Source organism: Oncorhynchus kisutch, unplaced genomic scaffold (assembly GCF_002021735.2).
Source record: "Oncorhynchus kisutch isolate 150728-3 unplaced genomic scaffold, Okis_V2 scaffold3955, whole genome shotgun sequence".
NCBI classification, from domain to species: Eukaryota; Metazoa; Chordata; class Actinopteri; order Salmoniformes; family Salmonidae; genus Oncorhynchus; species Oncorhynchus kisutch.
In genome coordinates this window covers 72241-144329 of record NW_022265900.1, presented here as the reverse complement: position 1 = coordinate 144329, position 72089 = coordinate 72241, and the positions used below count along the sequence as shown (strand labels likewise).

At 47.5% G+C, this 72089-nt stretch overlaps 3 protein-coding genes across 3 annotated transcripts in view; all 3 read right to left on the bottom strand.

Moving 5' to 3' along the window:
- Positions 1-36395: 36395 nt before the first annotated feature.
- LOC116372477 (histone H3-like) lies at positions 36396-44222 on the bottom strand. The gene is made up of 2 exons (XM_031821282.1): positions 43824-44222; positions 36396-36812 (listed from the first exon to the last, which is right to left on the bottom strand). Exons 1-2 carry the CDS (start codon positions 44220-44222, stop codon positions 36396-36398), a joined length of 816 nt encoding a protein of 271 aa, XP_031677142.1.
- Positions 44223-50787: 6565 nt separating this feature from the next.
- Positions 50788-54849, bottom strand: LOC116372479 (histone H3). Its single transcript, XM_031821284.1, has one exon. The coding sequence runs from the start codon at positions 54537-54539 to the stop codon at positions 54129-54131; it is 411 nt and encodes a 136-aa protein (XP_031677144.1). The 5' UTR covers positions 54540-54849; the 3' UTR covers positions 50788-54128.
- A 13606-nt stretch (positions 54850-68455) lies between these two features.
- LOC116372476 (histone H3-like centromeric protein CSE4) overlaps positions 68456-72089 on the bottom strand; it is a 5171-nt gene continuing 1537 nt past the window's right edge. The window contains exon 2 of the mRNA XM_031821281.1: positions 68456-68872. Coding sequence (XP_031677141.1) covers positions 68456-68872 — 417 coding nt within the window. The remainder of the gene's footprint in view (positions 68873-72089) is intronic.

The window sequence follows — 72089 nt, the reverse complement described above, 5'->3', positions numbered from 1 at the left end:
TAGCATGTTACATTCCAAGAGCAATTGGATTCGAAAAAACACAACGTACCCCACTTGGGGACCCGAGGACCGAGTTTGGGAAACACTGGCCTGAAGATCAAATACCAATAGGGAGCAACTATGACGTGCTCACACGCTGACAGTACCCGCGTTTAACCACTAGATGGCCTCCGTGCTCCACGGTAAAACTTTTCCCCTCTCATCAGCGGCACTGCAACATGGGACTTTCAAAGTCAGTTGTTCTTAGCTACATAGTGACCATTTTCGCCACTTTTTGCCCTATATCATTACTATCACTCATTACTGCTACTGTATTTTTCCCCTCTTCTACTCTAGGCATACATCTAATCACATATAGAGAGCGTTATTGAAACGACTCAAGTCAGTTAAGAACAAACTCTTATTTACAATCACGGCCGGTGGTGATACAGCCTGGAATCGAACCACGGTCTGTAGGGACTCGAGAGCAGGGAAAACTGTGGGAAAGGGGCGTGTACAAATGGAACAATTGTGCCTTTTTGACTGAAATATGGAGGTGGCTCTTAAAAGAGCCTTTGGGGGATTTTGGAGATCAGGTCATCGTTTATGCGCGCTCTCCGCGAATACGACGGGCCAGCTGGATGTCCTTGGGCATGATGGTCACCCTCTTGGCGTGGATGGCGCACAGGTTGGTGTCCTCGAACAGGCCGACCAGGTAAGCCTCGCTTGCTTCCTGCAGGGCCATCACTGCGGAACTCTGGAAGCGCAGGTCGGTCTTAAAGTCCTGGGCAATTTCTCGCACCAGGCGCTGGAAAGGCAGTTTGCGGATCAGCAGCTCAGTGGACTTCTGGTAACGACGGATCTCTCTAAGAGCCACGGTGCCGGGCCTGTAACGGTGAGGCTTCTTCACGCCGCCGGTGGCCGGGGCGCTCTTGCGCGCAGCCTTGGTGGCGAGCTGCTTCCTGGGTGCTTTGCCACCGGTGGATTTGCGAGCGGTTTGCTTGGTTCTGGCCATGGCGCTAGCTAGCTTCCTTCTTTCACAGTCGGAGTATAGCCTCCAAATGCCTATGTGAAGTTTATAAAGCCGGCAGCGGCGTCTGCTGATTGGTCACCATCTCCGCACCGCCCTGATTGGCCCGTTGCGGAGGCCTCCTCCGCCGCCCATTGGACGGGAGGCTCGGCCTCTCCGTGCCGCCCCAAAATGCAACCCCCTCCCTCGCCGAGGCCCGCTTGGGTCTTTTGTTAGGGCCGCGAGCAACGTTACTCTTACGCGCAATAATGCTCTCTCATTCTAGCCTAGTACTTGTTATTCTTCATTTTAGGCCTCATGTGGGCACTTGATACTGTGCCGTGTTTATGTGTGTATCTAACAAACGCGCCAAATAGTTGGCCAGGCATACAAAGGACACTTTGCGCTTTTGCTGAGCTAGGTGGTTGGCTCTTAAAAGAGCCTTTGGGGGTTGAGTAGTCAAGTTGCAGCCGCACCAGCGATTTTACTTGGCTTTGACGGCCTTCTCAGTCTTCTTGGGGAGCAGCACTGCCTGGATGTTGGGCAGAACACCACCCTGAGCGATGGTCACGCCGCCAAGCAGTTTGTTCAGCTCCTCGTCGTTACGGACTGCCAGCTGCAGGTGACGGGGGATGATACGAGTCTTCTTGTTGTCACGGGCAGCGTTTCCGGCCAACTCCAGGATCTCAGCAGTCAGGTACTCGAGCACTGCGGCCAGGTAGACTGGTGCGCCAGCGCCCACACGCTCGGCGTAGTTGCCTTTGCGCAGCAGCCTGTGCACACGGCCCACGGGGAACTGGAGCCCGGCACGGGATGAACGTGTCTTTGCCTTCGCCCTGGCCTTGCCTCCGGTTTTGCCTCTTCCGCTCATATTGGTAGCTTCAGTATGTCACAGAAAGTCTCAATGAGGCGCTGGCCACCTCGAGAGCCTTACTTATACCTCGCCACAAGAGGCATCGATTGGCCACTGGACCGGTGTGCCCTTATCCAATTGGAGTGAGGGAGAGACAGACAGTCAGCCCTAAGCCCGCCCGCCCGCCCGCAGGCAGCAGAGTGACAAGGGCTAGGCTACTCTGTTTCCCTCCGACTTTTGTTACTTTTTCTCATTGGCGGGAGCGCCAAAGTGACAACTCAAATCACTGAAACATGTATCAATCAATTCGAGAGTGGCTCATAATACAAATGGCTGCTGTCCAACACACTATAGTATGTATTCCTCTTATTATCAGGATCAATGTGACATGCGAATTCTAACACATATCACACCAATGTTGACTGGTGAGGGTGCTGCACTCTTGAGTGACAAATGTAAAGCCATTTAGCCACTCGAACATGTGGTGCGTAAGTCATTCATTTCATATCTTTTGCACCACAGGTAGGTAGGTAGGTAGGTAGGACGTACATGGAATGACATGCGCTTTTATGGAAAGAGGTGGGTGGCTCTTAAAAGAGCCTTTTGTGGTAACAACATGTGTCGAGTAGAAAGAACACTGTTTGGAATAGGTTTACTTCTTCTTGGGGGCTGCCTTCTTGGCCTTGGCTGCCTTGGGCTTGGCGGCTTTGGGCTTCACTGCCTTGGTAGCCTTCTTGGGGCTCTTGGCCGCTTTCTTGGCCGCTGCGGCGGGCTTCTTCACCTTCTTTGGGCTCTTGGCGGCCTTTTTGGGTGTAGCGGGCTTCTTGGCCTTCTTGGGGGACTTCTTTGCGGCCACGGCCTTCTTGGCTGCTACCTTCTTGGGCTTCTTGGCGGCGGCGGGCTTCTTGGCGGCCACCTTCTTAGCTTTGGGGGCTGCGGCTTTCTTGGCGGGCTTCTTTGCCTCGACGGCCTTCTTGTTGAGCTTGAAGGAGCCGGAGGCACCGGTGCCCTTGGTCTGGACCAGGGTGCCCTTGGTGACGAGGCTCTTGACGGCGATCTTGACACGGGAGTTGTTCTTCTCCACGTCGTAGCCGCCTGCCGCCAGAGACTTCTTGAGCGCGGCCAGGGACACGCCGCTCCTCTCCTTGGAGGCGGACACCGCCTTGACGATGAGCTCGCCTACGCTGGGTCCCGCTTTCTTGGGCTTGGCTGCTGCCTTCTTCTTGGGTGCCTTGGCCGGCGCGGCGGCGGCGGGTGCTGGTGCGACTTCTGCCATGTCTGTCGTTCGGTCCGGTAAACACACACACTTACAACACTACGGTAGTCTGTGAGGAGGAGTACTTTGCTGTAGACGCTGCTCTGCGCTATTGAAGCTCTACACCGTGCAGGGGGCTGGCCTTAAACGCGACATGAGAACCATGTAGACTCAAGCCACCCAGCTCGGCTTCTCCGGGCTGGCCAAATGCTCTTTCACTTGTGTTTTCTGGTCGCCAATATCGGGCCAAAAGTCACCGACGGAGCCGTGTTTTTGGCCCAAAAGCGAACGGCCCAGCGAGCAGACTTGTGTCCGTTCAGAATAAAGTCATGTGGGCTGCAGAAGCCCCGTGCATTTTGCTGCGACTCGCTCAAAACCTCACCGTTCGACTGTCGGGTGGAGCGGTGCGCACTGCTTTTCCTGTGCTATTTGTCTCCTAAATGGCCTAAAAGTGCATCCGATTGCGAGCACCATTGATTGTGGAGTGAGCCGAGATGTCTGGCAAGGGAATCAAATGGTTTGGCGTCCCCTGATGTGCTCCTTGGTGTTTTAAAGGAGAGCTCTTTTGGGGACCTTAAAACACATGCACTTGTGAGGCCTGGCTGAGACTAGTTTCACCTTGTATTCGTCATGTGTCCAGGAGGCACAGGAAATAATACACTGTGTGTGATGTTTTATTAGTCCTTTAGTTGGATTTGGAGCCTGCTCTTTGTGCACAGTGTGTGTTTTTTTCTTCTGCTAGGTGGTCTCTCTCTCTGTGTGTCTCTTTCAAAAGCAGATGAGGTGAGGGCCAAAGTAGTTGAGCTCACTCAGCTCGTCTGTCTGTGAACAGGCCGAGATAGGCTTTTGTGCCCTTCTCTCTCGCAGTCCTTCCTCGCTTGACTCCGCAGCGTGACTCGTGCCGGTCTTTGTGTCTGTGGGTCTTGGTGTCTGGCTGTGCGGCCGGCGCTATGGAGGCTGGCGCCCCATGTGCTTGTTCGCCCTGATATAGGCCGAGAGAGAGAGAGAGAGATTTGGAGGCTCTTCTTCTCCTCCTCCCCCCCCCCCCCTCTTGTACAGGTGGAACGGCTAGTTTCAATCGGTGACGTCACTTGCTCGGAGACTGTTCTTCATGTGTGCAGAGGGTCCCTGCTACGGCCTAAAGTGATACAGGCTCCAGTCATTGGACTCCCCCTCACTGTGTTCTACTGGCATGCACACATTCCTACCCTGTTCATGTCAGCATCCTTTATCCCCCCCCCTCCCCACAATTGGACACATGTCCTCCACACACACACACACACACACACACATGGATTTGCTTTTTTCACTGACAGGGTGGGTGGCTCTTAAAAGAGCCTTTGGGTTACTACAGCACTCCAAATGCGCTGTTTATTTGGAGCTGGTGTACTTGGTCACGGCCTTGGTGCCCTCGGACACTGCGTGCTTGGCCAGCTCTCCGGGGAGCAGCAGGCGCACTGCGGTCTGGATCTCCCTGGAGGTGATGGTGGAACGCTTGTTGTAGTGGGCCAGGCGAGACGACTCTCCGGCGATACGCTCGAAGATGTCGTTCACGAACGAGTTCATGATTCCCATGGCCTTGGAGGAGATGCCGGTATCGGGGTGGACCTGCTTCAGGACTTTGTACACGTAAATGGCGTAGCTCTCCTTCCTCGACTTTCGGCGTTTCTTGCCGCCTTTCCCTGCGGTCTTGGTGACGGCTTTCTTGGAGCCCTTCTTGGGCGCGGACTTTGCTGGCTCGGGCATGATGCTGATGTCTCGTTGCTTCTCACAAACGAATGAGGGGGTGGAGAGCCCTTTCCGTCTTATGAAGACGAAGCTAAGCTAATTCGCCGGCCGTGGACACACCCCTGCTTTCTCATAGGCGCCCCTGCCATTTGCCCAGTGGAGCTGAGCGCGCATAAGAGCCTTCCACTCAGAGGCTTGCTTCCCTAACAAAGACCTGTCCCCCCCCCCCCCCTTATTCCATAGCCTATGCTCTGTCACTGGTGGGGAATGGTGTGTTTCAAAAAAAGATCCATGCAATGGCCAGACATAAGGCACCCCTTTTTGGACTTGGTGGGGATTTCCCAGGCGTGGTGCCTTTATTTCAGGTGTCTCGTAATACGACTGTACGCAAAGCCTGCACTGAACATAGCCTCCTGTCATGAACACTCCCTCCCCGTCCACTCAGAGTGGCTCGTGGTTTAATACGACTGTACTGAACATAGCCTCCTGTCATTTAACACTCCCTCCCTGTCCACTCAAGAGTGGCTCATGGTTTCCTACAATGGATTTGGCCCTTTTGAAGCGGATGTGGGTGGCTCTTAAAAGAGCCTTTGGGTTCAAGTCGGGATGTTGACGTTCCGAAAAGAGTGCGTTTAACCGCCGAAACCGTACAGGGTGCGTCCCTGGCGTTTCAGAGCGTAGACCACGTCCATGGCCGTAACGGTCTTCCTCTTGGCGTGCTCGGTGTAGGTGACGGCGTCACGGATCACGTTCTCAAGGAACACCTTCAGGACACCGCGGGTCTCCTCGTAGATCAGGCCGGAGATACGCTTCACGCCGCCACGGCGAGCCAGACGGCGAATGGCGGGCTTGGTGATTCCCTGGATGTTATCGCGGAGAACCTTACGGTGACGCTTGGCGCCTCCTTTTCCGAGTCCCTTGCCGCCTTTACCTCTTCCAGACATCGTGTGTTCGCTAGCTGAGTTCAAGTGAATGAATGACGCAATTTTTGGGACTTGGTGCTCTTATTATCTGCGTTTGGTGGACCTGATTGAAGCCAGTGGCACAGAAAGCGCGCGCTTTTGCCTGGCCTCTGCTGCAAAGGGGAGGGCGTTCGTTCTAGGGAACTATGGAGGAAGAAGAAATGAAAGCTACTTACATGCGCGGGAAACACACTCAAATACTGAGCTATGTTGAACACAAGGCCCAACTGTGACAACTGGGGGATCCACTACTAATCTGTGTCCCACTCTTCACATTGATTGGTGTTGTTCTTGTTGTTGTTGTTGTTGTTGTTGTTGTTGTTGCACCTGATTCAACTCTTTCAATCAGCTGTGCCTCTCCAGCGCTACAACAAAAATGGCTACTCTACCCCTGCCTGGAGTTGGGAAACACTGAACTAGTAGGATTCAACCCACTGCAGTTGCCAGTCACACCTAATAGAGATAGGCGTTAAAACCTCAAATAGTGTCACAAGTACAAAGGAGAAACGAAGTGGAACATATACGGGAAACAAATACACAAGGAACGCCACAAATCCTAAGGCGTCCGTAATGTCACCTCAGCAGTCATGTAGCTCTTTAAGGCCATGTAATAACATCATTCTTCTTTTTCTTCCCAAGACAGGATCCAGGTGGCCATGGGAAGGGTGGTGACACCTCTGCAAGCTGAAACGCTGTAAAACATTCCTCAGACACCCACCCAACACACACACACAATTTTTTATTTTTTTATTTTTTATTTTACCTTTATTTAACCAGGTAGGCAAGTTGAGAACAAGTTCTCATTTACAATTGCGACCTGGCCAAGATAAAGCAAAGCAGTTCGACAGATAAAACGACACAGAGTTACACATGGAGTAAAAACAAACATACAGTCAATAATGCAGTATAAACAAGTCTATATACAATGTGAGCAAATGAGGTGAGAAGGGAGGTAAAGGCAAAAAAGGCCATGATGGCAAAGTAAATACAATATAGCAAGTAAAATACTGGAATGGTAGTTTTGCAATGGAAGAATGTGCAAAGTAGAAATAAAAAATAATGGGGTGCAAAGGAGCAAAATAAATAAATAAATTAAAATTAAATACAGTTGGGAAAGAGGTAGTTGTTTGGGCTAAATTATAGGTGGGCTATGTACAGGTGCAGTAATCTGTGAGCTGCTCTGACAGTTGGTGCTTAAAGCTAGTGAGGGAGATAAGTGTTTCCAGTTTCAGAGATTTTTGTAGTTCGTTCCAGTCATTGGCAGCAGAGAACTGGAAGGAGAGGCGGCCAAAGAAAGAATTGGTTTTGGGGGTGACTAGAGAGATATACCTGCTGGAGCGTGTGCTACAGGTGGGAGATGCTATGGTGACCAGCGAGCTGAGATAAGGGGGGACTTTACCTAGCAGGGTCTTGTAGATGACATGGAGCCAGTGGGTTTGGCGACGAGTATGAAGCGAGGGCCAGCCAACGAGAGCGTACAGGTCGCAATGGTGGGTAGTATATGGGGCTTTGGTGATAAAACGGATTGCACTGTGATAGACTGCATCCAATTTGCTGAGTAGGGTATTGGAGGCTATTTTGTAAATGACATCGCCAAAGTCGAGGATTGGTAGGATGGTCAGTTTTACAAGGGTATGTTTGGCAGCATGAGTGAAGGATGCTTTGTTGCGAAATAGGAAGCCAATTCTAGATTTAACTTTGGATTGGAGATGTTTGATATGGGTCTGGAAGGAGAGTTTACAGTCTAACCAGACACCTAAGTATTTGTAGTTGTCCACGTATTCTAAGTCAGAGCCGTCCAGAGTAGTGATGTTGGACAGGCGGGTAGGTGCAGGTAGCGATCGGTTGAAGAGCATGCATTTAGTTTTACTTGTATTTAAGAGCAATTGGAGGCCACGGAAGGAGAGTTGTATGGCATTGAAGCTTGCCTGGAGGGTTGTTAACACAGTGTCCAAAGAAGGGCCGGAAGTATACAGAATGGTGTCGTCTGCGTAGAGGTGGATCAGGGACTCACCAGCAGCAAGAGCGACCTCATTGATGTATACAGAGAAGAGAGTCGGTCCAAGAATTGAACCCTGTGGCACCCCCATAGAGACTGCCAGAGGTCCGGACAGCAGACCCTCCGATTTGACACACTGAACTCTATCAGAGAAGTAGTTGGTGAACCAGGCGAGGCAATCATTTGAGAAACCAAGGCTGTCGAGTCTGCCGATGAGGATATGGTGATTGACAGAGTCGAAAGCCTTGGCCAGATCAATGAATACGGCTGCACAGTAATGTTTCTTATCGATGGCGGTTAAGATATCGTTTAGGACCTTGAGCGTGGCTGAGGTGCACCCATGACCAGCTCTGAAACCGGATTGCATAGCAGAGAAGGTATGGTGAGATTCGAAATGGTCGGTAATCTGTTTGTTGACTTGGCTTTCGAAGACCTTAGAAAGGCACGGTAGGATAGATATAGGTCTGTAGCAGTTTGGGTCAAGAGTGTCCCCCCCTTTGAAGAGGGGGATGACCGCAGCTGCTTTCCAATCTTTGGGAATCTCAGACGACACGAAAGAGAGGTTGAACAGGCTAGTAATAGGGGTGGCAACAATTTCGGCAGATAATTTTAGAAAGAAAGGGTCCAGATTGTCTAGCCCGGCTGATTTGTAGGGGTCCAGATTTTGCAGCTCTTTCAGAACATCAGCTGAATGGATTTGGGAGAAGGAGAAATGGGGAAGGCTTGGGCGAGTTGCTGTTGGGGGTGCAGTGCTGTTGTCCGGGGTAGGAGTAGCCAGGTGGAAAGCATGGCCAGCCGTAGAAAAATGCTTATTGAAATTCTCAATTATGGTGGATTTATCAGTGGTGACAGTGTTTCCTATCTTCAGTGCAGTGGGCAGCTGGGAGGAGGTGTTCTTATTCTCCATGGACTTTACAGTGTCCCAGAACTTTTTTGAGTTAGTGTTGCAGGAAGCAAATTTCTGCTTGAAAAAGCTAGCCTTGGCTTTTCTAACTGCCTGTGTATAATGATTTCTAGCTTCCCTGAACAGCTGCATATCACGGGGGCTGTTCGATGCTAATGCAGAACGCCATAGGATGTTTTTGTGTTGGTTAAGGGCAGTCAGGTCTGGGGAGAACCAAGGGCTATATCTGTTCCTGGTTCTAAATTTCTTAAATGGGGCATGTTTATTTAAGATGGTTAGGAAGGCATTTTTAAAAAATATCCAGGCATCCTCTACTGACGGGATGAGATCAATATCCTTCCAGGATACCCCGGCCAGGTCGATTAGAAAGGCCTGCTCGCAGAAGTGTTTCAGGGAGCGTTTTACAATGATGAGTGGAGGTCGTTTGACCGCTGACCCATTACGGATGCAGGCAATGAGGCAGTGATCGCTGAGATCTTGGTTGAAGACAGCAGAGGTGTATTTAGAGGGGAAGTTGGTTAGGATGATATCTATGAGGGTGCCCGTGTTTAAGGTTTTGGGGAGGTACCTGGTAGGTTCATTGATTATTTGTGTGAGATTGAGGGCATCAAGTTTAGATTGTAGGATGGCTGGGGTGTTAAGCATGTTCCAGTTTAGGTCGCCTAGCAGCACGAACTCTGAAGATAGATGGGGGGCAATCAGTTCACATATGGTGTCCAGAGCACAGCTGGGGGCAGAGGGTGGTCTATAGCAGGCGGCAACGGTGAGAGACTTGTTTTTAGAGAGGTGGATTTTTAAAAGTAGAAGTTCAAATTGTTTGGGTACAGACCTGGATAGTAGGACAGAACTCTGCAGGCTATCTTTGCAGTAGATTGCAACACCGCCCCCTTTGGCAGTTCTATCTTGTCTGAAAATGTTGTAGTTTGGAATTAAAATGTCTGAGTTTTTGGTGGTCTTCCTAAGCCAGGATTCAGACACAGCTAGAACATCCGGGTTGGCAGAGTGTGCTAAAGCAGTGAATAGAACAAACTTAGGGAGGAGGCTTCTAATGTTAACATGCATGAAACCAAGGCTATTACGGTTACAGAAGTCGTCAAAAGAGAGCGCCTGGGGAATAGGAGTGGAGCTAGGCACTGCAGGGCCTGGATTCACCTCTACATCGCCAGAGGAACATAGGAGGAGTAGAATAAGGGTACGGCTAAAAGCTATGAGAATTGGTCGTCTAGAACGTCTGGAACATAGAGTAAAAGGAGGTTTCTGGGGGCGATAAAATAGCATCAAGGTATAATGTACAGACAAATGTATGGTAGGATGTGAATACAGTGGAGGTAAACCTAGGTATTGAGTGATGAAGAGAGAGATATTGTCTCTAGAAACATCGTTGAAACCAGGAGATGTCATTGCATGTGTGGGTGGTGGAACTAATAGGTTGGATAAGGTATAGTGAGCAGGACTAGAGGCTCTACAGTGAAATAAGCCAATAAACACTAACCAGAACAGAAATGGACAAGACATATTGACATTAAGGAGAGGCATGCTTAGTCGAGTGATCAAAAGGGTCCGGTGAGTGGAGAGGTTGGTTGGTGATTTAGACAGCTAGCCAGGGCATCGGTAGCAAGCTAGCATAGGATGGAGGTCTGTTGTTAGCCACCTCCTGCGCTCCGTCAGTAGATTAGTGGGGTTCCGTGTGGTAGAGGGGATCAATCCAAATCACACAACAACAACAAAAATAAAAACAATAGATATAGTTATAGAGGCCCAAGAAGAAAACATAATAATAATAATAAAAAATAAAAAAATAAAAAAATTGTCCGATTGTCTATTCAGATAGCAGCCGGTAAGACAGCTAACGGTTAGCAGGCCGCAGATGGGCGTTCAGGTAACGTCGCGACGGAGGAGCCAGCCGAATAACTCCTTCGGGTAGATAACGTCGGCAGTCCAGTTGTGAAGGCCCGGTGGGGCTCCGCGAAGGCAGCAAAACGGGTCCGGATAGGCGACTGCAGCCCAGGTGCGATTGATGGAACTCAGGAGTGATTGACGGAGCTTGCTAGCTCCGGAACAATTGATGTTTGCTCCGGAATCGACGAAGGCCGATAGTCACACGGATAGCAGCTAGCTAGCTGTGAGATCCGGGCATGAATGTCCAGAGAGCAGTCGAAATCCAGGGACATGGAGAGAAAAATTGGTCCGGTATGCTCCGCTCCGAGCCGCGCTGCGCCGTACAGAACTGGCGATAGACTTTCGAGCCAAAGGATAGCCGATGACCACAAACCGTGGTTAGCTGAACACCAACGACTTGCCAGTAAAGGAGCCAACTAGCTTCTGAACTAGCTTCTGGATTAGCTTCTGGCTAGTTTCAGGCCAGCCTCCTGGAGTTTCTGGCTAGCTTCTTGGAGGATTACAGATCTGAGGTAAATAATACTTTTTTATAAATATACATTGGTGAGGCGGGTTGCAGGAGAGTGTTTAGAAGATGAGTTGATGGAAAATAAAAATAAAATGTATGTGAAAAAGTTGTAAATATATATATATACAGGACACGACAAGACGAGGACAAAAGACGTCTGAACTGCTATGCCACCTTGGAGAAGATGTATGATGTCTATGGAGGAAGAAGAAATGAAAGCTACTTACATGCGCGGGAAACACACTCAAATACTGAGCTATGTTGAACACAAGGCCCAACTGTGACAACTGGGGGATCCACTACTAATCTGTGTCCCACTCTTCACATTGATTGGTGTTGTTCTTGTTGTTGTTGTTGTTGTTGTTGTTGCACCTGATTCAACTCTTTCAATCAGCTGTGCCTCTCCAGCGCTACAACAAAAATGGCTACTCTACCCCTGCCTGGAGTTGGGAAACACTGAACTAGTAGGATTCAACCCACTGCAGTTGCCAGTCACACCTAATAGAGATAGGCGTTAAAACCTCAAATAGTGTCACAAGTACAAAGGAGAAACGAAGTGGAACATATACGGGAAACAAATACACAAGGAACGCCACAAATCCTAAGGGGTCCGTAATGTCACCTCAGCAGTCATGTAGCTCTTTAAGGCCATGTAATAACATCATTCTTCTTTTTCTTCCCAAGACAGGATCCAGGTGGCCATGGGAAGGGTGGTGACACCTCTGCAAGCTGAAACGCTGTAAAACATTCCTCAGACACCCACCCAACACACACACACAATAAAGGGATCGTTTTCCTATGCGTACAGAGGTGATAGGGATGTGCAAATATTGTATGGTACTTTTTTCAAAAACCAATAACATAGCCTTATATTATGGAAATAGTGGTATGAGGTGGATCCTTTATAGGCCAGATAGCCTCAGATGTTGCATCGAATGATCTCAACAGGTCATTTCAAAGGGGACAAATGAGGCCCAAGGACACATACTGGCGATTTATCAATCGGTGCAGTTGATTCACATCTCAGATGTGACTAGGTTTCATCTTACAACTTATTGTTGCCATAATTGTCTCTTACCTGTACTTAGTGGCTGCCGGCCCTCGGTACATAGTACATCGAGCAACAGAGGTTGCCTTTTAGGAGAACGACTGACAAGCGTTCAACTAGCTGGGATGCAGCTAGTGTCATCAAAGCACAAAGCATAGCAAGTTAGAAGAAATAGGTTAAGGTTACGAAAAGGCTTAGGCTTACCCCAAATGTCACCTCCGTTCGTAGCTGTACTCCGTCCGTGTAGGCGCACAACAAGTCATCACACAGAGAGCACACTTGAAGCACAACTGCGCTGCCTGGAAGGCCGCAACGGACTGAATTGGAATCCCTCAAACAGCACACTAACTACATTCCGCTTTATGATGTCACAGTCAGCCCCTCGGAACACTGGTCCTCAACAATCTCAAACACCTTGGATACCAAAGCCAAACATTCTCGAATCACTCACATTCACAAATCAACCAGGGAGAAGAAGGCTGCCATGAATTGAATGCTGAAAAGCTAACCTCCTTCACAGAGCAACATCATAGGACTGGGAGTTTGTGTTCAACAGCAGGTTAGACTCTGCCACTTGTTCCCTTCAACTGCTTGCGTTCCCCTATTATCAAGGGCTTAGTTCCTCTATAGGCTACAGTGCAGATACTTCACATGCAGAGTACAACAACAAATAACAGAGGGCCTGTTACCACACCCTATAGGCTAGGAGTTGAACTTGGACCACAATGACATTGGTAGTAATTAGCCTGCAGCATAAATGACAGTGGAAATGGAAGTGCGACACATAGAGGAAAAGTCCTAATCCTAATCAAATAGACACATTTTTTATTTATTTTTTTATTTCACCTTTATTTAACCAGGTAGGCAAGTTGAGAACAACTTCTCATTTACAATTGCGACCTAGCCAAGATAAAGCAAAGCAGTTTGACACATACAACGACACAGACTTACACATGGAGTAAAACAAACATACAGTCAATAATACAGTATAAACAAGTCTATATACCATGTGAGCAAATGAGGTGAGATAAGGGAGGTAAAGGTCAAAAAAAGGCCATGGTGGCAAAGTAAATACAATATAGCAAGTCAAACACTGGAATGGTAGATTTGCAAATGGAAGAAATGTCCAAAGTAGCAATAAAAATAATGGGGTGCAAAGGAGCTAAATTAATTCATTCATTAAATACAGTAGGGAAAGAGGTAGTTGTTTGGCCTAAATTATAGGTGGGCTATGTACAGGTGCAGTAATCTGTGAGCTGCTCTGACAGTTGGTGCTTAAAGCTAGTGAGGGAGATAAGTGTTTCCAGTTTCACAGATTTTTCTACTTCCTTCCAGTCATTGGCAGCAGAGAACTGGAAGGAAGGAGAGGCGGCCAAAGAAAGATTTGGTTTTGGGGGTGACTAGAGAGATATACATACACCTGTTTAGCAGAAATGCTTGTGTTACTAGCTCCAACAGCACAGTCAAGTCTAACAAGTAAGATCGAACCATGTTCCAACATTCCACACAATACACCCAAATGGAATTGGAATACATCAATATATGGACGAGCCATGTCAGACAGTCCGTAGACTAACATACCTTACAATACAATACTTTATATATCCACATGACATGAGCTATGCAAACGACCTCCACGTTAGGAATGTGCCCAGTGATATCTAACAAAAACACACATGGCAAGACAGGAAGGAAGACATGCAGAAGTGCTCATGAAGAGGACACGAAGAAGACCGGAATCATCTCCAAGTGAACAATGTCAAAGGAATAGGTCAAGTCATATAGATAGGGAGGCATTTCACCGCCACCCACTGGACCACAAGTCATTTAGCCAACACTGGCTCATCATTCAAGCCACATAGGGAGGGATCTTAACACCACCTGCTGGATCAGAAGTGCCACTCACAATGGCCACACAGAGCATTTCTCCCTCAACCTGATGCAATTGTCACAACAAGTACGTGGTCAAAATCAAACATTAACTACCAACAGATCATCAAATAGGCAAACACATGCTCATGTAGAGTACCTCAAATTATACAGTTACTTTGTCACCAAACCTAATCTGTCATTCATCTACAAATACATGCTCTTCTAAAGCCACAATGCAATGTTCACATGGTAGATTTCAGTTCTTACAATCTATGTCACTATTACTTCATTTGACTGCTCTTAAATCATATTCACTTAACCCTTTTGTTCACCTGCTGATTTTCTGCTGGTTTGTCTCTTGCAGATTTGGACATCATGTGAATGTATGTTTCTCAAGTATCAAAAGAGGGTAAGTTACATTGACCTACTTTATGAAAAACGGAATGCTACTTTTCTCTCTAGCCTAGTGCACTCTTTATCTGTAAGCTCTCCTACTGGTGTAGGTAGCTCCAAAAAAAAAGCTCCAGATGCCATTACCCCATGTAGCCTATAGAACTTTATCTCGACGACCACATTTTACACCAATGCACCCCGAGAATCGGTTGGTGGTCGGGAATCAAGTGGATGATTCTGGGACCAATTACAGGAGGGGGTCTGTCTGTTGGATGAGGGGTGTACTGAACTGTGCCTATAGCATGTCAAGAATCCCTCCAACGGGAAATAGGCTTTGGCAAATGGCCAGGGGCGCTGTCCTTTTCAGCACCACGGAGCTCCGCTATTACCTGTCTCATGAGTGAAGATGCAACAGCAGACAATTCCTGCTCTTTGGTCCGGCAATTACACACTTTAGCCGTGTCATTGCTGCATTTAACTGGCAGCCTGTATTTAGGGCCTTTACTTTGTCTTATCATTTCGATTCCTCAGCAAATCTTCTTTTAAAAATGAACTAAATCCCACATCAGAAGTCGACTTCAAATCACGTCAAGGACACACGACTCGACTCAACGGAAGTCAGTAGTATCAAATATTCTCCACTGTGAAGGTGTCATGTGCTGAGCCATTTAGTTCCTTATGAAGCCTATTTACGAAGCCAATACAGCAATCAACACGTACCTGCCCGCATTGCTGATTGCTATTTTGTAATTGGTCAACTACTAATAGGGCAATCATCCCGGCTGCTTGTGTCCTGTTTCGTAACAGCTCTTTTGCAAGCCCTTGATGATTACATCTATTGATTCCTGCCGTCCTGATACCTTTTCTCTTCATTCTCTTAAGGGATCTCGGATCTAGTCTAAAGGACTAACAATGGGTATGGCATTGGAATATTCAATCGCACACTGAATTCATCCCACTAAATACATTCCTTTCATTTCTCCATTTATTCCACCATATCGAAACAACTTACCTATGCACTCACACAAACAAGCACAAAAGGGCGACTTAATAATATCACGTCTAATTGGGTGGCCTACAACATTTCCTGTACCTTCAACCAAAACGTTGGTACCACTTTTTTTCGACCACCTTTCACTTGCGCTGGACAGAGATATATCATTTGACTTTCAATAGCTTAGTCAGTCGCATGAATTATGGGGTGCACACAGCTAACGTTGTAATGATCGGATCAAAACATGGATTTTTTGGGCCATCGAGGAATGTCACATGGCCCAGAAATGATTGAATGGCCATTTTCACAAAGGAAAAGACATACTCTAGCATGTTACATTCCAAGAGCAATTGGATTCGAAAAAACACAACGTGCCCCACTTGGGGACCCGAGGACCGAGTTTGGGAAACACTGGCCTGAAGATCAAATACCAATAGGGAGCAACTATGACGTGCTCACACGCTGACAGTACCCGCGTTTAACCACTAGATGGCCTCCGTGCTCCACGGTAAAACTTTTCCCCTCTCAACCCCTCTCAACCTTTCAAAGTCAGTTGTTCTTAGCTACATAGTGACCATTTTCGCCACTTTTTGCCCTATATCATTACTATCACTCATTACTGCTACTGTATTTTTCCCCTCTTCTACTCTAGGCATACATCTAATCACATATAGAGAGCGTTATTGAAACGACTCAAGTCAGTTAAGAACAAACTCTTATTTACAATCACGGCCGGTGGTGATACAGCCTGGAATCGAACCACGGTCTGTAGGGACTCGAGAGCAGGGAACACTGTGGGAAAGGGGCGTGTACAAATGGAACAATTGTGCCTTTTTGACTGAAATATGGAGGTGGCTCTGAACAAGCGTTCAACTAGCTGGGATGCAGCTAGTGTCATCAAAGCACAAAGCATAGCAAGTTAGAAGAAATAGGTTAAGGTTACGAAAAGGCTTAGGCTTACCCCAAATGTCACCTCCGTTCGTAGCTGTACTCCGTCCGTGTAGGCGCACAACAAGTCATCACACAGAGAGCACACTTGAAGCACAACTGCGCTGCCTGGAAGGCCGCAACGGACTGAATTGGAATCCCTCAAACAGCACACTAACTACATTCCGCTTTATGATGTCACAGTCAGCCCCTCGGAACACTGGTCCTCAACAATCTCAAACACCTTGGATACCAAAGCCAAACATTCTCGAATCACTCACATTCACAAATCAACCAGGGAGAAGAAGGCTGCCATGAATTGAATGCTGAAAAGCTAACCTCCTTCACAGAGCAACATCATAGGACTGGGAGTTTGTGTTCAACAGCAGGTTAGACTCTGCCACTTGTTCCCTTCAACTGCTTGCGTTCCCCTATTATCAAGGGCTTAGTTCCTCTATAGGCTACAGTGCAGATACTTCACATGCAGAGTACAACAACAAATAACAGAGGGCCTGTTACCACACCCTATAGGCTAGGAGTTGAACTTGGACCACAATGACATTGGTAGTAATTAGCCTGCAGCATAAATGACAGTGGAAATGGAAGTGCGACACATAGAGGAAAAGTCCTAATCCTAATCAAATAGACACATTTTTTTATTTATTTTTTTATTTCACCTTTATTTAACCAGGTAGGCAAGTTGAGAACAACTTCTCATTTACAATTGCGACCTAGCCAAGATAAAGCAAAGCAGTTTGACACATACAACGACACAGACTTACACATGGAGTAAAACAAACATACAGTCAATAATACAGTATAAACAAGTCTATATACCATGTGAGCAAATGAGGTGAGATAAGGGAGGTAAAGGTCAAAAAAAGGCCATGGTGGCAAAGTAAATACAATATAGCAAGTCAAACACTGGAATGGTAGATTTGCAAATGGAAGAAATGTCCAAAGTAGCAATAAAAATAATGGGGTGCAAAGGAGCTAAATTAATTCATTCATTAAATACAGTAGGGAAAGAGGTAGTTGTTTGGCCTAAATTATAGGTGGGCTATGTACAGGTGCAGTAATCTGTGAGCTGCTCTGACAGTTGGTGCTTAAAGCTAGTGAGGGAGATAAGTGTTTCCAGTTTCACAGATTTTTCTACTTCCTTCCAGTCATTGGCAGCAGAGAACTGGAAGGAAGGAGAGGCGGCCAAAGAAAGATTTGGTTTTGGGGGTGACTAGAGAGATATACATACACCTGTTTAGCAGAAATGCTTGTGTTACTAGCTCCAACAGCACAGTCAAGTCTAACAAGTAAGATCGAACCATGTTCCAACATTCCACACAATACACCCAAATGGAATTGGAATACATCAATATATGGACGAGCCATGTCAGACAGTCCGTAGACTAACATACCTTACAATACAATACTTTATATATCCACATGACATGAGCTATGCAAACGACCTCCACGTTAGGAATGTGCCCAGTGATATCTAACAAAAACACACATGGCAAGACAGGAAGGAAGACATGCAGAAGTGCTCATGAAGAGGACACGAAGAAGACCGGAATCATCTCCAAGTGAACAATGTCAAAGGAATAGGTCAAGTCATATAGATAGGGAGGCATTTCACCGCCACCCACTGGACCACAAGTCATTTAGCCAACACTGGCTCATCATTCAAGCCACATAGGGAGGGATCTTAACACCACCTGCTGGATCAGAAGTGCCACTCACAATGGCCACACAGAGCATTTCTCCCTCAACCTGATGCAATTGTCACAACAAGTACGTGGTCAAAATCAAACATTAACTACCAACAGATCATCAAATAGGCAAACACATGCTCATGTAGAGTACCTCAAATTATACAGTTACTTTGTCACCAAACCTAATCTGTCATTCATCTACAAATACATGCTCTTCTAAAGCCACAATGCAATGTTCACATGGTAGATTTCAGTTCTTACAATCTATGTCACTATTACTTCATTTGACTGCTCTTAAATCATATTCACTTAACCCTTTTGTTCACCTGCTGATTTTCTGCTGGTTTGTCTCTTGCAGATTTGGACATCATGTGAATGTATGTTTCTCAAGTATCAAAAGAGGGTAAGTTACATTGACCTACTTTATGAAAAACGGAATGCTACTTTTCTCTCTAGCCTAGTGCACTCTTTATCTGTAAGCTCTCCTACTGGTGTAGGTAGCTCCAAAAAAAAAGCTCCAGATGCCATTACCCCATGTAGCCTATAGAACTTTATCTCGACGACCACATTTTACACCAATGCACCCCGAGAATCGGTTGGTGGTCGGGAATCAAGTGGATGATTCTGGGACCAATTACAGGAGGGGGTCTGTCTGTTGGATGAGGGGTGTACTGAACTGTGCCTATAGCATGTCAAGAATCCCTCCAACGGGAAATAGGCTTTGGCAAATGGCCAGGGGCGCTGTCCTTTTCAGCACCACGGAGCTCCGCTATTACCTGTCTCATGAGTGAAGATGCAACAGCAGACAATTCCTGCTCTTTGGTCCGGCAATTACACACTTTAGCCGTGTCATTGCTGCATTTAACTGGCAGCCTGTATTTAGGGCCTTTACTTTGTCTTATCATTTCGATTCCTCAGCAAATCTTCTTTTAAAAATGAACTAAATCCCACATCAGAAGTCGACTTCAAATCACGTCAAGGACACACGACTCGACTCAACGGAAGTCAGTAGTATCAAATATTCTCCACTGTGAAGGTGTCATGTGCTGAGCCATTTAGTTCCTTATGAAGCCTATTTACGAAGCCAATACAGCAATCAACACGTACCTGCCCGCATTGCTGATTGCTATTTTGTAATTGGTCAACTACTAATAGGGCAATCATCCCGGCTGCTTGTGTCCTGTTTCGTAACAGCTCTTTTGCAAGCCCTTGATGATTACATCTATTGATTCCTGCCGTCCTGATACCTTTTCTCTTCATTCTCTTAAGGGATCTCGGATCTAGTCTAAAGGACTAACAATGGGTATGGCATTGGAATATTCAATCGCACACTGAATTCATCCCACTAAATACATTCCTTTCATTTCTCCATTTATTCCACCATATCGAAACAACTTACCTATGCACTCACACAAACAAGCACAAAAGGGCGACTTAATAATATCACGTCTAATTGGGTGGCCTACAACATTTCCTGTACCTTCAACCAAAACGTTGGTACCACTTTTTTTCGACCACCTTTCACTTGCGCTGGACAGAGATATATCATTTGACTTTCAATAGCTTAGTCAGTCGCATGAATTATGGGGTGCACACAGCTAACGTTGTAATGATCGGATCAAAACATGGATTTTTTGGGCCATCGAGGAATGTCACATGGCCCAGAAATGATTGAATGGCCATTTTCACAAAGGAAAAGACATACTCTAGCATGTTACATTCCAAGAGCAATTGGATTCGAAAAAACACAACGTGCCCCACTTGGGGACCCGAGGACCGAGTTTGGGAAACACTGGCCTGAAGATCAAATACCAATAGGGAGCAACTATGACGTGCTCACACGCTGACAGTACCCGCGTTTAACCACTAGATGGCCTCCGTGCTCCACGGTAAAACTTTTCCCCTCTCAACCCCTCTCAACCTTTCAAAGTCAGTTGTTCTTAGCTACATAGTGACCATTTTCGCCACTTTTTGCCCTATATCATTACTATCACTCATTACTGCTACTGTATTTTTCCCCTCTTCTACTCTAGGCATACATCTAATCACATATAGAGAGCGTTATTGAAACGACTCAAGTCAGTTAAGAACAAACTCTTATTTACAATCACGGCCGGTGGTGATACAGCCTGGAATCGAACCACGGTCTGTAGGGACTCGAGAGCAGGGAACACTGTGGGAAAGGGGCGTGTACAAATGGAACAATTGTGCCTTTTTGACTGAAATATGGAGGTGGCTCTGAACAAGCGTTCAACTAGCTGGGATGCAGCTAGTGTCATCAAAGCACAAAGCATAGCAAGTTAGAAGAAATAGGTTAAGGTTACGAAAAGGCTTAGGCTTACCCCAAATGTCACCTCCGTTCGTAGCTGTACTCCGTCCGTGTAGGCGCACAACAAGTCATCACACAGAGAGCACACTTGAAGCACAACTGCGCTGCCTGGAAGGCCGCAACGGACTGAATTGGAATCCCTCAAACAGCACACTAACTACATTCCGCTTTATGATGTCACAGTCAGCCCCTCGGAACACTGGTCCTCAACAATCTCAAACACCTTGGATACCAAAGCCAAACATTCTCGAATCACTCACATTCACAAATCAACCAGGGAGAAGAAGGCTGCCATGAATTGAATGCTGAAAAGCTAACCTCCTTCACAGAGCAACATCATAGGACTGGGAGTTTGTGTTCAACAGCAGGTTAGACTCTGCCACTTGTTCCCTTCAACTGCTTGCGTTCCCCTATTATCAAGGGCTTAGTTCCTCTATAGGCTACAGTGCAGATACTTCACATGCAGAGTACAACAACAAATAACAGAGGGCCTGTTACCACACCCTATAGGCTAGGAGTTGAACTTGGACCACAATGACATTGGTAGTAATTAGCCTGCAGCATAAATGACAGTGGAAATGGAAGTGCGACACATAGAGGAAAAGTCCTAATCCTAATCAAATAGACACATTTTTTTATTTATTTTTTTATTTCACCTTTATTTAACCAGGTAGGCAAGTTGAGAACAACTTCTCATTTACAATTGCGACCTAGCCAAGATAAAGCAAAGCAGTTTGACACATACAACGACACAGACTTACACATGGAGTAAAACAAACATACAGTCAATAATACAGTATAAACAAGTCTATATACCATGTGAGCAAATGAGGTGAGATAAGGGAGGTAAAGGTCAAAAAAAGGCCATGGTGGCAAAGTAAATACAATATAGCAAGTCAAACACTGGAATGGTAGATTTGCAAATGGAAGAAATGTCCAAAGTAGCAATAAAAATAATGGGGTGCAAAGGAGCTAAATTAATTCATTCATTAAATACAGTAGGGAAAGAGGTAGTTGTTTGGCCTAAATTATAGGTGGGCTATGTACAGGTGCAGTAATCTGTGAGCTGCTCTGACAGTTGGTGCTTAAAGCTAGTGAGGGAGATAAGTGTTTCCAGTTTCACAGATTTTTCTACTTCCTTCCAGTCATTGGCAGCAGAGAACTGGAAGGAAGGAGAGGCGGCCAAAGAAAGATTTGGTTTTGGGGGTGACTAGAGAGATATACATACACCTGTTTAGCAGAAATGCTTGTGTTACTAGCTCCAACAGCACAGTCAAGTCTAACAAGTAAGATCGAACCATGTTCCAACATTCCACACAATACACCCAAATGGAATTGGAATACATCAATATATGGACGAGCCATGTCAGACAGTCCGTAGACTAACATACCTTACAATACAATACTTTATATATCCACATGACATGAGCTATGCAAACGACCTCCACGTTAGGAATGTGCCCAGTGATATCTAACAAAAACACACATGGCAAGACAGGAAGGAAGACATGCAGAAGTGCTCATGAAGAGGACACGAAGAAGACCGGAATCATCTCCAAGTGAACAATGTCAAAGGAATAGGTCAAGTCATATAGATAGGGAGGCATTTCACCGCCACCCACTGGACCACAAGTCATTTAGCCAACACTGGCTCATCATTCAAGCCACATAGGGAGGGATCTTAACACCACCTGCTGGATCAGAAGTGCCACTCACAATGGCCACACAGAGCATTTCTCCCTCAACCTGAAGCAATTGTCACAACAAGTACGTGGTCAAAATCAAACATTAACTACCAACAGATCATCAAATAGGCAAACACATGCTCATGTAGAGTACCTCAAATTATACAGTTACTTTGTCACCAAACCTAATCTGTCATTCATCTACAAATACATGCTCTTCTAAAGCCACAATGCAATGTTCACATGGTAGATTTCAGTTCTTACAATCTATGTCACTATTACTTCATTTGACTGCTCTTAAATCATATTCACTTAACCCTTTTGTTCACCTGCTGATTTTCTGCTGGTTTGTCTCTTGCAGATTTGGACATCATGTGAATGTATGTTTCTCAAGTATCAAAAGAGGGTAAGTTACATTGACCTACTTTATGAAAAACGGAATGCTACTTTTCTCTCTAGCCTAGTGCACTCTTTATCTGTAAGCTCTCCTACTGGTGTAGGTAGCTCCAAAAAAAAAGCTCCAGATGCCATTACCCCATGTAGCCTATAGAACTTTATCTCGACGACCACATTTTACACCAATGCACCCCGAGAATCGGTTGGTGGTCGGGAATCAAGTGGATGATTCTGGGACCAATTACAGGAGGGGGTCTGTCTGTTGGATGAGGGGTGTACTGAACTGTGCCTATAGCATGTCAAGAATCCCTCCAACGGGAAATAGGCTTTGGCAAATGGCCAGGGGCGCTGTCCTTTTCAGCACCACGGAGCTCCGCTATTACCTGTCTCATGAGTGAAGATGCAACAGCAGACAATTCCTGCTCTTTGGTCCGGCAATTACACACTTTAGCCGTGTCATTGCTGCATTTAACTGGCAGCCTGTATTTAGGGCCTTTACTTTGTCTTATCATTTCGATTCCTCAGCAAATCTTCTTTTAAAAATGAACTAAATCCCACATCAGAAGTCGACTTCAAATCACGTCAAGGACACACGACTCGACTCAACGGAAGTCAGTAGTATCAAATATTCTCCACTGTGAAGGTGTCATGTGCTGAGCCATTTAGTTCCTTATGAAGCCTATTTACGAAGCCAATACAGCAATCAACACGTACCTGCCCGCATTGCTGATTGCTATTTTGTAATTGGTCAACTACTAATAGGGCAATCATCCCGGCTGCTTGTGTCCTGTTTCGTAACAGCTCTTTTGCAAGCCCTTGATGATTACATCTATTGATTCCTGCCGTCCTGATACCTTTTCTCTTCATTCTCTTAAGGGATCTCGGATCTAGTCTAAAGGACTAACAATGGGTATGGCATTGGAATATTCAATCGCACACTGAATTCATCCCACTAAATACATTCCTTTCATTTCTCCATTTATTCCACCATATCGAAACAACTTACCTATGCACTCACACAAACAAGCACAAAAGGGCGACTTAATAATATCACGTCTAATTGGGTGGCCTACAACATTTCCTGTACCTTCAACCAAAACGTTGGTACCACTTTTTTTCGACCACCTTTCACTTGCGCTGGACAGAGATATATCATTTGACTTTCAATAGCTTAGTCAGTCGCATGAATTATGGGGTGCACACAGCTAACGTTGTAATGATCGGATCAAAACATGGATTTTTTGGGCCATCGAGGAATGTCACATGGCCCAGAAATGATTGAATGGCCATTTTCACAAAGGAAAAGACATACTCTAGCATGTTACATTCCAAGAGCAATTGGATTCGAAAAAACACAACGTGCCCCACTTGGGGACCCGAGGACCGAGTTTGGGAAACACTGGCCTGAAGATCAAATACCAATAGGGAGCAACTATGACGTGCTCACACGCTGACAGTACCCGCGTTTAACCACTAGATGGCCTCCGTGCTCCACGGTAAAACTTTTCCCCTCTCAACCCCTCTCAACCTTTCAAAGTCAGTTGTTCTTAGCTACATAGTGACCATTTTCGCCACTTTTTGCCCTATATCATTACTATCACTCATTACTGCTACTGTATTTTTCCCCTCTTCTACTCTAGGCATACATCTAATCACATATAGAGAGCGTTATTGAAACGACTCAAGTCAGTTAAGAACAAACTCTTATTTACAATCACGGCCGGTGGTGATACAGCCTGGAATCGAACCACGGTCTGTAGGGACTCGAGAGCAGGGAACACTGTGGGAAAGGGGCGTGTACAAATGGAACAATTGTGCCTTTTTGACTGAAATATGGAGGTGGCTCTGAACAAGCGTTCAACTAGCTGGGATGCAGCTAGTGTCATCAAAGCACAAAGCATAGCAAGTTAGAAGAAATAGGTTAAGGTTACGAAAAGGCTTAGGCTTACCCCAAATGTCACCTCCGTTCGTAGCTGTACTCCGTCCGTGTAGGCGCACAACAAGTCATCACACAGAGAGCACACTTGAAGCACAACTGCGCTGCCTGGAAGGCCGCAACGGACTGAATTGGAATCCCTCAAACAGCACACTAACTACATTCCGCTTTATGATGTCACAGTCAGCCCCTCGGAACACTGGTCCTCAACAATCTCAAACACCTTGGATACCAAAGCCAAACATTCTCGAATCACTCACATTCACAAATCAACCAGGGAGAAGAAGGCTGCCATGAATTGAATGCTGAAAAGCTAACCTCCTTCACAGAGCAACATCATAGGACTGGGAGTTTGTGTTCAACAGCAGGTTAGACTCTGCCACTTGTTCCCTTCAACTGCTTGCGTTCCCCTATTATCAAGGGCTTAGTTCCTCTATAGGCTACAGTGCAGATACTTCACATGCAGAGTACAACAACAAATAACAGAGGGCCTGTTACCACACCCTATAGGCTAGGAGTTGAACTTGGACCACAATGACATTGGTAGTAATTAGCCTGCAGCATAAATGACAGTGGAAATGGAAGTGCGACACATAGAGGAAAAGTCCTAATCCTAATCAAATAGACACATTTTTTTATTTATTTTTTTATTTCACCTTTATTTAACCAGGTAGGCAAGTTGAGAACAACTTCTCATTTACAATTGCGACCTAGCCAAGATAAAGCAAAGCAGTTTGACACATACAACGACACAGACTTACACATGGAGTAAAACAAACATACAGTCAATAATACAGTATAAACAAGTCTATATACCATGTGAGCAAATGAGGTGAGATAAGGGAGGTAAAGGTCAAAAAAAGGCCATGGTGGCAAAGTAAATACAATATAGCAAGTCAAACACTGGAATGGTAGATTTGCAAATGGAAGAAATGTCCAAAGTAGCAATAAAAATAATGGGGTGCAAAGGAGCTAAATTAATTCATTCATTAAATACAGTAGGGAAAGAGGTAGTTGTTTGGCCTAAATTATAGGTGGGCTATGTACAGGTGCAGTAATCTGTGAGCTGCTCTGACAGTTGGTGCTTAAAGCTAGTGAGGGAGATAAGTGTTTCCAGTTTCACAGATTTTTCTACTTCCTTCCAGTCATTGGCAGCAGAGAACTGGAAGGAAGGAGAGGCGGCCAAAGAAAGATTTGGTTTTGGGGGTGACTAGAGAGATATACATACACCTGTTTAGCAGAAATGCTTGTGTTACTAGCTCCAACAGCACAGTCAAGTCTAACAAGTAAGATCGAACCATGTTCCAACATTCCACACAATACACCCAAATGGAATTGGAATACATCAATATATGGACGAGCCATGTCAGACAGTCCGTAGACTAACATACCTTACAATACAATACTTTATATATCCACATGACATGAGCTATGCAAACGACCTCCACGTTAGGAATGTGCCCAGTGATATCTAACAAAAACACACATGGCAAGACAGGAAGGAAGACATGCAGAAGTGCTCATGAAGAGGACACGAAGAAGACCGGAATCATCTCCAAGTGAACAATGTCAAAGGAATAGGTCAAGTCATATAGATAGGGAGGCATTTCACCGCCACCCACTGGACCACAAGTCATTTAGCCAACACTGGCTCATCATTCAAGCCACATAGGGAGGGATCTTAACACCACCTGCTGGATCAGAAGTGCCACTCACAATGGCCACACAGAGCATTTCTCCCTCAACCTGATGCAATTGTCACAACAAGTACGTGGTCAAAATCAAACATTAACTACCAACAGATCATCAAATAGGCAAACACATGCTCATGTAGAGTACCTCAAATTATACAGTTACTTTGTCACCAAACCTAATCTGTCATTCATCTACAAATACATGCTCTTCTAAAGCCACAATGCAATGTTCACATGGTAGATTTCAGTTCTTACAATCTATGTCACTATTACTTCATTTGACTGCTCTTAAATCATATTCACTTAACCCTTTTGTTCACCTGCTGATTTTCTGCTGGTTTGTCTCTTGCAGATTTGGACATCATGTGAATGTATGTTTCTCAAGTATCAAAAGAGGGTAAGTTACATTGACCTACTTTATGAAAAACGGAATGCTACTTTTCTCTCTAGCCTAGTGCACTCTTTATCTGTAAGCTCTCCTACTGGTGTAGGTAGCTCCAAAAAAAAAGCTCCAGATGCCATTACCCCATGTAGCCTATAGAACTTTATCTCGACGACCACATTTTACACCAATGCACCCCGAGAATCGGTTGGTGGTCGGGAATCAAGTGGATGATTCTGGGACCAATTACAGGAGGGGGTCTGTCTGTTGGATGAGGGGTGTACTGAACTGTGCCTATAGCATGTCAAGAATCCCTCCAACGGGAAATAGGCTTTGGCAAATGGCCAGGGGCGCTGTCCTTTTCAGCACCACGGAGCTCCGCTATTACCTGTCTCATGAGTGAAGATGCAACAGCAGACAATTCCTGCTCTTTGGTCCGGCAATTACACACTTTAGCCGTGTCATTGCTGCATTTAACTGGCAGCCTGTATTTAGGGCCTTTACTTTGTCTTATCATTTCGATTCCTCAGCAAATCTTCTTTTAAAAATGAACTAAATCCCACATCAGAAGTCGACTTCAAATCACGTCAAGGACACACGACTCGACTCAACGGAAGTCAGTAGTATCAAATATTCTCCACTGTGAAGGTGTCATGTGCTGAGCCATTTAGTTCCTTATGAAGCCTATTTACGAAGCCAATACAGCAATCAACACGTACCTGCCCGCATTGCTGATTGCTATTTTGTAATTGGTCAACTACTAATAGGGCAATCATCCCGGCTGCTTGTGTCCTGTTTCGTAACAGCTCTTTTGCAAGCCCTTGATGATTACATCTATTGATTCCTGCCGTCCTGATACCTTTTCTCTTCATTCTCTTAAGGGATCTCGGATCTAGTCTAAAGGACTAACAATGGGTATGGCATTGGAATATTCAATCGCACACTGAATTCATCCCACTAAATACATTCCTTTCATTTCTCCATTTATTCCACCATATCGAAACAACTTACCTATGCACTCACACAAACAAGCACAAAAGGGCGACTTAATAATATCACGTCTAATTGGGTGGCCTACAACATTTCCTGTACCTTCAACCAAAACGTTGGTACCACTTTTTTTCGACCACCTTTCACTTGCGCTGGACAGAGATATATCATTTGACTTTCAATAGCTTAGTCAGTCGCATGAATTATGGGGTGCACACAGCTAACGTTGTAATGATCGGATCAAAACATGGATTTTTTGGGCCATCGAGGAATGTCACATGGCCCAGAAATGATTGAATGGCCATTTTCACAAAGGAAAAGACATACTCTAGCATGTTACATTCCAAGAGCAATTGGATTCGAAAAAACACAACGTGCCCCACTTGGGGACCCGAGGACCGAGTTTGGGAAACACTGGCCTGAAGATCAAATACCAATAGGGAGCAACTATGACGTGCTCACACGCTGACAGTACCCGCGTTTAACCACTAGATGGCCTCCGTGCTCCACGGTAAAACTTTTCCCCTCTCAACCCCTCTCAACCTTTCAAAGTCAGTTGTTCTTAGCTACATAGTGACCATTTTCGCCACTTTTTGCCCTATATCATTACTATCACTCATTACTGCTACTGTATTTTTCCCCTCTTCTACTCTAGGCATACATCTAATCACATATAGAGAGCGTTATTGAAACGACTCAAGTCAGTTAAGAACAAACTCTTATTTACAATCACGGCCGGTGGTGATACAGCCTGGAATCGAACCACGGTCTGTAGGGACTCGAGAGCAGGGAACACTGTGGGAAAGGGGCGTGTACAAATGGAACAATTGTGCCTTTTTGACTGAAATATGGAGGTGGCTCTGAACAAGCGTTCAACTAGCTGGGATGCAGCTAGTGTCATCAAAGCACAAAGCATAGCAAGTTAGAAGAAATAGGTTAAGGTTACGAAAAGGCTTAGGCTTACCCCAAATGTCACCTCCGTTCGTAGCTGTACTCCGTCCGTGTAGGCGCACAACAAGTCATCACACAGAGAGCACACTTGAAGCACAACTGCGCTGCCTGGAAGGCCGCAACGGACTGAATTGGAATCCCTCAAACAGCACACTAACTACATTCCGCTTTATGATGTCACAGTCAGCCCCTCGGAACACTGGTCCTCAACAATCTCAAACACCTTGGATACCAAAGCCAAACATTCTCGAATCACTCACATTCACAAATCAACCAGGGAGAAGAAGGCTGCCATGAATTGAATGCTGAAAAGCTAACCTCCTTCACAGAGCAACATCATAGGACTGGGAGTTTGTGTTCAACAGCAGGTTAGACTCTGCCACTTGTTCCCTTCAACTGCTTGCGTTCCCCTATTATCAAGGGCTTAGTTCCTCTATAGGCTACAGTGCAGATACTTCACATGCAGAGTACAACAACAAATAACAGAGGGCCTGTTACCACACCCTATAGGCTAGGAGTTGAACTTGGACCACAATGACATTGGTAGTAATTAGCCTGCAGCATAAATGACAGTGGAAATGGAAGTGCGACACATAGAGGAAAAGTCCTAATCCTAATCAAATAGACACATTTTTTATTTATTTTTTTATTTCACCTTTATTTAACCAGGTAGGCAAGTTGAGAACAACTTCTCATTTACAATTGCGACCTAGCCAAGATAAAGCAAAGCAGTTTGACACATACAACGACACAGACTTACACATGGAGTAAAACAAACATACAGTCAATAATACAGTATAAACAAGTCTATATACCATGTGAGCAAATGAGGTGAGATAAGGGAGGTAAAGGTCAAAAAAAGGCCATGGTGGCAAAGTAAATACAATATAGCAAGTCAAACACTGGAATGGTAGATTTGCAAATGGAAGAAATGTCCAAAGTAGCAATAAAAATAATGGGGTGCAAAGGAGCTAAATTAATTCATTCATTAAATACAGTAGGGAAAGAGGTAGTTGTTTGGCCTAAATTATAGGTGGGCTATGTACAGGTGCAGTAATCTGTGAGCTGCTCTGACAGTTGGTGCTTAAAGCTAGTGAGGGAGATAAGTGTTTCCAGTTTCACAGATTTTTCTACTTCCTTCCAGTCATTGGCAGCAGAGAACTGGAAGGAAGGAGAGGCGGCCAAAGAAAGATTTGGTTTTGGGGGTGACTAGAGAGATATACATACACCTGTTTAGCAGAAATGCTTGTGTTACTAGCTCCAACAGCACAGTCAAGTCTAACAAGTAAGATCGAACCATGTTCCAACATTCCACACAATACACCCAAATGGAATTGGAATACATCAATATATGGACGAGCCATGTCAGACAGTCCGTAGACTAACATACCTTACAATACAATACTTTATATATCCACATGACATGAGCTATGCAAACGACCTCCACGTTAGGAATGTGCCCAGTGATATCTAACAAAAACACACATGGCAAGACAGGAAGGAAGACATGCAGAAGTGCTCATGAAGAGGACACGAAGAAGACCGGAATCATCTCCAAGTGAACAATGTCAAAGGAATAGGTCAAGTCATATAGATAGGGAGGCATTTCACCGCCACCCACTGGACCACAAGTCATTTAGCCAACACTGGCTCATCATTCAAGCCACATAGGGAGGGATCTTAACACCACCTGCTGGATCAGAAGTGCCACTCACAATGGCCACACAGAGCATTTCTCCCTCAACCTGATGCAATTGTCACAACAAGTACGTGGTCAAAATCAAACATTAACTACCAACAGATCATCAAATAGGCAAACACATGCTCATGTAGAGTACCTCAAATTATACAGTTACTTTGTCACCAAACCTAATCTGTCATTCATCTACAAATACATGCTCTTCTAAAGCCACAATGCAATGTTCACATGGTAGATTTCAGTTCTTACAATCTATGTCACTATTACTTCATTTGACTGCTCTTAAATCATATTCACTTAACCCTTTTGTTCACCTGCTGATTTTCTGCTGGTTTGTCTCTTGCAGATTTGGACATCATGTGAATGTATGTTTCTCAAGTATCAAAAGAGGGTAAGTTACATTGACCTACTTTATGAAAAACGGAATGCTACTTTTCTCTCTAGCCTAGTGCACTCTTTATCTGTAAGCTCTCCTACTGGTGTAGGTAGCTCCAAAAAAAAAGCTCCAGATGCCATTACCCCATGTAGCCTATAGAACTTTATCTCGACGACCACATTTTACACCAATGCACCCCGAGAATCGGTTGGTGGTCGGGAATCAAGTGGATGATTCTGGGACCAATTACAGGAGGGGGTCTGTCTGTTGGATGAGGGGTGTACTGAACTGTGCCTATAGCATGTCAAGAATCCCTCCAACGGGAAATAGGCTTTGGCAAATGGCCAGGGGCGCTGTCCTTTTCAGCACCACGGAGCTCCGCTATTACCTGTCTCATGAGTGAAGATGCAACAGCAGACAATTCCTGCTCTTTGGTCCGGCAATTACACACTTTAGCCGTGTCATTGCTGCATTTAACTGGCAGCCTGTATTTAGGGCCTTTACTTTGTCTTATCATTTCGATTCCTCAGCAAATCTTCTTTTAAAAATGAACTAAATCCCACATCAGAAGTCGACTTCAAATCACGTCAAGGACACACGACTCGACTCAACGGAAGTCAGTAGTATCAAATATTCTCCACTGTGAAGGTGTCATGTGCTGAGCCATTTAGTTCCTTATGAAGCCTATTTACGAAGCCAATACAGCAATCAACACGTACCTGCCCGCATTGCTGATTGCTATTTTGTAATTGGTCAACTACTAATAGGGCAATCATCCCGGCTGCTTGTGTCCTGTTTCGTAACAGCTCTTTTGCAAGCCCTTGATGATTACATCTATTGATTCCTGCCGTCCTGATACCTTTTCTCTTCATTCTCTTAAGGGATCTCGGATCTAGTCTAAAGGACTAACAATGGGTATGGCATTGGAATATTCAATCGCACACTGAATTCATCCCACTAAATACATTCCTTTCATTTCTCCATTTATTCCACCATATCGAAACAACTTACCTATGCACTCACACAAACAAGCACAAAAGGGCGACTTAATAATATCACGTCTAATTGGGTGGCCTACAACATTTCCTGTACCTTCAACCAAAACGTTGGTACCACTTTTTTTCGACCACCTTTCACTTGCGCTGGACAGAGATATATCATTTGACTTTCAATAGCTTAGTCAGTCGCATGAATTATGGGGTGCACACAGCTAACGTTGTAATGATCGGATCAAAACATGGATTTTTTGGGCCATCGAGGAATGTCACATGGCCCAGAAATGATTGAATGGCCATTTTCACAAAGGAAAAGACATACTCTAGCATGTTACATTCCAAGAGCAATTGGATTCGAAAAAACACAACGTGCCCCACTTGGGGACCCGAGGACCGAGTTTGGGAAACACTGGCCTGAAGATCAAATACCAATAGGGAGCAACTATGACGTGCTCACACGCTGACAGTACCCGCGTTTAACCACTAGATGGCCTCCGTGCTCCACGGTAAAACTTTTCCCCTCTCAACCCCTCTCAACCTTTCAAAGTCAGTTGTTCTTAGCTACATAGTGACCATTTTCGCCACTTTTTGCCCTATATCATTACTATCACTCATTACTGCTACTGTATTTTTCCCCTCTTCTACTCTAGGCATACATCTAATCACATATAGAGAGCGTTATTGAAACGACTCAAGTCAGTTAAGAACAAACTCTTATTTACAATCACGGCCGGTGGTGATACAGCCTGGAATCGAACCACGGTCTGTAGGGACTCGAGAGCAGGGAACACTGTGGGAAAGGGGCGTGTACAAATGGAACAATTGTGCCTTTTTGACTGAAATATGGAGGTGGCTCTGAACAAGCGTTCAACTAGCTGGGATGCAGCTAGTGTCATCAAAGCACAAAGCATAGCAAGTTAGAAGAAATAGGTTAAGGTTACGAAAAGGCTTAGGCTTACCCCAAATGTCACCTCCGTTCGTAGCTGTACTCCGTCCGTGTAGGCGCACAACAAGTCATCACACAGAGAGCACACTTGAAGCACAACTGCGCTGCCTGGAAGGCCGCAACGGACTGAATTGGAATCCCTCAAACAGCACACTAACTACATTCCGCTTTATGATGTCACAGTCAGCCCCTCGGAACACTGGTCCTCAACAATCTCAAACACCTTGGATACCAAAGCCAAACATTCTCGAATCACTCACATTCACAAATCAACCAGGGAGAAGAAGGCTGCCATGAATTGAATGCTGAAAAGCTAACCTCCTTCACAGAGCAACATCATAGGACTGGGAGTTTGTGTTCAACAGCAGGTTAGACTCTGCCACTTGTTCCCTTCAACTGCTTGCGTTCCCCTATTATCAAGGGCTTAGTTCCTCTATAGGCTACAGTGCAGATACTTCACATGCAGAGTACAACAACAAATAACAGAGGGCCTGTTACCACACCCTATAGGCTAGGAGTTGAACTTGGACCACAATGACATTGGTAGTAATTAGCCTGCAGCATAAATGACAGTGGAAATGGAAGTGCGACACATAGAGGAAAAGTCCTAATCCTAATCAAATAGACACATTTTTTTATTTATTTTTTTATTTCACCTTTATTTAACCAGGTAGGCAAGTTGAGAACAACTTCTCATTTACAATTGCGACCTAGCCAAGATAAAGCAAAGCAGTTTGACACATACAACGACACAGACTTACACATGGAGTAAAACAAACATACAGTCAATAATACAGTATAAACAAGTCTATATACCATGTGAGCAAATGAGGTGAGATAAGGGAGGTAAAGGTCAAAAAAAGGCCATGGTGGCAAAGTAAATACAATATAGCAAGTCAAACACTGGAATGGTAGATTTGCAAATGGAAGAAATGTCCAAAGTAGCAATAAAAATAATGGGGTGCAAAGGAGCTAAATTAATTCATTCATTAAATACAGTAGGGAAAGAGGTAGTTGTTTGGCCTAAATTATAGGTGGGCTATGTACAGGTGCAGTAATCTGTGAGCTGCTCTGACAGTTGGTGCTTAAAGCTAGTGAGGGAGATAAGTGTTTCCAGTTTCACAGATTTTTCTACTTCCTTCCAGTCATTGGCAGCAGAGAACTGGAAGGAAGGAGAGGCGGCCAAAGAAAGATTTGGTTTTGGGGGTGACTAGAGAGATATACATACACCTGTTTAGCAGAAATGCTTGTGTTACTAGCTCCAACAGCACAGTCAAGTCTAACAAGTAAGATCGAACCATGTTCCAACATTCCACACAATACACCCAAATGGAATTGGAATACATCAATATATGGACGAGCCATGTCAGACAGTCCGTAGACTAACATACCTTACAATACAATACTTTATATATCCACATGACATGAGCTATGCAAACGACCTCCACGTTAGGAATGTGCCCAGTGATATCTAACAAAAACACACATGGCAAGACAGGAAGGAAGACATGCAGAAGTGCTCATGAAGAGGACACGAAGAAGACCGGAATCATCTCCAAGTGAACAATGTCAAAGGAATAGGTCAAGTCATATAGATAGGGAGGCATTTCACCGCCACCCACTGGACCACAAGTCATTTAGCCAACACTGGCTCATCATTCAAGCCACATAGGGAGGGATCTTAACACCACCTGCTGGATCAGAAGTGCCACTCACAATGGCCACACAGAGCATTTCTCCCTCAACCTGATGCAATTGTCACAACAAGTACGTGGTCAAAATCAAACATTAACTACCAACAGATCATCAAATAGGCAAACACATGCTCATGTAGAGTACCTCAAATTATACAGTTACTTTGTCACCAAACCTAATCTGTCATTCATCTACAAATACATGCTCTTCTAAAGCCACAATGCAATGTTCACATGGTAGATTTCAGTTCTTACAATCTATGTCACTATTACTTCATTTGACTGCTCTTAAATCATATTCACTTAACCCTTTTGTTCACCTGCTGATTTTCTGCTGGTTTGTCTCTTGCAGATTTGGACATCATGTGAATGTATGTTTCTCAAGTATCAAAAGAGGGTAAGTTACATTGACCTACTTTATGAAAAACGGAATGCTACTTTTCTCTCTAGCCTAGTGCACTCTTTATCTGTAAGCTCTCCTACTGGTGTAGGTAGCTCCAAAAAAAAAGCTCCAGATGCCATTACCCCATGTAGCCTATAGAACTTTATCTCGACGACCACATTTTACACCAATGCACCCCGAGAATCGGTTGGTGGTCGGGAATCAAGTGGATGATTCTGGGACCAATTACAGGAGGGGGTCTGTCTGTTGGATGAGGGGTGTACTGAACTGTGCCTATAGCATGTCAAGAATCCCTCCAACGGGAAATAGGCTTTGGCAAATGGCCAGGGGCGCTGTCCTTTTCAGCACCACGGAGCTCCGCTATTACCTGTCTCATGAGTGAAGATGCAACAGCAGACAATTCCTGCTCTTTGGTCCGGCAATTACACACTTTAGCCGTGTCATTGCTGCATTTAACTGGCAGCCTGTATTTAGGGCCTTTACTTTGTCTTATCATTTCGATTCCTCAGCAAATCTTCTTTTAAAAATGAACTAAATCCCACATCAGAAGTCGACTTCAAATCACGTCAAGGACACACGACTCGACTCAACGGAAGTCAGTAGTATCAAATATTCTCCACTGTGAAGGTGTCATGTGCTGAGCCATTTAGTTCCTTATGAAGCCTATTTACGAAGCCAATACAGCAATCAACACGTACCTGCCCGCATTGCTGATTGCTATTTTGTAATTGGTCAACTACTAATAGGGCAATCATCCCGGCTGCTTGTGTCCTGTTTCGTAACAGCTCTTTTGCAAGCCCTTGATGATTACATCTATTGATTCCTGCCGTCCTGATACCTTTTCTCTTCATTCTCTTAAGGGATCTCGGATCTAGTCTAAAGGACTAACAATGGGTATGGCATTGGAATATTCAATCGCACACTGAATTCATCCCACTAAATACATTCCTTTCATTTCTCCATTTATTCCACCATATCGAAACAACTTACCTATGCACTCACACAAACAAGCACAAAAGGGCGACTTAATAATATCACGTCTAATTGGGTGGCCTACAACATTTCCTGTACCTTCAACCAAAACGTTGGTACCACTTTTTTTCGACCACCTTTCACTTGCGCTGGACAGAGATATATCATTTGACTTTCAATAGCTTAGTCAGTCGCATGAATTATGGGGTGCACACAGCTAACGTTGTAATGATCGGATCAAAACATGGATTTTTTGGGCCATCGAGGAATGTCACATGGCCCAGAAATGATTGAATGGCCATTTTCACAAAGGAAAAGACATACTCTAGCATGTTACATTCCAAGAGCAATTGGATTCGAAAAAACACAACGTACCCCACTTGGGGACCCGAGGACCGAGTTTGGGAAACACTGGCCTGAAGATCAAATACCAATAGGGAGCAACTATGACGTGCTCACACGCTGACAGTACCCGCGTTTAACCACTAGATGGCCTCCGTGCTCCACGGTAAAACTTTTCCCCTCTCATCAGCGGCACTGCAACATGGGACTTTCAAAGTCAGTTGTTCTTAGCTACATAGTGACCATTTTCGCCACTTTTTGCCCTATATCATTACTATCACTCATTACTGCTACTGTATTTTCCCCTCTTCTACTCTAGGCATACATCTAATCACATATAGAGAGCGTTATTGAAACGACTCAAGTCAGTTAAGAACAAACTCTTATTTACAATCACGGCCGGTGGTGATACAGCCTGGAATCGAACCACGGTCTGTAGGGACTCGAGAGCAGGGAAAACTGTGGGAAAGGGGCGTGTACAAATGGAACAATTGTGCCTTTTTGACTGAAATATGGAGGTGGCTCTTAAAAGAGCCTTTGGGGGATTTTGGAGATCAGGTCATCGTTTATGCGCGCTCTCCGCGAATACGACGGGCCAGCTGGATGTCCTTGGGCATGATGGTCACCCTCTTGGCGTGGATGGCGCACAGGTTGGTGTCCTCGAACAGGCCGACCAGGTAAGCCTCGCTTGCTTCCTGCAGGGCCATCACTGCGGAACTCTGGAAGCGCAGGTCGGTCTTAAAGTCCTGGGCAATTTCTCGCACCAGGCGCTGGAAAGGCAGTTTGCGGATCAGCAGCTCAGTGGACTTCTGGTAACGACGGATCTCTCTAAGAGCCACGGTGCCGGGCCTGTAACGGTGAGGCTTCTTCACGCCGCCGGTGGCCGGGGCGCTCTTGCGCGCAGCCTTGGTGGCGAGCTGCTTCCTGGGTGCTTTGCCACCGGTGGATTTGCGAGCGGTTTGCTTGGTTCTGGCCATGGCGCTAGCTAGCTTCCTTCTTTCACAGTCGGAGTATAGCCTCCAAATGCCTATGTGAAGTTTATAAAGCCGGCAGCGGCGTCTGCTGATTGGTCACCATCTCCGCACCGCCCTGATTGGCCCGTTGCGGAGGCCTCCTCCGCCGCCCATTGGACGGGAGGCTCGGCCTCTCCGTGCCGCCCCAAAATGCAACCCCCTCCCTCGCCGAGGCCCGCTTGGGTCTTTTGTTAGGGCCGCGAGCAACGTTACTCTTTACGCGCAATAATGCTCTCTCATTCTAGCCTAGTACTTGTTATTCTTCATTTTAGGCCTCATGTGGGCACTTGATACTGTGCCGTGTTTATGTGTGTATCTAACAAACGCGCCAAATAGTTGGCCAGGCATACAAAGGACACTTTGCGCTTTTGCTGAGCTAGGTGGTTGGCTCTTAAAAGAGCCTTTGGGGGTTGAGTAGTCAAGTTGCAGCCGCACCAGCGATTTTACTTGGCTTTGACGGCCTTCTCAGTCTTCTTGGGGAGCAGCACTGCCTGGATGTTGGGCAGAACACCACCCTGAGCGATGGTCACGCCGCCAAGCAGTTTGTTCAGCTCCTCGTCGTTACGGACTGCCAGCTGCAGGTGACGGGGGATGATACGAGTCTTCTTGTTGTCACGGGCAGCGTTTCCGGCCAACTCCAGGATCTCAGCAGTCAGGTACTCGAGCACTGCGGCCAGGTAGACTGGTGCGCCAGCGCCCACACGCTCGGCGTAGTTGCCTTTGCGCAGCAGCCTGTGCACACGGCCCACGGGGAACTGGAGCCCGGCACGGGATGAACGTGTCTTTGCCTTCGCCCTGGCCTTGCCTCCGGTTTTGCCTCTTCCGCTCATATTGGTAGCTTCAGTATGTCACAGAAAGTCTCAATGAGGCGCTGGCCACCTCGAGAGCCTTACTTATACCTCGCCACAAGAGGCATCGATTGGCCACTGGACCGGTGTGCCCTTATCCAATTGGAGTGAGGGAGAGACAGACAGTCAGCCCTAAGCCCGCCCGCCCGCAGGCAGCAGAGTGACAAGGGCTAGGCTACTCTGTTTCCCTCCGACTTTTGTTACTTTTTCTCATTGGCGGGAGCGCCAAAGTGACAACTCAAATCACTGAAACATGTATCAATCAATTCGAGAGTGGCTCATAATACAAATGGCTGCTGTCCAACACACTATAGTATGTATTCCTCTTATTATCAGGATCAATGTGACATGCGAATTCTAACACATATCACACCAATGTTGACTGGTGAGGGTGCTGCACTCTTGAGTGACAAATGTAAAGCCATTTAGCCACTCGAACATGTGGTGCGTAAGTCATTCATTTCATATCTTTTGCACCACAGGTAGGTAGGTAGGTAGGACGTACATGGAATGACATGCGCTTTTATGGAAAGAGGTGGGTGGCTCTTAAAAGAGCCTTTTGTGGTAACAACATGTGTCGAGTAGAAAGAACACTGTTTGGAATAGGTTTACTTCTTCTTGGGGGCTGCCTTCTTGGCCTTGGCTGCCTTGGGCTTGGCGGCTTTGGGCTTCACTGCCTTGGTAGCCTTCTTGGGGCTCTTGGCCGCTTTCTTGGCCGCTGCGGCGGGCTTCTTCACCTTCTTTGGGCTCTTGGCGGCCTTTTTGGGTGTAGCGGGCTTCTTGGCCTTCTTGGGGGACTTCTTTGCGGCCACGGCCTTCTTGGCTGCTACCTTCTTGGGCTTCTTGGCGGCGGCGGGCTTCTTGGCGGCCACCTTCTTAGCTTTGGGGGCTGCGGCTTTCTTGGCGGGCTTCTTTGCCTCGACGGCCTTCTTGTTGAGCTTGAAGGAGCCGGAGGCACCGGTGCCCTTGGTCTGGACCAGGGTGCCCTTGGTGACGAGGCTCTTGACGGCGATCTTGACACGGGAGTTGTTCTTCTCCACGTCGTAGCCGCCTGCCGCCAGAGACTTCTTGAGCGCGGCCAGGGACACGCCGCTCCTCTCCTTGGAGGCGGACACCGCCTTGACGATGAGCTCGCCTACGCTGGGTCCCGCTTTCTTGGGCTTGGCTGCTGCCTTCTTCTTGGGTGCCTTGGCCGGCGCGGCGGCGGCGGGTGCTGGTGCGACTTCTGCCATGTCTGTCGTTCGGTCCGGTAAACACACACACTTACAACACTACGGTAGTCTGTGAGGAGGAGTACTTTGCTGTAGACGCTGCTCTGCGCTATTGAAGCTCTACACCGTGCAGGGGGCTGGCCTTAAACGCGACATGAGAACCATGTAGACTCAAGCCACCCAGCTCGGCTTCTCCGGGCTGGCCAAATGCTCTTTCACTTGTGTTTTCTGGTCGCCAATATCGGGCCAAAAGTCACCGACGGAGCCGTGTTTTTGGCCCAAAAGCGAACGGCCCAGCGAGCAGACTTGTGTCCGTTCAGAATAAAGTCATGTGGGCTGCAGAAGCCCCGTGCATTTTGCTGCGACTCGCTCAAAACCTCACCGTTCGACTGTCGGGTGGAGCGGTGCGCACTGCTTTTCCTGTGCTATTTGTCTCCTAAATGGCCTAAAAGTGCATCCGATTGCGAGCACCATTGATTGTGGAGTGAGCCGAGATGTCTGGCAAGGGAATCAAATGGTTTGGCGTCCCCTGATGTGCTCCTTGGTGTTTTAAAGGAGAGCTCTTTTGGGGACCTTAAAACACATGCACTTGTGAGGCCTGGCTGAGACTAGTTTCACCTTGTATTCGTCATGTGTCCAGGAGGCACAGGAAATAATACACTGTGTGTGATGTTTTAGTCCTTTAGTTGGATTTGGAGCCTGCTCTTTGTGCACAGTGTGTGTTTTTTTCTTCTGCTAGGTGGTCTCTCTCTCTGTGTGTCTCTTTCAAAAGCAGATGAGGTGAGGGCCAAAGTAGTTGAGCTCACTCAGCTCGTCTGTCTGTGAACAGGCCGAGATAGGCTTTTGTGCCCTTCTCTCTCGCAGTCCTTCCTCGCTTGACTCCGCAGCGTGACTCGTGCCCGTCTTTGTGTCTGTGGGTCTTGGTGTCTGGCTGTGCGGCCGGCGCTATGGAGGCTGGCGCCCCATGTGCTTGTTCGCCCTGATATAGGCCGAGAGAGAGAGAGAGAGATTTGGAGGCTCTTCTTCTCCTCCTCCTCCCCCCCCTCTTGTACAGGTGGAACGGCTAGTTTCAATCGGTGACGTCACTTGCTCGGAGACTGTTCTTCATGTGTGCAGAGGGTCCCTGCTTCGGCCTAAAGTGATACAGTCTCCAGTCATTGGACTCCCCCTCACTGTGTTCTACTGGCATGCACACATTCCTACCCTGTTCATGTCAGCATCCTTTATCCCCCCCCCTCCCCACAATTGGACACATGTCCTCCACACAAACACACATGGATTTGCTTTTTTCACTGACAGGGTGGGTGGCTCTTAAAAGAGCCTTTGGGTTACTACAGCACTCCAAATGCGCTGTTTATTTGGAGCTGGTGTACTTGGTCACGGCCTTGGTGCCCTCGGACACTGCGTGCTTGGCCAGCTCTCCGGGGAGCAGCAGGCGCACTGCGGTCTGGATCTCCCTGGAGGTGATGGTGGAACGCTTGTTGTAGTGGGCCAGGCGAGACGACTCTCCGGCGATACGCTCGAAGATGTCGTTCACGAACGAGTTCATGATTCCCATGGCCTTGGAGGAGATGCCGGTATCGGGGTGGACCTGCTTCAGGACTTTGTACACGTAAATGGCGTAGCTCTCCTTCCTCGACTTTCGGCGTTTCTTGCCGCCTTTCCCTGCGGTCTTGGTGACGGCTTTCTTGGAGCCCTTCTTGGGCGCGGACTTTGCTGGCTCGGGCATGATGCTGGTGTCTCGTTGCTTCTCACAAACGAATGAGGGGGTGGAGAGCCCTTTCCGTCTTATGAAGACGAAGCTAAGCTAATTCGCCGGCCGTGGACACACCCCTGCTTTCTCATAGGCGCCCCTGCCATTTGCCCAGTGGAGCTGAGCGCGCATAAGAGCCTTCCACTCAGAGGCTTGCTTCCCTAACAAAGACCTGTCCCCCCCCCCCCCCCCCCCCTTATTCCATAGCCTATGCTCTGTCACTGGTGGGGAATGGTGTGTTTCAAAAAAAGATCCATGCAATGGCCAGACATAAGGCACCCCTTTTTGGACTTGGTGGGGATTTCCCAGGCGTGGTGCCTTTATTTCAGGTGTCTCGTAATACGACTGTACGCAAAGCCTGCACTGAACATAGCCTCCTGTCATGAACACTCCCTCCCCGTCCACTCAGAGTGGCTCGTGGTTTAATACGACTGTACTGAACATAGCCTCCTGTCATTTAACACTCCCTCCCTGTCCACTCAAGAGTGGCTCATGGTTTCCTACAATGGATTTGGCCCTTTTGAAGCGGATGTGGGTGGCTCTTAAAAGAGCCTTTGGGTTCAAGTCGGGATGTTGACGTTCCGAAAAGAGTGCGTTTAACCGCCGAAACCGTACAGGGTGCGTCCCTGGCGTTTCAGAGCGTAGACCACGTCCATGGCCGTAACGGTCTTCCTCTTGGCGTGCTCGGTGTAGGTGACGGCGTCACGGATCACGTTCTCAAGGAACACCTTCAGGACACCGCGGGTCTCCTCGTAGATCAGGCCGGAGATACGCTTCACGCCGCCACGGCGAGCCAGACGGCGAATGGCGGGCTTGGTGATTCCCTGGATGTTATCGCGGAGAACCTTACGGTGACGCTTGGCGCCTCCTTTTCCGAGTCCCTTGCCGCCTTTACCTCTTCCAGACATCGTGTAGTTCGCTAGCTGAGTTCAAGTGAATGAATGACGCAATTTTTGGGGCTTGGTGCTCTTATTATCTGCGTTTGGTGGACCTGATTGAAGCCAGTGGCACAGAAAGCGCGCGCTTTTGCCTGGCCTCTGCTGCAAAGGGGAGGGCGTTCGTTCTAGGGAACTATGGAGGAAGAAGAAATGAAAGCTACTTACATGCGCGGGAAACACACTCAAATACTGAGCTATGTTGAACACAAGGCCCAACTGTGACAACTGGGGGATCCACTACTAATCTGTGTCCCACTCTTCACATTGATTGGTGTTGTTCTTCTTGTTGTTGTTGTTGTTGTTGTTGCACCTGATTCAACTCTTTCAATCAGCTGTGCCTCTCCAGCGCTACAACAAAAATGGCTACTCTACCCCTGCCTGGAGTTGGGAAACACTGAACTAGTAGGATTCAACCCACTGCAGTTGCCAGTCACACCTAATAGAGATAGGCGTTAAAACCTCAAATAGTGTCACAAGTACAAAGGAGAAACGAAGTGGAACATATACGGGAAACAAATACACAAGGAACGCGGTCGGGAATCAAGTGGATGATTCTGGGACCAATTACAGGGGGGGGTCTGTCTGTTGGATGAGGGGTGTACTGAACTGTGCCTATAGCATGTCAAGAATCCCTCCAACGGGAAATAGGCTTTGGCAAATGGCCAGGGGCGCTGTCCTTTTCAGCACCACGGAGCTCCGCTATTACCTGTCTCATGAGTGAAGATGCAACAGCAGACAATTCCTGCTCTTTGGTCCGGCAATTACACACTTTAGCCGTGTCATTGCTGCATTTAACTGGCAGCCTGTATTTAGGGCCTTTACTTTGTCTTATCATTTCGATTCCTCAGCAAATCTTCTTTTAAAAATGAACTAAATCCCACATCAGAAGTCGACTTCAAATCACGTCAAGGACACACGACTCGACTCAACGGAAGTCAGTAGTATCAAATATTCTCCACTGTGAAGGTGTCATGTGCTGAGCCATTTAGTTCCTTATGAAGCCTATTTACGAAGCCAATACAGCAATCAACACGTACCTGCCCGCATTGCTGATTGCTATTTTGTAATTGGTCAACTACTAATAGGGCAATCATCCCGGCTGCTTGTGTCCTGTTTCGTAACAGCTCTTTTGCAAGCCCTTGATGATTACATCTATTGATTCCTGCCGTCCTGATACCTTTTCTCTTCATTCTCTTAAGGGATCTCGGATCTAGTCTAAAGGACTAACAATGGGTATGGCATTGGAATATTCAATCGCACACTGAATTCATCCCACTAAATACATTCCTTTCATTTCTCCATTTATTCCACCATATCGAAACAACTTACCTATGCACTCACACAAACAAGCACAAAAGGGCGACTTAATAATATCACGTCTAATTGGGTGGCCTACAACATTTCCTGTACCTTCAACCAAAACGTTGGTACCACTTTTTTTCGACCACCTTTCACTTGCGCTGGACAGAGATATATCATTTGACTTTCAATAGCTTAGTCAGTCGCATGAATTATGGGGTGCACACAGCTAACGTTGTAATGATCGGATCAAAACATGGATTTTTTGGGCCATCGAGGAATGTCACATGGCCCAGAAATGATTGAATGGCCATTTTCACAAAGGAAAAGACATACTCTAGCATGTTACATTCCAAGAGCAATTGGATTCGAAAAAACACAACGTACCCCACTTGGGGACCCGAGGACCGAGTTTGGGAAACACTGGCCTGAAGATCAAATACCAATAGGGAGCAACTATGACGTGCTCACACGCTGACAGTACCCGCGTTTAACCACTAGATGGCCTCCGTGCTCCACGGTAAAACTTTTCCCCTCTCATCAGCGGCACTGCAACATGGGACTTTCAAAGTCAGTTGTTCTTAGCTACATAGTGACCATTTTCGCCACTTTTTGCCCTATATCATTACTATCACTCATTACTGCTACTGTATTTTCCCCTCTTCTACTCTAGGCATACATCTAATCACATATAGAGAGCGTTATTGAAACGACTCAAGTCAGTTAAGAACAAACTCTTATTTACAATCACGGCCGGTGGTGATACAGCCTGGAATCGAACCACGGTCTGTAGGGACTCGAGAGCAGGGAAAACTGTGGGAAAGGGGCGTGTACAAATGGAACAATTGTGCCTTTTTGACTGAAATATGGAGGTGGCTCTTAAAAGAGCCTTTGGGGGATTTTGGAGATCAGGTCATCGTTTATGCGCGCTCTCCGCGAATACGACGGGCCAGCTGGATGTCCTTGGGCATGATGGTCACCCTCTTGGCGTGGATGGCGCACAGGTTGGTGTCCTCGAACAGGCCGACCAGGTAAGCCTCGCTTGCTTCCTGCAGGGCCATCACTGCGGAACTCTGGAAGCGCAGGTCGGTCTTAAAGTCCTGGGCAATTTCTCGCACCAGGCGCTGGAAAGGCAGTTTGCGGATCAGCAGCTCAGTGGACTTCTGGTAACGACGGATCTCTCTAAGAGCCACGGTGCCGGGCCTGTAACGGTGAGGCTTCTTCACGCCGCCGGTGGCCGGGGCGCTCTTGCGCGCAGCCTTGGTGGCGAGCTGCTTCCTGGGTGCTTTGCCACCGGTGGATTTGCGAGCGGTTTGCTTGGTTCTGGCCATGGCGCTAGCTAGCTTCCTTCTTTCACAGTCGGAGTATAGCCTCCAAATGCCTATGTGAAGTTTATAAAGCCGGCAGCGGCGTCTGCTGATTGGTCACCATCTCCGCACCGCCCTGATTGGCCCGTTGCGGAGGCCTCCTCCGCCGCCCATTGGACGGGAGGCTCGGCCTCTCCGTGCCGCCCCAAAATGCAACCCCCTCCCTCGCCGAGGCCCGCTTGGGTCTTTTGTTAGGGCCGCGAGCAACGTTACTCTTTACGCGCAATAATGCTCTCTCATTCTAGCCTAGTACTTGTTATTCTTCATTTTAGGCCTCATGTGGGCACTTGATACTGTGCCGTGTTTATGTGTGTATCTAACAAACGCGCCAAATAGTTGGCCAGGCATACAAAGGACACTTTGCGCTTTTGCTGAGCTAGGTGGTTGGCTCTTAAAAGAGCCTTTGGGGGTTGAGTAGTCAAGTTGCAGCCGCACCAGCGATTTTACTTGGCTTTGACGGCCTTCTCAGTCTTCTTGGGGAGCAGCACTGCCTGGATGTTGGGCAGAACACCACCCTGAGCGATGGTCACGCCGCCAAGCAGTTTGTTCAGCTCCTCGTCGTTACGGACTGCCAGCTGCAGGTGACGGGGGATGATACGAGTCTTCTTGTTGTCACGGGCAGCGTTTCCGGCCAACTCCAGGATCTCAGCAGTCAGGTACTCGAGCACTGCGGCCAGGTAGACTGGTGCGCCAGCGCCCACACGCTCGGCGTAGTTGCCTTTGCGCAGCAGCCTGTGCACACGGCCCACGGGGAACTGGAGCCCGGCACGGGATGAACGTGTCTTTGCCTTCGCCCTGGCCTTGCCTCCGGTTTTGCCTCTTCCGCTCATATTGGTAGCTTCAGTATGTCACAGAAAGTCTCAATGAGGCGCTGGCCACCTCGAGAGCCTTACTTATACCTCGCCACAAGAGGCATCGATTGGCCACTGGACCGGTGTGCCCTTATCCAATTGGAGTGAGGGAGAGACAGACAGTCAGCCCTAAGCCCGCCCGCCCGCCCGCAGGCAGCAGAGTGACAAGGGCTAGGCTACTCTGTTTCCCTCCGACTTTTGTTACTTTTTCTCATTGGCGGGAGCGCCAAAGTGACAACTCAAATCACTGAAACATGTATCAATCAATTCGAGAGTGGCTCATAATACAAATGGCTGCTGTCCAACACACTATAGTATGTATTCCTCTTATTATCAGGATCAATGTGACATGCGAATTCTAACACATATCACACCAATGTTGACTGGTGAGGGTGCTGCACTCTTGAGTGACAAATGTAAAGCCATTTAGCCACTCGAACATGTGGTGCGTAAAGTCATTCATTTCATATCTTTTGCACCACAGGTAGGTAGGTAGGTAGGACGTACATGGAATGACATGCGCTTTTATGGAAAGAGGTGGGTGGCTCTTAAAAGAGCCTTTTGTGGTAACAACATGTGTCGAGTAGAAAGAACACTGTTTGGAATAGGTTTACTTCTTCTTGGGGGCTGCCTTCTTGGCCTTGGCTGCCTTGGGCTTGGCGGCTTTGGGCTTCACTGCCTTGGTAGCCTTCTTGGGGCTCTTGGCCGCTTTCTTGGCCGCTGCGGCGGGCTTCTTCACCTTCTTTGGGCTCTTGGCGGCCTTTTTGGGTGTAGCGGGCTTCTTGGCCTTCTTGGGGGACTTCTTTGCGGCCACGGCCTTCTTGGCTGCTACCTTCTTGGGCTTCTTGGCGGCGGCGGGCTTCTTGGCGGCCACCTTCTTAGCTTTGGGGGCTGCGGCTTTCTTGGCGGGCTTCTTTGCCTCGACGGCCTTCTTGTTGAGCTTGAAGGAGCCGGAGGCACCGGTGCCCTTGGTCTGGACCAGGGTGCCCTTGGTGACGAGGCTCTTGACGGCGATCTTGACACGGGAGTTGTTCTTCTCCACGTCGTAGCCGCCTGCCGCCAGAGACTTCTTGAGCGCGGCCAGGGACACGCCGCTCCTCTCCTTGGAGGCGGACACCGCCTTGACGATGAGCTCGCCTACGCTGGGTCCCGCTTTCTTGGGCTTGGCTGCTGCCTTCTTCTTGGGTGCCTTGGCCGGCGCGGCGGCGGCGGGTGCTGGTGCGACTTCTGCCATGTCTGTCGTTCGGTCCGGTAAACACACACACTTACAACACTACGGTAGTCTGTGAGGAGGAGTACTTTGCTGTAGACGCTGCTCTGCGCTATTGAAGCTCTACACCGTGCAGGGGGCTGGCCTTAAACGCGACATGAGAACCATGTAGACTCAAGCCACCCAGCTCGGCTTCTCCGGGCTGGCCAAATGCTCTTTCACTTGTGTTTTCTGGTCGCCAATATCGGGCCAAAAGTCACCGACGGAGCCGTGTTTTTGGCCCAAAAGCGAACGGCCCAGCGAGCAGACTTGTGTCCGTTCAGAATAAAGTCATGTGGGCTGCAGAAGCCCCGTGCATTTTGCTGCGACTCGCTCAAAACCTCACCGTTCGACTGTCGGGTGGAGCGGTGCGCACTGCTTTTCCTGTGCTATTTGTCTCCTAAATGGCCTAAAAGTGCATCCGATTGCGAGCACCATTGATTGTGGAGTGAGCCGAGATGTCTGGCAAGGGAATCAAATGGTTTGGCGTCCCCTGATGTGCTCCTTGGTGTTTTAAAGGAGAGCTCTTTTGGGGACCTTAAAACACATGCACTTGTGAGGCCTGGCTGAGACTAGTTTCACCTTGTATTCGTCATGTGTCCAGGAGGCACAGGAAATAATACACTGTGTGTGATGTTTATTAGTCCTTTAGTTGGATTTGGAGCCTGCTCTTTGTGCACAGTGTGTGTTTTTTTCTTCTGCTAGGTGGTCTCTCTCTCTGTGTGTCTCTTTCAAAAGCAGATGAGGTGAGGGCCAAAGTAGTTGAGCTCACTCAGCTCGTCTGTCTGTGAACAGGCCGAGATAGGCTTTTGTGCCCTTCTCTCTCGCAGTCCTTCCTCGCTTGACTCCGCAGCGTGACTCGTGCCCGTCTTTGTGTCTGTGGGTCTTGGTGTCTGGCTGTGCGGCCGGCGCTATGGAGGCTGGCGCCCCATGTGCTTGTTCGCCCTGATATAGGCCGAGAGAGAGAGAGAGAGAGATTTGGAGGCTCTTCTTCTCCTCCTCCTCCCCCCCCTCTTGTACAGGTGGAACGGCTAGTTTCAATCGGTGACGTCACTTGCTCGGAGACTGTTCTTCATGTGTGCAGAGGGTCCCTGCTTCGGCCTAAAGTGATACAGTCTCCAGTCATTGGACTCCCCCTCACTGTGTTCTACTGGCATGCACACATTCCTACCCTGTTCATGTCAGCATCCTTTATCCCCCCCCCCTCCCCACAATTGGACACATGTCCTCCACACAAACACACATGGATTTGCTTTTTTCACTGACAGGGTGGGTGGCTCTTAAAAGAGCCTTTGGGTTACTACAGCACTCCAAATGCGCTGTTTATTTGGAGCTGGTGTACTTGGTCACGGCCTTGGTGCCCTCGGACACTGCGTGCTTGGCCAGCTCTCCGGGGAGCAGCAGGCGCACTGCGGTCTGGATCTCCCTGGAGGTGATGGTGGAACGCTTGTTGTAGTGGGCCAGGCGAGACGACTCTCCGGCGATACGCTCGAAGATGTCGTTCACGAACGAGTTCATGATTCCCATGGCCTTGGAGGAGATGCCGGTATCGGGGTGGACCTGCTTCAGGACTTTGTACACGTAAATGGCGTAGCTCTCCTTCCTCGACTTTCGGCGTTTCTTGCCGCCTTTCCCTGCGGTCTTGGTGACGGCTTTCTTGGAGCCCTTCTTGGGCGCGGACTTTGCTGGCTCGGGCATGATGCTGGTGTCTCGTTGCTTCTCACAAACGAATGAGGGGGTGGAGAGCCCTTTCCGTCTTATGAAGACGAAGCTAAGCTAATTCGCCGGCCGTGGACACACCCCTGCTTTCTCATAGGCGCCCCTGCCATTTGCCCAGTGGAGCTGAGCGCGCATAAGAGCCTTCCACTCAGAGGCTTGCTTCCCTAACAAAGACCTGTCCCCCCCCCCCCCCCCCCTTATTCCATAGCCTATGCTCTGTCACTGGTGGGGAATGGTGTGTTTCAAAAAAAGATCCATGCAATGGCCAGACATAAGGCACCCCTTTTTGGACTTGGTGGGGATTTCCCAGGCGTGGTGCCTTTATTTCAGGTGTCTCGTAATACGACTGTACGCAAAGCCTGCACTGAACATAGCCTCCTGTCATGAACACTCCCTCCCCGTCCACTCAGAGTGGCTCGTGGTTTAATACGACTGTACTGAACATAGCCTCCTGTCATTTAACACTCCCTCCCTGTCCACTCAAGAGTGGCTCATGGTTTCCTACAATGGATTTGGCCCTTTTGAAGCGGATGTGGGTGGCTCTTAAAAGAGCCTTTGGGTTCAAGTCGGGATGTTGACGTTCCGAAAAGAGTGCGTTTAACCGCCGAAACCGTACAGGGTGCGTCCCTGGCGTTTCAGAGCGTAGACCACGTCCATGGCCGTAACGGTCTTCCTCTTGGCGTGCTCGGTGTAGGTGACGGCGTCACGGATCACGTTCTCAAGGAACACCTTCAGGACACCGCGGGTCTCCTCGTAGATCAGGCCGGAGATACGCTTCACGCCGCCACGGCGAGCCAGACGGCGAATGGCGGGCTTGGTGATTCCCTGGATGTTATCGCGGAGAACCTTACGGTGACGCTTGGCGCCTCCTTTTCCGAGTCCCTTGCCGCCTTTACCTCTTCCAGACATCGTGTAGTTCGCTAGCTGAGTTCAAGTGAATGAATGACGCAATTTTTGGGGCTTGGTGCTCTTATTATCTGCGTTTGGTGGACCTGATTGAAGCCAGTGGCACAGAAAGCGCGCGCTTTTGCCTGGCCTCTGCTGCAAAGGGGAGGGCGTTCGTTCTAGGGAACTATGGAGGAAGAAGAAATGAAAGCTACTTACATGCGCGGGAAACACACTCAAATACTGAGCTATGTTGAACACAAGGCCCAACTGTGACAACTGGGGGATCCACTACTAATCTGTGTCCCACTCTTCACATTGATTGGTGTTGTTCTTCTTGTTGTTGTTGTTGTTGTTGTTGTTGCACCTGATTCAACTCTTTCAATCAGCTGTGCCTCTCCAGCGCTACAACAAAAATGGCTACTCTACCCCTGCCTGGAGTTGGGAAACACTGAACTAGTAGGATTCAACCCACTGCAGTTGCCAGTCACACCTAATAGAGATAGGCGTTAAAACCTCAAATAGTGTCACAAGTACAAAGGAGAAACGAAGTGGAACATATACGGGAAACAAATACACAAGGAACGCTACAAATCCTAAGGGGTCCGTAATGTCACCTCAGCAGTCATGTAGCTCTTTAAGGCCATGTAATAACATCATTCTTCTTTTTCTTCCCAAGACAGGATCCAGGTGGCCATGGGAAGGGTGGTGACACCTCTGCAAGCTGAAACGCTGTAAAACATTCCTCAGACACCCACCCAACACACACACACAATAAAGGGATCGTTTTCCTATGCGTACAGAGGTGATAGGGATGTGCAAATATTGTATGGTACTTTTTTCAAAAACCAATAACATAGCCTTATATTATGGAAATAGTGGTATGAGGTGGATCCTTTATAGGCCAGATAGCCTCAGATGTTGCATCGAATGATCTCAACAGGTCATTGCAAAGGGGACAAATGAGGCCCAAGGACACATACTGGCGATTTATCAATCGGTGCAGTTGATTCACATCTCAGATGTGACTAGGTTTCATCTTACAACTTATTGTTGCCATAATTGTCTCTTACCTGTACTTAGTGGCTGCCGAGAACGCCTGACAAGCGTTCAACTAGCTGGGATGCAGCTAGTGTCATCAAAGCACAAAGCATAGCAAGTTAGAAGAAATAGGTTAAGGTTACGAAAAGGCTTAGGCTTACCCCAAATGTCACCTCCGTTCGTAGCTGTACTCCGTCCGTGTAGGCGCACAACAAGTCATCACACAGAGAGCACACTTGAAGCACAACTGCGCTGCCTGGAAGGCCGCAACGGACTGAATTGGAATCCCTCAAACAGCACACTAACTACATTCCGCTTTATGATGTCACAGTCAGCCCCTCGGAACACTGGTCCTCAACAATCTCAAACACCTTGGATACCAAAGCCAAACATTCTCGAATCACTCACATTCACAAATCAACCAGGGAGAAGAAGGCTGCCATGAATTGAATGCTGAAAAGCTAACCTCCTTCACAGAGCAACATCATAGGACTGGGAGTTTGTGTTCAACAGCAGGTTAGACTCTGCCACTTGTTCCCTTCAACTGCTTGCGTTCCCCTATTATCAAGGGCTTAGTTCCTCTATAGGCTACAGTGCAGATACTTCACATGCAGAGTACAACAACAAATAACAGAGGGCCTGTTACCACACCCTATAGGCTAGGAGTTGAACTTGGACCACAATGACATTGGTAGTAATTAGCCTGCAGCATAAATGACAGTGGAAATGGAAGTGCGACACATAGAGGAAAAGTCCTAATCCTAATCAAATAGACACATTTTTTTATTTATTTTTTTATTTCACCTTTATTTAACCAGGTAGGCAAGTTGAGAACAACTTCTCATTTACAATTGCGACCTAGCCAAGATAAAGCAAAGCAGTTTGACACATACAACGACACAGACTTACACATGGAGTAAAACAAACATACAGTCAATAATACAGTATAAACAAGTCTATATACCATGTGAGCAAATGAGGTGAGATAAGGGAGGTAAAGGTCAAAAAAAGGCCATGGTGGCAAAGTAAATACAATATAGCAAGTCAAACACTGGAATGGTAGATTTGCAAATGGAACAAATGTCCAAAGTAGCAATAAAAATAATGGGGTGCAAAGGAGCTAAATTAATTCATTCATTAAATACAGTAGGGAAAGAGGTAGTTGTTTGGCCTAAATTATAGGTGGGCTATGTACAGGTGCAGTAATCTGTGAGCTGCTCTGACAGTTGGTGCTTAAAGCTAGTGAGGGAGATAAGTGTTTCCAGTTTCACAGATTTTTCTACTTCCTTCCAGTCATTGGCAGCAGAGAACTGGAAGGAAGGAGAGGCGGCCAAAGAAAGATTTGGTTTTGGGGGTGACTAGAGAGATATACATACACCTGTTTAGCAGAAATGCTTGTGTTACTAGCTCCAACAGCACAGTCAAGTCTAACAAGTAAGATCGAACCATGTTCCAACATTCCACACAATACACCCAAATGGAATTGGAATACATCAATATATGGACGAGCCATGTCAGACAGTCCGTAGACTAACATACCTTACAATACAATACTTTATATATCCACATGACATGAGCTATGCAAACGACCTCCACGTTAGGAATGTGCCCAGTGATATCTAACAAAAACACACATGGCAAGACAGGAAGGAAGACATGCAGAAGTGCTCATGAAGAGGACACGAAGAAGACCGGAATCATCTCCAAGTGAACAATGTCAAAGGAATAGGTCAAGTCATATAGATAGGGAGGCATTTCACCGCCACCCACTGGACCACAAGTCATTTAGCCAACACTGGCTCATCATTCAAGCCACATAGGGAGGGATCTTAACACCACCTGCTGGATCAGAAGTGCCACTCACAATGGCCACACAGAGCATTTCTCCCTCAACCTGATGCAATTGTCACAACAAGTACGTGGTCAAAATCAAACATTAACTACCAACAGATCATCAAATAGGCAAACACATGCTCATGTAGAGTACCTCAAATTATACAGTTACTTTGTCACCAAACCTAATCTGTCATTCATCTACAAATACATGCTCTTCTAAAGCCACAATGCAATGTTCACATGGTAGATTTCAGTTCTTACAATCTATGTCACTATTACTTCATTTGACTGCTCTTAAATCATATTCACTTAACCCTTTTGTTCACCTGCTGATTTTCTGCTGGTTTGTCTCTTGCAGATTTGGACATCATGTGAATGTATGTTTCTCAAGTATCAAAAGAGGGTAAGTTACATTGACCTACTTTATGAAAAACGGAATGCTACTTTTCTCTCTAGCCTAGTGCACTCTTTATCTGTAAGCTCTCCTACTGGTGTAGGTAGCTCCAAAAAAAAAGCTCCAGATGCCATTACCCCATGTAGCCTATAGAACTTTATCTCGACGACCACATTTTACACCAATGCACCCCGAGAATCGGTTGGTGGTCGGGAATCAAGTGGATGATTCTGGGACCAATTACAGGAGGGGGTCTGTCTGTTGGATGAGGGGTGTACTGAACTGTGCCTATAGCATGTCAAGAATCCCTCCAACGGGAAATAGGCTTTGGCAAATGGCCAGGGGCGCTGTCCTTTTCAGCACCACGGAGCTCCGCTATTACCTGTCTCATGAGTGAAGATGCAACAGCAGACAATTCCTGCTCTTTGGTCCGGCAATTACACACTTTAGCCGTGTCATTGCTGCATTTAACTGGCAGCCTGTATTTAGGGCCTTTACTTTGTCTTATCATTTCGATTCCTCAGCAAATCTTCTTTTAAAAATGAACTAAATCCCACATCAGAAGTCGACTTCAAATCACGTCAAGGACACACGACTCGACTCAACGGAAGTCAGTAGTATCAAATATTCTCCACTGTGAAGGTGTCATGTGCTGAGCCATTTAGTTCCTTATGAAGCCTATTTACGAAGCCAATACAGCAATCAACACGTACCTGCCCGCATTGCTGATTGCTATTTTGTAATTGGTCAACTACTAATAGGGCAATCATCCCGGCTGCTTGTGTCCTGTTTCGTAACAGCTCTTTTGCAAGCCCTTGATGATTACATCTATTGATTCCTGCCGTCCTGATACCTTTTCTCTTCATTCTCTTAAGGGATCTCGGATCTAGTCTAAAGGACTAACAATGGGTATGGCATTGGAATATTCAATCGCACACTGAATTCATCCCACTAAATACATTCCTTTCATTTCTCCATTTATTCCACCATATCGAAACAACTTACCTATGCACTCACACAAACAAGCACAAAAGGGCGACTTAATAATATCACGTCTAATTGGGTGGCCTACAACATTTCCTGTACCTTCAACCAAAACGTTGGTACCACTTTTTTTCGACCACCTTTCACTTGCGCTGGACAGAGATATATCATTTGACTTTCAATAGCTTAGTCAGTCGCATGAATTATGGGGTGCACACAGCTAACGTTGTAATGATCGGATCAAAACATGGATTTTTTGGGCCATCGAGGAATGTCACATGGCCCAGAAATGATTGAATGGCCATTTTCACAAAGGAAAAGACATACTCTAGCATGTTACATTCCAAGAGCAATTGGATTCGAAAAAACACAACGTACCCCACTTGGGGACCCGAGGACCGAGTTTGGGAAACACTGGCCTGAAGATCAAATACCAATAGGGAGCAACTATGACGTGCTCACACGCTGACAGTACCCGCGTTTAACCACTAGATGGCCTCCGTGCTCCACGGTAAAACTTTTCCCCTCTCATCAGCGGCACTGCAACATGGGACTTTCAAAGTCAGTTGTTCTTAGCTACATAGTGACCATTTTCGCCACTTTTTGCCCTATATCATTACTATCACTCATTACTGCTACTGTATTTTCCCCTCTTCTACTCTAGGCATACATCTAATCACATATAGAGAGCGTTATTGAAACGACTCAAGTCAGTTAAGAACAAACTCTTATTTACAATCACGGCCGGTGGTGATACAGCCTGGAATCGAACCACGGTCTGTAGGGACTCGAGAGCAGGGAAAACTGTGGGAAAGGGGCGTGTACAAATGGAACAATTGTGCCTTTTTGACTGAAATATGGAGGTGGCTCTTAAAAGAGCCTTTGGGGGATTTTGGAGATCAGGTCATCGTTTATGCGCGCTCTCCGCGAATACGACGGGCCAGCTGGATGTCCTTGGGCATGATGGTCACCCTCTTGGCGTGGATGGCGCACAGGTTGGTGTCCTCGAACAGGCCGACCAGGTAAGCCTCGCTTGCTTCCTGCAGGGCCATCACTGCGGAACTCTGGAAGCGCAGGTCGGTCTTAAAGTCCTGGGCAATTTCTCGCACCAGGCGCTGGAAAGGCAGTTTGCGGATCAGCAGCTCAGTGGACTTCTGGTAACGACGGATCTCTCTAAGAGCCACGGTGCCGGGCCTGTAACGGTGAGGCTTCTTCACGCCGCCGGTGGCCGGGGCGCTCTTGCGCGCAGCCTTGGTGGCGAGCTGCTTCCTGGGTGCTTTGCCACCGGTGGATTTGCGAGCGGTTTGCTTGGTTCTGGCCATGGCGCTAGCTAGCTTCCTTCTTTCACAGTCGGAGTATAGCCTCCAAATGCCTATGTGAAGTTTATAAAGCCGGCAGCGGCGTCTGCTGATTGGTCACCATCTCCGCACCGCCCTGATTGGCCCGTTGCGGAGGCCTCCTCCGCCGCCCATTGGACGGGAGGCTCGGCCTCTCCGTGCCGCCCCAAAATGCAACCCCCTCCCTCGCCGAGGCCCGCTTGGGTCTTTTGTTAGGGCCGCGAGCAACGTTACTCTTTACGCGCAATAATGCTCTCTCATTCTAGCCTAGTACTTGTTATTCTTCATTTTAGGCCTCATGTGGGCACTTGATACTGTGCCGTGTTTATGTGTGTATCTAACAAACGCGCCAAATAGTTGGCCAGGCATACAAAGGACACTTTGCGCTTTTGCTGAGCTAGGTGGTTGGCTCTTAAAAGAGCCTTTGGGGGTTGAGTAGTCAAGTTGCAGCCGCACCAGCGATTTTACTTGGCTTTGACGGCCTTCTCAGTCTTCTTGGGGAGCAGCACTGCCTGGATGTTGGGCAGAACACCACCCTGAGCGATGGTCACGCCGCCAAGCAGTTTGTTCAGCTCCTCGTCGTTACGGACTGCCAGCTGCAGGTGACGGGGGATGATACGAGTCTTCTTGTTGTCACGGGCAGCGTTTCCGGCCAACTCCAGGATCTCAGCAGTCAGGTACTCGAGCACTGCGGCCAGGTAGACTGGTGCGCCAGCGCCCACACGCTCGGCGTAGTTGCCTTTGCGCAGCAGCCTGTGCACACGGCCCACGGGGAACTGGAGCCCGGCACGGGATGAACGTGTCTTTGCCTTCGCCCTGGCCTTGCCTCCGGTTTTGCCTCTTCCGCTCATATTGGTAGCTTCAGTATGTCACAGAAAGTCTCAATGAGGCGCTGGCCACCTCGAGAGCCTTACTTATACCTCGCCACAAGAGGCATCGATTGGCCACTGGACCGGTGTGCCCTTATCCAATTGGAGTGAGGGAGAGACAGACAGTCAGCCCTAAGCCCGCCCGCCCGCAGGCAGCAGAGTGACAAGGGCTAGGCTACTCTGTTTCCCTCCGACTTTTGTTACTTTTTCTCATTGGCGGGAGCGCCAAAGTGACAACTCAAATCACTGAAACATGTATCAATCAATTCGAGAGTGGCTCATAATACAAATGGCTGCTGTCCAACACACTATAGTATGTATTCCTCTTATTATCAGGATCAATGTGACATGCGAATTCTAACACATATCACACCAATGTTGACTGGTGAGGGTGCTGCACTCTTGAGTGACAAATGTAAAGCCATTTAGCCACTCGAACATGTGGTGCGTAAGTCATTCATTTCATATCTTTTGCACCACAGGTAGGTAGGTAGGTAGGACGTACATGGAATGACATGCGCTTTTATGGAAAGAGGTGGGTGGCTCTTAAAAGAGCCTTTTGTGGTAACAACATGTGTCGAGTAGAAAGAACACTGTTTGGAATAGGTTTACTTCTTCTTGGGGGCTGCCTTCTTGGCCTTGGCTGCCTTGGGCTTGGCGGCTTTGGGCTTCACTGCCTTGGTAGCCTTCTTGGGGCTCTTGGCCGCTTTCTTGGCCGCTGCGGCGGGCTTCTTCACCTTCTTTGGGCTCTTGGCGGCCTTTTTGGGTGTAGCGGGCTTCTTGGCCTTCTTGGGGGACTTCTTTGCGGCCACGGCCTTCTTGGCTGCTACCTTCTTGGGCTTCTTGGCGGCGGCGGGCTTCTTGGCGGCCACCTTCTTAGCTTTGGGGGCTGCGGCTTTCTTGGCGGGCTTCTTTGCCTCGACGGCCTTCTTGTTGAGCTTGAAGGAGCCGGAGGCACCGGTGCCCTTGGTCTGGACCAGGGTGCCCTTGGTGACGAGGCTCTTGACGGCGATCTTGACACGGGAGTTGTTCTTCTCCACGTCGTAGCCGCCTGCCGCCAGAGACTTCTTGAGCGCGGCCAGGGACACGCCGCTCCTCTCCTTGGAGGCGGACACCGCCTTGACGATGAGCTCGCCTACGCTGGGTCCCGCTTTCTTGGGCTTGGCTGCTGCCTTCTTCTTGGGTGCCTTGGCCGGCGCGGCGGCGGCGGGTGCTGGTGCGACTTCTGCCATGTCTGTCGTTCGGTCCGGTAAACACACACACTTACAACACTACGGTAGTCTGTGAGGAGGAGTACTTTGCTGTAGACGCTGCTCTGCGCTATTGAAGCTCTACACCGTGCAGGGGGCTGGCCTTAAACGCGACATGAGAACCATGTAGACTCAAGCCACCCAGCTCGGCTTCTCCGGGCTGGCCAAATGCTCTTTCACTTGTGTTTTCTGGTCGCCAATATCGGGCCAAAAGTCACCGACGGAGCCGTGTTTTTGGCCCAAAAGCGAACGGCCCAGCGAGCAGACTTGTGTCCGTTCAGAATAAAGTCATGTGGGCTGCAGAAGCCCCGTGCATTTTGCTGCGACTCGCTCAAAACCTCACCGTTCGACTGTCGGGTGGAGCGGTGCGCACTGCTTTTCCTGTGCTATTTGTCTCCTAAATGGCCTAAAAGTGCATCCGATTGCGAGCACCATTGATTGTGGAGTGAGCCGAGATGTCTGGCAAGGGAATCAAATGGTTTGGCGTCCCCTGATGTGCTCCTTGGTGTTTTAAAGGAGAGCTCTTTTGGGGACCTTAAAACACATGCACTTGTGAGGCCTGGCTGAGACTAGTTTCACCTTGTATTCGTCATGTGTCCAGGAGGCACAGGAAATAATACACTGTGTGTGATGTTTATTAGTCCTTTAGTTGGATTTGGAGCCTGCTCTTTGTGCACAGTGTGTGTTTTTTTCTTCTGCTAGGTGGTCTCTCTCTCTGTGTGTCTCTTTCAAAAGCAGATGAGGTGAGGGCCAAAGTAGTTGAGCTCACTCAGCTCGTCTGTCTGTGAACAGGCCGAGATAGGCTTTTGTGCCCTTCTCTCTCGCAGTCCTTCCTCGCTTGACTCCGCAGCGTGACTCGTGCCCGTCTTTGTGTCTGTGGGTCTTGGTGTCTGGCTGTGCGGCCGGCGCTATGGAGGCTGGCGCCCCATGTGCTTGTTCGCCCTGATATAGGCCGAGAGAGAGAGAGAGAGAGATTTGGAGGCTCTTCTTCTCCTCCTCCTCCCCCCCCTCTTGTACAGGTGGAACGGCTAGTTTCAATCGGTGACGTCACTTGCTCGGAGACTGTTCTTCATGTGTGCAGAGGGTCCCTGCTTCGGCCTAAAGTGATACAGTCTCCAGTCATTGGACTCCCCCTCACTGTGTTCTACTGGCATGCACACATTCCTACCCTGTTCATGTCAGCATCCTTTATCCCCCCCCCTCCCCACAATTGGACACATGTCCTCCACACAAACACACATGGATTTGCTTTTTTCACTGACAGGGTGGGTGGCTCTTAAAAGAGCCTTTGGGTTACTACAGCACTCCAAATGCGCTGTTTATTTGGAGCTGGTGTACTTGGTCACGGCCTTGGTGCCCTCGGACACTGCGTGCTTGGCCAGCTCTCCGGGGAGCAGCAGGCGCACTGCGGTCTGGATCTCCCTGGAGGTGATGGTGGAACGCTTGTTGTAGTGGGCCAGGCGAGACGACTCTCCGGCGATACGCTCGAAGATGTCGTTCACGAACGAGTTCATGATTCCCATGGCCTTGGAGGAGATGCCGGTATCGGGGTGGACCTGCTTCAGGACTTTGTACACGTAAATGGCGTAGCTCTCCTTCCTCGACTTTCGGCGTTTCTTGCCGCCTTTCCCTGCGGTCTTGGTGACGGCTTTCTTGGAGCCCTTCTTGGGCGCGGACTTTGCTGGCTCGGGCATGATGCTGGTGTCTCGTTGCTTCTCACAAACGAATGAGGGGGTGGAGAGCCCTTTCCGTCTTATGAAGACGAAGCTAAGCTAATTCGCCGGCCGTGGACACACCCCTGCTTTCTCATAGGCGCCCCTGCCATTTGCCCAGTGGAGCTGAGCGCGCATAAGAGCCTTCCACTCAGAGGCTTGCTTCCCTAACAAAGACCTGTCCCCCCCCCCCCCCCTTATTCCATAGCCTATGCTCTGTCACTGGTGGGGAATGGTGTGTTTCAAAAAAAGATCCATGCAATGGCCAGACATAAGGCACCCCTTTTTGGACTTGGTGGGGATTTCCCAGGCGTGGTGCCTTTATTTCAGGTGTCTCGTAATACGACTGTACGCAAAGCCTGCACTGAACATAGCCTCCTGTCATGAACACTCCCTCCCCGTCCACTCAGAGTGGCTCGTGGTTTAATACGACTGTACTGAACATAGCCTCCTGTCATTTAACACTCCCTCCCTGTCCACTCAAGAGTGGCTCATGGTTTCCTACAATGGATTTGGCCCTTTTGAAGCGGATGTGGGTGGCTCTTAAAAGAGCCTTTGGGTTCAAGTCGGGATGTTGACGTTCCGAAAAGAGTGCGTTTAACCGCCGAAACCGTACAGGGTGCGTCCCTGGCGTTTCAGAGCGTAGACCACGTCCATGGCCGTAACGGTCTTCCTCTTGGCGTGCTCGGTGTAGGTGACGGCGTCACGGATCACGTTCTCAAGGAACACCTTCAGGACACCGCGGGTCTCCTCGTAGATCAGGCCGGAGATACGCTTCACGCCGCCACGGCGAGCCAGACGGCGAATGGCGGGCTTGGTGATTCCCTGGATGTTATCGCGGAGAACCTTACGGTGACGCTTGGCGCCTCCTTTTCCGAGTCCCTTGCCGCCTTTACCTCTTCCAGACATCGTGTAGTTCGCTAGCTGAGTTCAAGTGAATGAATGACGCAATTTTTGGGGCTTGGTGCTCTTATTATCTGCGTTTGGTGGACCTGATTGAAGCCAGTGGCACAGAAAGCGCGCGCTTTTGCCTGGCCTCTGCTGCAAAGGGGAGGGCGTTCGTTCTAGGGAACTATGGAGGAAGAAGAAATGAAAGCTACTTACATGCGCGGGAAACACACTCAAATACTGAGCTATGTTGAACACAAGGCCCAACTGTGACAACTGGGGGATCCACTACTAATCTGTGTCCCACTCTTCACATTGATTGGTGTTGTTCTTCTTGTTGTTGTTGTTGTTGTTGTTGTTGTTGCACCTGATTCAACTCTTTCAATCAGCTGTGCCTCTCCAGCGCTACAACAAAAATGGCTACTCTACCCCTGCCTGGAGTTGGGAAACACTGAACTAGTAGGATTCAACCCACTGCAGTTGCCAGTCACACCTAATAGAGATAGGCGTTAAAACCTCAAATAGTGTCACAAGTACAAAGGAGAAACGAAGTGGAACATATACGGGAAACAAATACACAAGGAACGCTACAAATCCTAAGGGGTCCGTAATGTCACCTCAGCAGTCATGTAGCTCTTTAAGGCCATGTAATAACATCATTCTTCTTTTTCTTCCCAAGACAGGATCCAGGTGGCCATGGGAAGGGTGGTGACACCTCTGCAAGCTGAAACGCTGTAAAACATTCCTCAGACACCCACCCAACACACACACACAATAAAGGGATCGTTTTCCTATGCGTACAGAGGTGATAGGGATGTGCAAATATTGTATGGTACTTTTTTCAAAAACCAATAACATAGCCTTATATTATGGAAATAGTGGTATGAGGTGGATCCTTTATAGGCCAGATAGCCTCAGATGTTGCATCGAATGATCTCAACAGGTCATTGCAAAGGGGACAAATGAGGCCCAAGGACACATACTGGCGATTTATCAATCGGTGCAGTTGATTCACATCTCAGATGTGACTAGGTTTCATCTTACAACTTATTGTTGCCATAATTGTCTCTTACCTGTACTTAGTGGCTGCCGAGAACGACTGACAAGCGTTCAACTAGCTGGGATGCAGCTAGTGTCATCAAAGCACAAAGCATAGCAAGTTAGAAGAAATAGGTTAAGGTTACGAAAAGGCTTAGGCTTACCCCAAATGTCACCTCCGTTCGTAGCTGTACTCCGTCCGTGTAGGCGCACAACAAGTCATCACACAGAGAGCACACTTGAAGCACAACTGCGCTGCCTGGAAGGCCGCAACGGACTGAATTGGAATCCCTCAAACAGCACACTAACTACATTCCGCTTTATGATGTCACAGTCAGCCCCTCGGAACACTGGTCCTCAACAATCTCAAACACCTTGGATACCAAAGCCAAACATTCTCGAATCACTCACATTCACAAATCAACCAGGGAGAAGAAGGCTGCCATGAATTGAATGCTGAAAAGCTAACCTCCTTCACAGAGCAACATCATAGGACTGGGAGTTTGTGTTCAACAGCAGGTTAGACTCTGCCACTTGTTCCCTTCAACTGCTTGCGTTCCCCTATTATCAAGGGCTTAGTTCCTCTATAGGCTACAGTGCAGATACTTCACATGCAGAGTACAACAACAAATAACAGAGGGCCTGTTACCACACCCTATAGGCTAGGAGTTGAACTTGGACCACAATGACATTGGTAGTAATTAGCCTGCAGCATAAATGACAGTGGAAATGGAAGTGCGACACATAGAGGAAAAGTCCTAATCCTAATCAAATAGACACATTTTTTATTTATTTTTTTATTTCACCTTTATTTAACCAGGTAGGCAAGTTGAGAACAACTTCTCATTTACAATTGCGACCTAGCCAAGATAAAGCAAAGCAGTTTGACACATACAACGACACAGACTTACACATGGAGTAAAACAAACATACAGTCAATAATACAGTATAAACAAGTCTATATACCATGTGAGCAAATGAGGTGAGATAAGGGAGGTAAAGGTCAAAAAAAGGCCATGGTGGCAAAGTAAATACAATATAGCAAGTCAAACACTGGAATGGTAGATTTGCAAATGGAAGAAATGTCCAAAGTAGCAATAAAAATAATGGGGTGCAAAGGAGCTAAATTAATTCATTCATTAAATACAGTAGGGAAAGAGGTAGTTGTTTGGCCTAAATTATAGGTGGGCTATGTACAGGTGCAGTAATCTGTGAGCTGCTCTGACAGTTGGTGCTTAAAGCTAGTGAGGGAGATAAGTGTTTCCAGTTTCACAGATTTTTCTACTTCCTTCCAGTCATTGGCAGCAGAGAACTGGAAGGAAGGAGAGGCGGCCAAAGAAAGATTTGGTTTTGGGGGTGACTAGAGAGATATACATACACCTGTTTAGCAGAAATGCTTGTGTTACTAGCTCCAACAGCACAGTCAAGTCTAACAAGTAAGATCGAACCATGTTCCAACATTCCACACAATACACCCAAATGGAATTGGAATACATCAATATATGGACGAGCCATGTCAGACAGTCCGTAGACTAACATACCTTACAATACAATACTTTATATATCCACATGACATGAGCTATGCAAACGACCTCCACGTTAGGAATGTGCCCAGTGATATCTAACAAAAACACACATGGCAAGACAGGAAGGAAGACATGCAGAAGTGCTCATGAAGAGGACACGAAGAAGACCGGAATCATCTCCAAGTGAACAATGTCAAAGGAATAGGTCAAGTCATATAGATAGGGAGGCATTTCACCGCCACCCACTGGACCACAAGTCATTTAGCCAACACTGGCTCATCATTCAAGCCACATAGGGAGGGATCTTAACACCACCTGCTGGATCAGAAGTGCCACTCACAATGGCCACACAGAGCATTTCTCCCTCAACCTGATGCAATTGTCACAACAAGTACGTGGTCAAAATCAAACATTAACTACCAACAGATCATCAAATAGGCAAACACATGCTCATGTAGAGTACCTCAAATTATACAGTTACTTTGTCACCAAACCTAATCTGTCATTCATCTACAAATACATGCTCTTCTAAAGCCACAATGCAATGTTCACATGGTAGATTTCAGTTCTTACAATCTATGTCACTATTACTTCATTTGACTGCTCTTAAATCATATTCACTTAACCCTTTTGTTCACCTGCTGATTTTCTGCTGGTTTGTCTCTTGCAGATTTGGACATCATGTGAATGTATGTTTCTCAAGTATCAAAAGAGGGTAAGTTACATTGACCTACTTTATGAAAAACGGAATGCTACTTTTCTCTCTAGCCTAGTGCACTCTTTATCTGTAAGCTCTCCTACTGGTGTAGGTAGCTCCAAAAAAAAAGCTCCAGATGCCATTACCCCATGTAGCCTATAGAACTTTATCTCGACGACCACATTTTACACCAATGCACCCCGAGAATCGGTTGGTGGTCGGGAATCAAGTGGATGATTCTGGGACCAATTACAGGAGGGGGTCTGTCTGTTGGATGAGGGGTGTACTGAACTGTGCCTATAGCATGTCAAGAATCCCTCCAACGGGAAATAGGCTTTGGCAAATGGCCAGGGGCGCTGTCCTTTTCAGCACCACGGAGCTCCGCTATTACCTGTCTCATGAGTGAAGATGCAACAGCAGACAATTCCTGCTCTTTGGTCCGGCAATTACACACTTTAGCCGTGTCATTGCTGCATTTAACTGGCAGCCTGTATTTAGGGCCTTTACTTTGTCTTATCATTTCGATTCCTCAGCAAATCTTCTTTTAAAAATGAACTAAATCCCACATCAGAAGTCGACTTCAAATCACGTCAAGGACACACGACTCGACTCAACGGAAGTCAGTAGTATCAAATATTCTCCACTGTGAAGGTGTCATGTGCTGAGCCATTTAGTTCCTTATGAAGCCTATTTACGAAGCCAATACAGCAATCAACACGTACCTGCCCGCATTGCTGATTGCTATTTTGTAATTGGTCAACTACTAATAGGGCAATCATCCCGGCTGCTTGTGTCCTGTTTCGTAACAGCTCTTTTGCAAGCCCTTGATGATTACATCTATTGATTCCTGCCGTCCTGATACCTTTTCTCTTCATTCTCTTAAGGGATCTCGGATCTAGTCTAAAGGACTAACAATGGGTATGGCATTGGAATATTCAATCGCACACTGAATTCATCCCACTAAATACATTCCTTTCATTTCTCCATTTATTCCACCATATCGAAACAACTTACCTATGCACTCACACAAACAAGCACAAAAGGGCGACTTAATAATATCACGTCTAATTGGGTGGCCTACAACATTTCCTGTACCTTCAACCAAAACGTTGGTACCACTTTTTTTCGACCACCTTTCACTTGCGCTGGACAGAGATATATCATTTGACTTTCAATAGCTTAGTCAGTCGCATGAATTATGGGGTGCACACAGCTAACGTTGTAATGATCGGATCAAAACATGGATTTTTTGGGCCATCGAGGAATGTCACATGGCCCAGAAATGATTGAATGGCCATTTTCACAAAGGAAAAGACATACTCTAGCATGTTACATTCCAAGAGCAATTGGATTCGAAAAAACACAACGTGCCCCACTTGGGGACCCGAGGACCGAGTTTGGGAAACACTGGCCTGAAGATCAAATACCAATAGGGAGCAACTATGACGTGCTCACACGCTGACAGTACCCGCGTTTAACCACTAGATGGCCTCCGTGCTCCACGGTAAAACTTTTCCCCTCTCAACCCCTCTCAACCTTTCAAAGTCAGTTGTTCTTAGCTACATAGTGACCATTTTCGCCACTTTTTGCCCTATATCATTACTATCACTCATTACTGCTACTGTATTTTTCCCCTCTTCTACTCTAGGCATACATCTAATCACATATAGAGAGCGTTATTGAAACGACTCAAGTCAGTTAAGAACAAACTCTTATTTACAATCACGGCCGGTGGTGATACAGCCTGGAATCGAACCACGGTCTGTAGGGACTCGAGAGCAGGGAACACTGTGGGAAAGGGGCGTGTACAAATGGAACAATTGTGCCTTTTTGACTGAAATATGGAGGTGGCTCTGAACAAGCGTTCAACTAGCTGGGATGCAGCTAGTGTCATCAAAGCACAAAGCATAGCAAGTTAGAAGAAATAGGTTAAGGTTACGAAAAGGCTTAGGCTTACCCCAAATGTCACCTCCGTTCGTAGCTGTACTCCGTCCGTGTAGGCGCACAACAAGTCATCACACAGAGAGCACACTTGAAGCACAACTGCGCTGCCTGGAAGGCCGCAACGGACTGAATTGGAATCCCTCAAACAGCACACTAACTACATTCCGCTTTATGATGTCACAGTCAGCCCCTCGGAACACTGGTCCTCAACAATCTCAAACACCTTGGATACCAAAGCCAAACATTCTCGAATCACTCACATTCACAAATCAACCAGGGAGAAGAAGGCTGCCATGAATTGAATGCTGAAAAGCTAACCTCCTTCACAGAGCAACATCATAGGACTGGGAGTTTGTGTTCAACAGCAGGTTAGACTCTGCCACTTGTTCCCTTCAACTGCTTGCGTTCCCCTATTATCAAGGGCTTAGTTCCTCTATAGGCTACAGTGCAGATACTTCACATGCAGAGTACAACAACAAATAACAGAGGGCCTGTTACCACACCCTATAGGCTAGGAGTTGAACTTGGACCACAATGACATTGGTAGTAATTAGCCTGCAGCATAAATGACAGTGGAAATGGAAGTGCGACACATAGAGGAAAAGTCCTAATCCTAATCAAATAGACACATTTTTTTATTTATTTTTTTATTTCACCTTTATTTAACCAGGTAGGCAAGTTGAGAACAACTTCTCATTTACAATTGCGACCTAGCCAAGATAAAGCAAAGCAGTTTGACACATACAACGACACAGACTTACACATGGAGTAAAACAAACATACAGTCAATAATACAGTATAAACAAGTCTATATACCATGTGAGCAAATGAGGTGAGATAAGGGAGGTAAAGGTCAAAAAAAGGCCATGGTGGCAAAGTAAATACAATATAGCAAGTCAAACACTGGAATGGTAGATTTGCAAATGGAAGAAATGTCCAAAGTAGCAATAAAAATAATGGGGTGCAAAGGAGCTAAATTAATTCATTCATTAAATACAGTAGGGAAAGAGGTAGTTGTTTGGCCTAAATTATAGGTGGGCTATGTACAGGTGCAGTAATCTGTGAGCTGCTCTGACAGTTGGTGCTTAAAGCTAGTGAGGGAGATAAGTGTTTCCAGTTTCACAGATTTTTCTACTTCCTTCCAGTCATTGGCAGCAGAGAACTGGAAGGAAGGAGAGGCGGCCAAAGAAAGATTTGGTTTTGGGGGTGACTAGAGAGATATACATACACCTGTTTAGCAGAAATGCTTGTGTTACTAGCTCCAACAGCACAGTCAAGTCTAACAAGTAAGATCGAACCATGTTCCAACATTCCACACAATACACCCAAATGGAATTGGAATACATCAATATATGGACGAGCCATGTCAGACAGTCCGTAGACTAACATACCTTACAATACAATACTTTATATATCCACATGACATGAGCTATGCAAACGACCTCCACGTTAGGAATGTGCCCAGTGATATCTAACAAAAACACACATGGCAAGACAGGAAGGAAGACATGCAGAAGTGCTCATGAAGAGGACACGAAGAAGACCGGAATCATCTCCAAGTGAACAATGTCAAAGGAATAGGTCAAGTCATATAGATAGGGAGGCATTTCACCGCCACCCACTGGACCACAAGTCATTTAGCCAACACTGGCTCATCATTCAAGCCACATAGGGAGGGATCTTAACACCACCTGCTGGATCAGAAGTGCCACTCACAATGGCCACACAGAGCATTTCTCCCTCAACCTGATGCAATTGTCACAACAAGTACGTGGTCAAAATCAAACATTAACTACCAACAGATCATCAAATAGGCAAACACATGCTCATGTAGAGTACCTCAAATTATACAGTTACTTTGTCACCAAACCTAATCTGTCATTCATCTACAAATACATGCTCTTCTAAAGCCACAATGCAATGTTCACATGGTAGATTTCAGTTCTTACAATCTATGTCACTATTACTTCATTTGACTGCTCTTAAATCATATTCACTTAACCCTTTTGTTCACCTGCTGATTTTCTGCTGGTTTGTCTCTTGCAGATTTGGACATCATGTGAATGTATGTTTCTCAAGTATCAAAAGAGGGTAAGTTACATTGACCTACTTTATGAAAAACGGAATGCTACTTTTCTCTCTAGCCTAGTGCACTCTTTATCTGTAAGCTCTCCTACTGGTGTAGGTAGCTCCAAAAAAAAAGCTCCAGATGCCATTACCCCATGTAGCCTATAGAACTTTATCTCGACGACCACATTTTACACCAATGCACCCCGAGAATCGGTTGGTGGTCGGGAATCAAGTGGATGATTCTGGGACCAATTACAGGAGGGGGTCTGTCTGTTGGATGAGGGGTGTACTGAACTGTGCCTATAGCATGTCAAGAATCCCTCCAACGGGAAATAGGCTTTGGCAAATGGCCAGGGGCGCTGTCCTTTTCAGCACCACGGAGCTCCGCTATTACCTGTCTCATGAGTGAAGATGCAACAGCAGACAATTCCTGCTCTTTGGTCCGGCAATTACACACTTTAGCCGTGTCATTGCTGCATTTAACTGGCAGCCTGTATTTAGGGCCTTTACTTTGTCTTATCATTTCGATTCCTCAGCAAATCTTCTTTTAAAAATGAACTAAATCCCACATCAGAAGTCGACTTCAAATCACGTCAAGGACACACGACTCGACTCAACGGAAGTCAGTAGTATCAAATATTCTCCACTGTGAAGGTGTCATGTGCTGAGCCATTTAGTTCCTTATGAAGCCTATTTACGAAGCCAATACAGCAATCAACACGTACCTGCCCGCATTGCTGATTGCTATTTTGTAATTGGTCAACTACTAATAGGGCAATCATCCCGGCTGCTTGTGTCCTGTTTCGTAACAGCTCTTTTGCAAGCCCTTGATGATTACATCTATTGATTCCTGCCGTCCTGATACCTTTTCTCTTCATTCTCTTAAGGGATCTCGGATCTAGTCTAAAGGACTAACAATGGGTATGGCATTGGAATATTCAATCGCACACTGAATTCATCCCACTAAATACATTCCTTTCATTTCTCCATTTATTCCACCATATCGAAACAACTTACCTATGCACTCACACAAACAAGCACAAAAGGGCGACTTAATAATATCACGTCTAATTGGGTGGCCTACAACATTTCCTGTACCTTCAACCAAAACGTTGGTACCACTTTTTTTCGACCACCTTTCACTTGCGCTGGACAGAGATATATCATTTGACTTTCAATAGCTTAGTCAGTCGCATGAATTATGGGGTGCACACAGCTAACGTTGTAATGATCGGATCAAAACATGGATTTTTTGGGCCATCGAGGAATGTCACATGGCCCAGAAATGATTGAATGGCCATTTTCACAAAGGAAAAGACATACTCTAGCATGTTACATTCCAAGAGCAATTGGATTCGAAAAAACACAACGTACCCCACTTGGGGACCCGAGGACCGAGTTTGGGAAACACTGGCCTGAAGATCAAATACCAATAGGGAGCAACTATGACGTGCTCACACGCTGACAGTACCCGCGTTTAACCACTAGATGGCCTCCGTGCTCCACGGTAAAACTTTTCCCCTCTCATCAGCGGCACTGCAACATGGGACTTTCAAAGTCAGTTGTTCTTAGCTACATAGTGACCATTTTCGCCACTTTTTGCCCTATATCATTACTATCACTCATTACTGCTACTGTATTTTCCCCTCTTCTACTCTAGGCATACATCTAATCACATATAGAGAGCGTTATTGAAACGACTCAAGTCAGTTAAGAACAAACTCTTATTTACAATCACGGCCGGTGGTGATACAGCCTGGAATCGAACCACGGTCTGTAGGGACTCGAGAGCAGGGAAAACTGTGGGAAAGGGGCGTGTACAAATGGAACAATTGTGCCTTTTTGACTGAAATATGGAGGTGGCTCTTAAAAGAGCCTTTGGGGGATTTTGGAGATCAGGTCATCGTTTATGCGCGCTCTCCGCGAATACGACGGGCCAGCTGGATGTCCTTGGGCATGATGGTCACCCTCTTGGCGTGGATGGCGCACAGGTTGGTGTCCTCGAACAGGCCGACCAGGTAAGCCTCGCTTGCTTCCTGCAGGGCCATCACTGCGGAACTCTGGAAGCGCAGGTCGGTCTTAAAGTCCTGGGCAATTTCTCGCACCAGGCGCTGGAAAGGCAGTTTGCGGATCAGCAGCTCAGTGGACTTCTGGTAACGACGGATCTCTCTAAGAGCCACGGTGCCGGGCCTGTAACGGTGAGGCTTCTTCACGCCGCCGGTGGCCGGGGCGCTCTTGCGCGCAGCCTTGGTGGCGAGCTGCTTCCTGGGTGCTTTGCCACCGGTGGATTTGCGAGCGGTTTGCTTGGTTCTGGCCATGGCGCTAGCTAGCTTCCTTCTTTCACAGTCGGAGTATAGCCTCCAAATGCCTATGTGAAGTTTATAAAGCCGGCAGCGGCGTCTGCTGATTGGTCACCATCTCCGCACCGCCCTGATTGGCCCGTTGCGGAGGCCTCCTCCGCCGCCCATTGGACGGGAGGCTCGGCCTCTCCGTGCCGCCCCAAAATGCAACCCCCTCCCTCGCCGAGGCCCGCTTGGGTCTTTTGTTAGGGCCGCGAGCAACGTTACTCTTTACGCGCAATAATGCTCTCTCATTCTAGCCTAGTACTTGTTATTCTTCATTTTAGGCCTCATGTGGGCACTTGATACTGTGCCGTGTTTATGTGTGTATCTAACAAACGCGCCAAATAGTTGGCCAGGCATACAAAGGACACTTTGCGCTTTTGCTGAGCTAGGTGGTTGGCTCTTAAAAGAGCCTTTGGGGGTTGAGTAGTCAAGTTGCAGCCGCACCAGCGATTTTACTTGGCTTTGACGGCCTTCTCAGTCTTCTTGGGGAGCAGCACTGCCTGGATGTTGGGCAGAACACCACCCTGAGCGATGGTCACGCCGCCAAGCAGTTTGTTCAGCTCCTCGTCGTTACGGACTGCCAGCTGCAGGTGACGGGGGATGATACGAGTCTTCTTGTTGTCACGGGCAGCGTTTCCGGCCAACTCCAGGATCTCAGCAGTCAGGTACTCGAGCACTGCGGCCAGGTAGACTGGTGCGCCAGCGCCCACACGCTCGGCGTAGTTGCCTTTGCGCAGCAGCCTGTGCACACGGCCCACGGGGAACTGGAGCCCGGCACGGGATGAACGTGTCTTTGCCTTCGCCCTGGCCTTGCCTCCGGTTTTGCCTCTTCCGCTCATATTGGTAGCTTCAGTATGTCACAGAAAGTCTCAATGAGGCGCTGGCCACCTCGAGAGCCTTACTTATACCTCGCCACAAGAGGCATCGATTGGCCACTGGACCGGTGTGCCCTTATCCAATTGGAGTGAGGGAGAGACAGACAGTCAGCCCTAAGCCCGCCCGCCCGCCCGCAGGCAGCAGAGTGACAAGGGCTAGGCTACTCTGTTTCCCTCCGACTTTTGTTACTTTTTCTCATTGGCGGGAGCGCCAAAGTGACAACTCAAATCACTGAAACATGTATCAATCAATTCGAGAGTGGCTCATAATACAAATGGCTGCTGTCCAACACACTATAGTATGTATTCCTCTTATTATCAGGATCAATGTCACATGCGAATTCTAACACATATCACACCAATGTTGACTGGTGAGGGTGCTGCACTCTTGAGTGACAAATGTAAAGCCATTTAGCCACTCGAACATGTGGTGCGTAAGTCATTCATTTCATATCTTTTGCACCACAGGTAGGTAGGTAGGTAGGACGTACATGGAATGACATGCGCTTTTATGGAAAGAGGTGGGTGGCTCTTAAAAGAGCCTTTTGTGGTAACAACATGTGTCGAGTAGAAAGAACACTGTTTGGAATAGGTTTACTTCTTCTTGGGGGCTGCCTTCTTGGCCTTGGCTGCCTTGGGCTTGGCGCCTTTGGGCTTCACTGCCTTGGTAGCCTTCTTGGGGCTCTTGGCCGCTTTCTTGGCCGCTGCGGCGGGCTTCTTCACCTTCTTTGGGCTCTTGGCGGCCTTTTTGGGTGTAGCGGGCTTCTTGGCCTTCTTGGGGGACTTCTTTGCGGCCACGGACTTCTTGGCTGCTACCTTCTTGGGCTTCTTGGCGGCGGCGGGCTTCTTGGCGGCCACCTTCTTAGCTTTGGGGGCTGCGGCTTTCTTGGCGGGCTTCTTTGCCTCGACGGCCTTCTTGTTGAGCTTGAAGGAGCCGGAGGCACCGGTGCCCTTGGTCTGGACCAGGGTGCCCTTGGTGACGAGGCTCTTGACGGCGATCTTGACACGGGAGTTGTTCTTCTCCACGTCGTAGCCGCCTGCCGCCAGAGACTTCTTGAGCGCGGCCAGGGACACGCCGCTCCTCTCCTTGGAGGCGGACACCGCCTTGACGATGAGCTCGCCTACGCTGGGTCCCGCTTTCTTGGGCTTGGCTGCTGCCTTCTTCTTGGGTGCCTTGGCCGGCGCGGCGGCGGCGGGTGCTGGTGCGACTTCTGCCATGTCTGTCGTTCGGTCCGGTAAACACACACACTTACAACACTACGGTAGTCTGTGAGGAGGAGTACTTTGCTGTAGACGCTGCTCTGCGCTATTGAAGCTCTACACCGTGCAGGGGGCTGGCCTTAAACGCGACATGAGAACCATGTAGACTCAAGCCACCCAGCTCGGCTTCTCCGGGCTGGCCAAATGCTCTTTCACTTGTGTTTTCTGGTCGCCAATATCGGGCCAAAAGTCACCGACGGAGCCGTGTTTTTGGCCCAAAAGCGAACAGCCCAGCGAGCAGACTTGTGTCCGTTCAGAATAAAGTCATGTGGGCTGCAGAAGCCCCGTGCATTTTGCTGCGACTCGCTCAAAACCTCACCGTTCGACTGCCGGGTGGAGCGGTGCGCACTGCTTTTCCTGTGCTATTTGTCTCCTAAATGGCCTAAAAGTGCATCCGATTGCGAGCACCATTGATTGTGGAGTGAGCCGAGATGTCTGGCAAGGGAATCAAATGGTTTGGCGTCCCCTGATGTGCTACTTGGTGTTTTAAAGGAGAGCTCTTTTGGGGACCTTAAAACACATGCACTTGTGAGGCCTGGCTGAGACTAGTTTCACCTTGTATTCGTCATGTGTCCAGGAGGCACAGGAAATAATACACTGTGTGTGATGTTTTATTAGTCCTTTAGTTGGATTTGGAGCCTGCTCTTTGTGCACAGTGTGTGTTTTTTTCTTCTGCTAGGTGGTCTCTCTCTGTGTGTCTCTTTCAAAAGCAGATGAGGTGAGGGCCAAAGTAGTTGAGCTCACTCAGCTCGTCTGTCTGTGAACAGGCCGAGATAGGCTTTTGTGCCCTTCTCTCTCGCAGTCCTTCCTCGCTTGACTCCGCAGCGTGACTCGTGCCGGTCTTTGTGTCTGGCTGTGCGGCCGGCGCTATGGAGGCTGGCGCCCCATGTGCTTGTTCGCCCTGATATAGGCCGAGAGAGAGAGAGAGAGAGAGAGATTTGGAGGCTCTTCTTCTCCTCCTCCTCCCCCCCCTCTTGTACAGGTGGAACGGCTAGTTTCAATCGGTGACGTCACTTGCTCGGAGACTGTTCTTCATGTGTGCAGAGGGTCCCTGCTACGGC

Coding starts and splice junctions, on each gene's coding strand:
- LOC116372477 (XM_031821282.1), bottom strand. CDS start 44,222: ATGGCCAGAACCAAGCAAACCGCTCGCAAATCCACCGGTGGCAAAGCA. Junction 36,813..43,823: donor TGGCCCGTCGTATTCGCGGA/GAGCGCGCATAA, acceptor AGGAAGCTAGCT/AGCGCCATGGCCAGAACCAA.
- LOC116372479 (XM_031821284.1), bottom strand. CDS start 54,539: ATGGCCAGAACCAAGCAAACCGCTCGCAAATCCACCGGTGGCAAAGCA.